The following is a 72,089-nucleotide window of genomic DNA, read 5'->3' on the forward strand; positions in this document are numbered from 1 at the left end:
TTTTTTAATATTTACACTTCCCCAACTTTTCTCTCACCCTGACCATTTCATCTCCCCATTACTTCTTCAATCTTTTTCCCTCCCTTACCTTTTCATCTCCCCCCTTATCTTTTCATCTCCCCACTACCCTCTATATTAATCTCATTCTTCCTCTTTCCCTTCATCTTCCTTTTATTTTTGTCTCTTCTTATTTACACTCTCTTACTATAAATTTGTTACTATCTCTTTTATTCTATGCATAGTTTTCCCTCACAAAAAAGTGGTTCTCTCTCTCCCGCCCTCTCTCTCTCTCTCTCTCTCTCTCTCTCTCTCTCTAAATTTTTTGGTGGATTTTTTTTTCTTGCATCTTTACTTTAGGTTGATAATTTTTTATCTATATATTATTAAAAGCTGAAGCGTAGCGTTTAATACTACTGTTCTCACGTTACGCCACATCTGCTGCCACGTCATTTAAAAAAATATATATAATTTGTCCTACAATTTTAAAATGGTTTCCACTACTTATTTATTTACTTCTATTATCATCCTATAATAAATCTAACCCACTACTTATTCATTTACTTCCACTATCATCCTATAATAAATCTATATAATTAATTCAACCCACCTCTTATTTATTTAGTTCCATTATCAAACCTAACCCAAAGTCTTTTCAGTTCAAGTTTAGGTTTTTTTAAATTTTTTTTTTTTCAATTTTCCTATTATTGCTTTTAACATTTATTTTTCTTAATATTTACACTTCCCCAACCTTTCTCTCCCTGACCATTTCATCTCCCCATTACTTCTTCAATCTTTTTCCCTTCCTTACCTTTTCATCTCCCCCCTTATCTTTTCATCTCCCCATTATCCTCTATATTAATCTCATTCTTCCTCTTTTCCTTCATCTTCCTTTTATTTTTGTCTCTTCTTATTCACACTCTCTTACTATAAATTTGTTATTATCTCTTTTATTCTATGCATAGTTTTCCTTCACAAAAAAATGGTTCTCTCTCTCCCCCCCCCTCTCTCTCTCTCTCTCTCTCTCTCTCTCTCTAAATTTTTTGGTGGATTTTTTTTCTTGCATCTCTACTTTAGGTTGATAATTTTTTATATTCTTTAAAACTCTATTTTGGGTTAATGCAATTTAGTTTTGTTTTTTAAATTGTTGTTATTTTTATTTTTTTTTTATTCTCTTTGATTGTTAAATGTTATCTTATTGTGTTCTAAAGAATTAAATATAGCATATAAAAGCTGAAGCGTAGCGTTTAATACTGCTGTTCTCACGTTGTGCCACATCAGCTGTCACGTCATTTGAAAAAAAAAAAATATAATTTGTCCTACAATTTTAATATGGTTTCCACTACTTATTTATTTGCTTCCATTATCACCCTATAATAAATCTAGCCCACTACTTATTTATTTACTTCCACTATCACCCTATAATAAATCTATATAATTAATCCAGCCCACCTCTTATTTATTTAGTTCCATTATCAAGCCTAACCCAAAGTCTTTTCAGTTCAGCTTTAGGTTTTTTTTTTTTAAATTTTTTTTTCAATTTTCCTATAATTTCTTTTAACATTTTTTTTTTTATATTTACGCTTCCCCAACCTTTCTCTCTCCCTGACCATTTCATCTCCCCACTACTTCTTCAATCTTTCTCCTTCCCTTACCTTTTCATCTCCCCCCTTATCTTTTCATCTCCCCACTACCCTCTATATTAATCTCATTCTTCCTCTTTCCCTTTATCTTCCTTTTATTTTTGTCTCTTCTTATTCACACTCTCTTACTATAAATTTGTTACTATCTCTTTTATTCTATGCATAGTTTTCCCTCACAAAATAATGGTTCTCTCTCTCTCTCTCTAAATTTTTTGGTGGATTTTTTTTTCTTGCATCTCTACTTTAGTTTGATAATTTTTTATATTCTTTAAAACTCTATTTTGGGTTAATGCAATTTAGTTTTGTTTTTTAAATTGTTGTTGTTTATTTTTTTTTATTTTTTTATTTTTTTTATTCTCTTTGATTGTTAAATGTTATCCTATTGCGTTCTAAAGAATTAAATATAACATATAAAAATATAATATTATTCTATTACATAGCATGATTTAGATAATTTGATATTTATTTTGTTACATAGCATGATTTTTTATAGCGCTCAATTTAGATGTTAAACTATGAGACTACTAATTTTTGTTTATTTTCTAATCATTTGTGACGGACAAAGTACTCTTAATAGTTGTATTAGAAGTACTCTATAATGCCATTTATTTAAAGAAAAGCAAATGTTAGCCAAACGAAAATAATCAGATAGGTGAAATTTTATTTTTAAGCAATTTATTTCTTAGATTTTTCTAATAATTTTTTATTTGATAATATGTTTTGGGTGGCCAAAATTATAATTTCTACAAAGAAAATAACCCTAATAGATTATCAAAAACAAAATTTTATCATAATATTGGTCATTGTTAAGTTTTATTAATTTTTTTTAGTTTATGTTTTTTTGATGTTTTAGATTGTTTCTTTATTACATTTATGATTATTCCTATAATAAATAAAAATATAATTACGAAATACATTACTCATTATTAGATTAGTTTAAATTGTAATTTTTTTTTAATAAAACCACCATAAAAATAATTATTACGCGCAACACGCGGGTTCATGCCTAGTTGTTATTAATGGAAGAATCTTTGTCAATGAAGTTATTGTTTCTAAATATGAGATTCAGTGGATGCTACATAAATTATGTAGGAATATGTACCTTTGGAAGGAAACAGATCAAATTTGGTGCAAACTGCTTGGGCAATGATGGGTCTTATTCATGCTGGACAAGTAAGTTGTTAGTTTAAAAAATCTAGCATTATAGATAATATCAATTCTTATGTTTTTCTTTCATGATTCTATATCAAAACCTTTTGTAATAGGCTGAAAGAGACCCAACACCTCTTCATCGTGCGGCAAAGCTGATAATCAATTCTCAAATGGAAGATGGTGATTTTCCTCAACAGGTATCTCCTTGTAATTAACATAGCTTCCAAAAATCAAAAGAAGGAAAAAGATAATTTTTTAAAAAAGAAGAAGAAGATTGACATGAAGATAGTTTTCTTTCTTGCACTATGAAGAAAACAGGTCTAAAACTAGCTTGTGACACTAGGTGATTGAAACAAGAATTTTTTATCGAGGAGGGAAGAGGAGAAAGACAAAGTAAGAAACTATGGAAATATATTATGCTTGAATTTTATTGCCAGGGTTTTCAACCATTTATATAATTCTTTTATGGCAGGAAATCACTGGGGCCTTCATGCAGAACTGTATGTTACACTATGCAGCATACAGAAATATATATCCGTTGTGGGCTCTCGCTGAATACCGCAAGCGTGTCCCATTGCTATCTAGAATCACTTAAGTGAAGCAGTGAATTCTGTAGTTCAAGTAATATATGAATGACACAGAAATAAAACCCAGTTTTTAATTCTCTTACTATTCCGGGATATAGAAGTTCATAACATTATTAGGCAGATTTGGATTCCTATAATCACTCATGTGGTACTACATGAAGGAATATCTATGTAATAATGATATAGACACATTAACCTTTCCCGCGATGTCCTTCTGAACTTATTATCATGACTAGTTATTATTGATTTTTACATTGGTACACAATTGACACTATGTTACATCATATTTGAACTTGAACAGGTCACTTAAGTCAGATTTAAAATATGTCAATAAAATCAATTCCGGGCCAAAGGTCGATATATATATATATATATATATTTGAAGAAAACATTCATTAAACTACAAAATACATTACAATCTTAGGGAAAGCGGGGAATACAAAATTCAAAACACATTAACCCCAAGTCTTTTCCAATAGTTTGAAAACGAAAAATTAGGACATTGATAAAGCTAAAAATTTATACTAACCCATAAATTTATTTATTTTTTAAAATTATTTTTAGTACTTTTTTATCCCCAAATTCTCTATTACAAAAAAAAGTAAATTAATAACGCCCCCAATGAAAATAAATAAATAAATAAAGAGGAAGAAGAAGAATAATATTATTTGTCATGTTTACACATACAAAGACCATTATTTTATTTTGAGTTGCTTGTTTGATTGCATTCATATCTATGTTTTTCCCTTTTTGAAAAATTGTTTTTAAGCAATCTCGACACCTCCTCAACACCTAGCTTATCTGTTGAGCTCTTAAGCTGTTTTTTTATCACAATCTGAACACCTCTTGATAGCTAGGTGGATCGATCGAGAAAGCTCCTGACCTCTCGATAGCTTCTCGATAGCTGGTCGATCAATTGAGGTTGGCTTCTGCTCGATAGTATCTCGACACCTCTTGATCTGTCGAGATTCTCTTGCATGCATTGTTTTTCACATGTTTTGCATATTTCTTTTATCTTGTCATCCATAGCAACTTGTTTCATTACATTCTTGCATTTTTATGGATTCTTTATGCCCCCTTGATCATCTTTATATTTCTCGGGTGAAGCGTTTAAGCTTCTTGTACCCTTTGTCAATCACGACAAAAAAGGGGAGAAATTGTGGAGACTTTGTGGTTTCTTTTTTAAGATTCTACATGTTAGGGGGAGAAATATATGCCTCTATAAGGGGGAGATGTGTTTCATCTTGTTAGGGGAAGTGCTTACCTCCTTCTTCTTGTACACCGGTCTTGTGACCATGTTTACATACATTGTGCTTATCTTTGATATATTTATGATGATGTATGTCTTCTTTACCAACCTTTACATGCGTTGTTTCTTTCTATCTTTATACACATGTTTCTTATTCTTGTATGCAATCTATTATTTTTGTTTCACACAAAGATGCCTTGATGAGTTTTGTTTAAAGTGTTACAAAAATACAGGTTATCAAAGTCTTCTTACCATAAACTCTCTTCTTGCAAAGTTTTTGAAGCGTTTGTGGTAGGATAGATTTTATTTTATTCAACAAGTGAGTATGAGTTGAGTGATTTATGACTTCTCTCATATGTTCATTTGTTTGTTGTGGTTTTGTCACGGATTGCCAAAGGGAGAGATTGTTAAGGACATATTTTGTGTAATTAGCTAATCTTTTGACAAAACGCATTTTACTTGTATTTGGGTAGATCTAAGATGTGTTTAATACTTCAAGAAATATGTTGTTCAAGTCTAGTATTAAAGCCATGAAAATTGGACCAAGAAACAAGTGAAGAAAAGTTGTTCACTAAAGTTAGACAGAGAGCTCGACAGTTGTGGATAGATAGCTCGACAGCTGCTCAACAGATAGCTATCTATCGAGGTTTAATGAGGCTCGACATATGCTATCTATCGAGGTATCTATCGAGGTTATAGGAATTTAGATTTTCAAATCTGATTTTCGGCCCATGCTTTTGTATTTGTGTAGGGTTTCTTTTCTCACAACCCTAGACCTATATAAGGCTTATTTTAAAAGCTGTCACATAAGAGAATACAAGGAAAACATATGCAAAAGGTGACCGAAGTCTTATTCTCTTTGAAAGAAGCTACTGCGTATTTGCGCCTCAGGGTTTTGTAACCAAGTGCTTCTTGATCTTCATTGTTGATGAAGTGAAGAACTTTGCAGCCAACATCTTCTTCAAGTTAGTGTGTTAGTCCCATACTAGGAGTTCTGCATCATTGGTTAGTCACGTATTGGGATCCGTGCAAAAATGGTGGCGTTCATATATTGAAGAGTTCAGAGGTTCTGAAACGGTACAAGATTTCTACTGAAAGTTCATCTACGAGGATTGTAGAGTCTAGGGACAAAGGTTTTGTACTAGATTTGAAATTTCTCTTTACTATAGTGGATTGCTTTTCAGGAAGGTTTTCCCCCAGGTTTTTTACTGTGAAACTAGTTTGTTTCATTGGTTTTCCTAGGTCATCATATCTTGTCTTATTTATTTTTTCCACTTCATGATTTTGACATGATATTGATGTTTGTTTGTTTTAATAAGTTTTATTCATAATAAATCTAATTAACAACTTGGTTTTAAAACTTGCTAATTTTATCAACCGGGGTCTTAATTTCTCAACATAACAAAACACACAACCCTTTTTTTTTTTTTTTTTGGCTTTTTTAATGGCTTAATTGTTTTTATCAATTTTTTTTTAATTCTATCTTATTTGATTGATAATATTTTGATAAACATACTAGAATTTAAGTGTGTTTTTAAAATAAAATAAAAATTGTCCTATTTGATTTTACATTTTTTTATATATTTTATTTTCAATTTTAATATGTATATATATACATAGGGCTCTATTGTTCTTATCTAACCTATGTTCTAGGATTTGAAATAAAATAGCCACATTATCATAAACTCAAAATCTATTTTGCATCTAAACAAAAAAATCACCTAAGCACTAAATTGGGCCAAAGTAACAAAAATGGACCAAAGTGAACCGAACTAGTCCGAAATATACTAAATTGGACCGAATATACCAAATTAGACCCAGTGGTCTGATATGGACCGAATTGGACGGTAATTGACCAAACTAAGCCCAGTGGACCGAGTAGACCAAATAGACTGAATTTGACCAAATGGACCGAAATGGATCAGGATGGACCAAATGGACTGAATTAGACCGATTTTGATAGAATTTGACGAAAACTGCGCAATGCACGGGTCTACTATAAGTATAATATGATATATGGTTTTAAATGAAGCCTTGTTATTAATTTATAGTTTGTGGTTTGTAGTTGTACCAACGGGAGACATGAGCAAGTGGGAATTATGATTTTTCTCAAACCAATTAATTAGCCCTGGAAAAAAAAGGACAAGAAGTTTGCTTAAACAGTAAAACGTATTTATTCTTTCTTTCTTTCTTTCTTAAAGTTTCACATTATTGACATGTCCATGATCATGAGTTTCATTTCTACCCACCTAGGTTCATAAAAAATTAGGTTGTAACTCGTACATTTTAGCTTACCTATGACACCTACCAATCTTATATCGGACAAAATGGGCTTCTGCCCTTTTTGGGCAAAGTAATTAGCTTTTTACCCTTCTTCCCAAACTAAATAGGGAAATGCCCCTCTTTTGAAAATCGAGTTTCTCAAAATCGATTTAAGCCCTATAGTGACGTTTTCAAGGACCTATAGTGACGTTTATAAGGACCTATAGTGGCGTTTTGTAACTTGATATCCATGAAATCGAGTTATAGGCAATTTAATTGCCTATAACTCGATTTTATGGATATCAAGTTATAAAACTTCACTATAGGTTCTTAAAATGTCACTATAGGTCCTTAAAAACGTCACTATAAGGCTCCATAATTTTTTTTTTTTTTTTAACTTGATTTTGAGAAACTCGATTTTCAAAAGAGGTGCATTTCCCTATTTAGTTTGAGAAGAAGGGAAAAAGGCTAATTACTTTGCCCAAAAAAGGCAGAAGCCCATTTTGTCCATCTTATATCTTTTGATTGCTTTAATTATAATTCTTTCTAGAACCACAACAAAAATTTATGAAATTTAACAGTATTTCTAATTTGGCCTACCACCTCATAATTAAAGGGGCTATTGAAAAAAAATTATTGCAAATTGTGGTAGATGCATGTGTAAAGTGGTAGGCTAATTTGAGAACGTTGTGAATTTTTGTTATGTTTGTAGTTTTATTGTTAATTTTAGTAACAAGCAGTAAATTGCACGTGGCTACAAAGCTAATTAGTTCAGTGTTTTTAGACCCCTATGCCTTCAAACTGATATCTATTGGATATCTAAAGCCTTTTTTTGGAATCTTGTTAATTCCAAAATTTTGTATAATTAGTATTATGCTTGTGCAATGCATGGTTTAAGCAAGAATTATAAATAATAAAATTAAATATTTAAATTAAAATCAAATAATAACATATATAGTAAAAAAAAAAAAAAAAAAAAAACCACAGTAATAGAGACTCACTCAAAGTAAATTATATTAAAGCTTTTCATGTACTTACATACGACATTTAAACAGAAGGTGTAAGGGTACTGTTGTTGTAGGGGGAGGTTTAGATTCAGTGCATCTATTGAATTAGAGCCGTTGAGATGGTGACATATGTCTAAAAGTAGACGTATGTCATTATCTTAACAGGTCCAATACAACTGCATACTGGACCCAAACCTCACCCCTTGTTGTAAGCTTGTGATCACCAAGGAAGCAATCTAGGACTACAACCTTTAGTGATAAAACTTAATTTGTCATTACTCTTATGGGACAAATGGTGAGTAGTGGATAAAAAATAATAGGTACATATGAAAGTAACATGCAACAAGTCACAATCTATCATATGAAATAGTTGTAAAAAATAGTATGATAAAAATAGTGGTCTTAAAATAACTCATCACCAGTAGACCATTAGGTCAAAACCCTTCTTTATATTGATTGTATATGGCTAATTAACCCATTGTGACTTATGATATTTCTCTATAGCAAGTGGGGTGATACAAGTTACTTAAAATATATTAACTAAGCAATATTGAGAAATAGCACCTTCTTTCGTGTAATCAAAAGGTGCCATTGAGTAGGTTCTAGTTGGCTCAACTGGTAAAGTCTCTGATAGTTGAATAAGAGATCTGGGGTTCAATCCCTGCCTGCACCAAAAACTGATTGGTGTCTTGGTCTGATGATAAAGAGTTATCATCAGGAGCGAGTGCCATAGGTTGAAACTTTATCTCAAAAAAAAAAAAAAAAAAAAAAGGGTGGCATTGACACGTTCTAACAAGATCAAGAATATATACTGCCTTGCTTAATAAATAAAATAATTCTTTTGATTTAGTTTCTACCAAAAAGAAAGTAGAAATTTGTAATTTTAAATCAAAAAATAATTAAGTTGGATAATCAAAAAAATTAAGGTTGCTATACTTTCAAAGGGCCTACAAATCACAACAGTGTAATATACTTTTTCTTGTTCTTTTTCTTTTTTTCAATTGAAGAATAAAACTTGGAAAATGATACAATAGCATGTTTTATCTGAAAATTCCTTTTAACTTTGTTTCAAATTTTTTATGTGCATTACTAGCATTACATCCACTTGAGCATATGTTTGTTGGTTCACATGTTAATCACCCCCCCCCCCCCCAACCCACCCAAAAAAAAAAAAAAAAAGAAATTAAATCTGGACATATAAGATATGTGATTCATATGGGACTGTTGTAAGTGGACTAATTAATGTAGAACGAGAAATCATTCTAGATAAACAAATCCTTAACGAACCAAGGGAAAATAAAATCGAAAATCCACCAAAATTTTGAATACAGGACTAAGTAGGTATGTTGTCTCCTATGGAGGCTATTAATCTAATCTTTTTAGAAATCGTTACAATGCTCAGTCTCAGTTTGACACTTACCCCCCAATTGACATTTATTGCCAAGCTCAGCTCTAAGATATATGAACTACAACTAGCCAAAAAATAGCATTCATAGATCCTGACTCTTCATTACACTAATAATTGGGAAAAATTGGCATTTGTCCCTAATACAAACTATGAAACAAATCTCACCTACTATGTCACATGACTAAGGCATTGGGTGGTGGTGTGCGTTGGTTCCAACGTCAAATTTCACTTCCTATGGTCTAGCCATTGATTAAAATTATTTAAAAATAAATAAATAAAGCAAAGAGAAAAACATCTATGCTGTTTCAATACAAGAATTTGAGTTGACGATTGCGGTGAACAATGACAACTTTTTGACCAAATCATCTTAACACTAAAAGTCTAAAACCATACTAGATTTGTCAATACCAAATCCTATTGACCAGTTAAATTTGATGTTTTATTAATATACAATTGCATACACCCTATTTAATTTATTCCTCTATTTTGGAACATAATTTCTCACGTATGCATCACCCAAGAATGAAGAAATTAAACGACAGGCCTAGACTCACCAATTATCTCTCACTTGCCAGGTTAAGTTTGTTAAATACTTAGTATTTAAAAATTTTAAAAAAAGAAGCTATAGTCTCTTGGCAATCTCTATCTTAAATGCTTTATAAATCACATAATTTAGTGTGCGTTTGGCATTGGCTTAAAAAGTCTGTTTTTTTTCCTATTCAACTTATTTTTACTACTATTCATGGGTTTCATTTCACTTTTTGGTACTATACATTAGTCTCACTATATTATTTCAATTATCTTTTAGCTTTATTTACAGTACTTTCAATCAAATATTTTCAATTTCAGCTAAATAAGCTGTTCCTAAATATTCACTTAATATGAGTTATTTATCATTTGTTCTAGTTCTTTTTGATGGTCTTCACTATTTAGTCAATGACTCTAAAATATTTAACAATGATACCCAGCCTGATCCCATAAAATTTGTGTGTAGTATGTGAGGTTTATCTTTTTCAAGTTATAGAGCTGCTAAGACATAGAGTTGCAAAATTGTTATGTACTTACAGTCGCAGATGCATATTTGACATCGATTGATGCCTGGCAAGACCAATTGTCTAGGGCAACACTGACCATCTCTTCCATTTGGAGGAGCAACTTTTCCTTGAGGGCATTGACACCAAAATGATTCAAAGCCATTGACCTCACATACTTATGTATGTGGGCTACATTAATGCCAGCACCCGCTTTGCCCAATAGGTTAGCCAATGAATCTAAATACCATTGGTCAAATAGTTTCCCATCTTGTTGAAATATGTAGTGGTTGAAATTTGGGTCTGCAGACATAATGAGTGGCCGGCCAGCTACACTGGTCTTAAATATTAGACCATATCTACAAAAAACATACCATGAAATAAAATGTTCATTTCTTTCTTTTACCAAAATTTGAGTTAATTTATTTTAATGACAAAATTTGAATTACCTTTGAATTCTTTTTTTCATAAATGGGATCATATCCAAAGAGTAACCAGCTTCTACTAACTGGAAGGTCTCACCAATGAGAGGTAAGCCCATGGAACCAGAAGGGAGAACTCCCTTGCATGTACGATTATACCATTTGTATATCCAATGCACAAACCATGCAACAATGACTGCTAAAACCCAAGATCCAACAAGCCACAGCTACATGATCCCAAAAAAACCATAACAATGATGATATTAGCACAAGTACTTAGGACAGAGAGATATAAGAGAAGGGTCTTGCAAATTATGCAGACCCCAAATGAAATGTCACCTTAAAATCCAATATGCATGTACTTTGTATGCTGTGTACACTCAAAATATATAGAGCTCAATGGATAGAGTCAAATGACACTTCTGCCCTCCCGTCCCCCTCACCTTTTTTGGGTTGCACATACATATATGGTTAATCCATCTGATTCTCAAAATAAATAAATAAATAATCCATCTACTAAAACATACATGTTTAGGATTTAGGAACAAGCAGATCTGTAGCAATGAAATTTCTTAATTTTGTATCGTATATTTGACCATTCAACTAAGAATTAAGTCTATCGAAAAATCTTTCTCAAAAAATTCTATCTAAAAAATTAGAAAAGTTGTAAAATTTTATAAATTTTTGTTGTGTTCCAAGAAGAGTCATAATTAAAGCAATCAAAGGATATAAAATTGGTAGGTGTAGTGGTTAGGCTAAGCTAAAATGCACGAGTTATAGCCTAAAGTTTTCCATATTAGATCCCATTTCTAAGTAGGTAGTTCCATATAATTAAGTTATAGGAACCAGGCCTCTAGCACTACAAAAGGATGAGGTAGCGTCCTTTGACTTCTTAAAAAAAGGCCAAAATGGGAAATTAACACTAATTTTTAAACAATATAATTAGTAGTCACTGTTTTCATACTACATTTTTTACTAGTATCTTGAGTCTAAGAGACTCGATTTATAGGCCAGTCTAAGAGACTCAATTTAGGGCCTATAAATTGAGTCTTTGAGACTCGATTTTCATGGATTGATCACGTCTGATGTGGCATTTTTTCCACGTGGCGTCTACCTGAAAATCGAGTCTCTAAGGCTCAATTTATAAACCTTTTACAAAACAATATAATGTTTTAAGCACACCAGCCTTTACACCTCTCATCTCATCAAAGAGAGAGAGAGAGAGAGAGAGAGAGAGAGAGAGAGAGAGAGAGAGAGAGAGAGAGAAACCCAAAAACAGAGATCAGATCGACGTGGGCCGTGTGTGGTCATGGGGTGTGGGTGGTCATTAGTGCTTGTGGCTAGCCGTGGGTCGAGTTCAGCTGTCAAAACTTAACCAACCCTCAAAAAATCACCCATAGCCACGTCGATCTCGCCACCACCGAAATCCGACCGAAACGCCGGAAACCCATGCCCAACGGCGATCTCCACATCCCACGCCCAACGCCCAACGCCGATCTCCATGCTCAACAACAAACTCCACATCCCACGCCCAACGCCGATCTCTATGCCCAACGCCGATCACCACACCCAACACCGATCTCCACCCCACACTGATCTACAACGAGAGAGAGAGAGAAGAGAAATAATGAGTTTGCTTGGTTTAGCCTCTTTGATGTGTTTTGCTTGGTGAGTTTTTCTCTGTCACTTTGTTTGCTAGGTGAGTTCTTCTCTGTAACTTTGTTTTTTTTCCAAAGTTTTTCTTGCTGATTTTTGCTTGGTGTTGTGCTTAAAACATTACGGTGGTGTAAATGGCTTATAAATCGAGTCTTAGAGACTCAATTTCTAGGTGGTCGCCACGTGGAAAAAATTACACATCAAACGAGATCAACTCATGAAAATCGAGTCTCAAAGACTCGATTTATAGGCCCTAAATCGAGTCTCTTAGACTCGAGATGCTAGTAAAAAATATAGTTTGAAAATAGTGACAACTAATTATATTGTTTGACAAACAGGATTAATTTCCCATTTTGGCCTTTAAAAAATGTTGGAAGATAAAATCTAACAAATCCCCGCAATTTTTATAAATTCCCCTACAATTCTTAATGGGGAAGAAAAGAAATTGTAGGGGAATCTATAAGAATTATGGGAGAATTGACTTATTCTAAGATAGTCACCATCCATAGAGAAACTCTAAATAATGTTACATCTCTCAATTATGTTTAGTGTTACGAATGTTAATAAATCCATTTTTGGATTAAATTGTTTTGTTATAGTAAAATTTCAAGATAGAAATGAAATTTCTAACTATGATATATATATATATATATATATATATATATATACCAGCACTATAACTGGTCGACAAATATCACGCGGCATGTGCAATAGAGGAAAAAATAAGCAATAGTGGAGTAAATACTTTCTAATTAAAAATGCTGTAGATTTTTGTCCACCATGTGTCAGAACAAAAATATTCCAATTTAATTAGCCAATGTGGTTCGGGTGCATGGGTGAGAGCAATATAATATATAGATTATCATCAAGGGTTGAAATAGTTATAGTTTTAAAAGAAATGCATCGATATAGTTTACCTTAATTTTCACTTTTACTAGTATAATTAATTAATTAAGTTAATTAAGAACTGCAAGGGTGCAATAATGACAACTATTATAGACCGTAGTTTATTCACACAGTCACATAAATTTTCTCAAAGTTGCCAGTTCATGAGGGAAATAAAAAAATGTGCTATTTTTGTTGATTACTCTCTTAAACTTTCAATTGAAGTAAATATCTATTTTGTATTTTCGTGTAAAACTATTTTCTCATTTCAAACTTTAAAATTGACCTATCAACTTTTCATATTGATGATGTGCTAAAATCGTCTGTGAGTTGTAGGCTCCAAGTTGCTCCAATGGGTACCTATGAATAAGAACAAAGGGACCAAACAAAAGGCACTAGTGTGATATTGGCCAAAAACCCTCTAAAGGTCAAGTTAGTGAATGAGAAGTCTCTATGAACTCTATAGTGAGAGAGCTAGAGAGTTTCTGCGTACCTGAGAAAAGAGGAGGTTTGGTACTTATGTAGTAGTGAATGGTGAATCGAGATCCTTTCGAAGTAGGGATCTTTCCTTTCTTGGAGGGTTTGTTACTTTAGGGTTTACAAGATTTTAGGGTACCTTTCCATATGAGAGAGATATGGGCATTATCTTGCGTGTCTTCCAAGATGTTTCCATGTACAAGCATCCGTAAAGACCAAGTTAAACCATGCTAGACCCGTCGACCACTTGCCTCGTCCGGAGGTTCCTCGTCGGCTTATGGAGGTGCGTGTCAGGTATCCTGGTGAGGTCGTTGCTTGCGTTGTCGCTACTTTTGGTCCTCTGTTTATGCCCATGTAGCTGATGGGTTCGTAGGCATTGTCGGCTTCCTTGTGTGACGTATTAAATCTTTTTATTAGAATACCCTTATCACATACAAACTCAACAGGGACAGAGCAATAGGAAAATGTTATGCTTATCAGTTAGTATTTTATTTTATGTTGTTTTGAACTTAATTGTTTTTATTAATTTTTAGATAAAGCAATTATAAGTATTTTAACAAAACATGCAATATGCATTTTGAAAATTCAATTAGTTTATAAAACACTATGAACGTTTAGACCCCCAATTTACAAATTACCAATTCAAGCTTAAAGTCAAACAATTAATGTGCAGAATATGAATATAAGCTTAAAACAGAATTGGTAAACAATCTAAACCAAATAGAATCACATCCATAGCAAAAATTAAATGGAAAAGATTAAGGGAAGAGAGATGCAAACATAAGGACAACACTCGATGTGTTATCGAAGAGGAAATCGAAGCCTTCGGCGTAAAACCTCTCTGCCGCCCTCCAAGCGGTAAACAATCCACTAAAGAATGTAGTTGGGATACATAAACAGCAGAAGACCCTCCAAGTCTAATCTAAAGAGTCTCTATGTGAAAATTGTGGATTAATCAATTTCGTTTTTCTCTAGGGTTTCTCTCTCAAAATTCTCTCTGGAAGCTCTCTGAATATCGTGGGTATAAGGGTATATATATAGTAGGGTGAGAAGGAATGTGAAAAGTCAGTTTTTCCCAAACAGGGTGATCTGGCGACTTGACCTCACGACTGGGCTGAGTCGCGAGTTCAAGCCGCGAGCTAACGGCCTGGCCAGCCTGGGACTTTTGTCCTGTAGTGCAATAGCTGGCATGACTCTTTAGCTCCCCTGCATGCTACGCACGTGTGCCAACTTTGGCGGTTTGCCAGTCGCAAGTCACATGTGAGTCCAGCCGCGAGTCTCTGCATCCTTGCACAATCTTGAGTATTTCTTCACATTTTCTCACTCACTACCCTTACATGATTCCCACCTAAATACAGGGTTACTAATTGCTAAAATACAAGCAAATTTGGCACGAAATAAAGCCAACAAGATGGTTGATAAAATTCAACCTTACAATCTCCCCCTTTGGCTATTCCGTGACAAAACTCTAAAACAGACTCTAGAATTAAAATATGAGTTGGGAACAGTTGAACAAAACTCACTCAGACCTAACTCTAGAATCTGATAAGCTCTTGAAATATATGAACAAGAATCTCCTGAAACATAACAACACAATATCATCATTGTATGCAGAAAAACTTGTAATTGCATATGAGACAAGCACAATGCGACCACAATCACTATAAAATAGTGACACAATGCTCATTCACACTTGGAATGAACATCTGGACACACAAGCCAATAAGCTCAATGCAAATTACTTGCATGCCCAACACTCAACCAATGCACAATACATAAAGTATAGGCATCTAGGAACAAAATCCTACAAGGGCACAAGAGTGAGAATACTTAAAGAAAATGTATAACATTTAACTAGAAGTATTAGACAACAAAACATAAAGGCTGTACAAGCAAGGTACAAATCATAAAAGCCTACAAACATGGAAACAAACCCTAAAAGCTTACAAAAGCAACATGGGCACAAACTTAAACATACTGAATAACAACTTTAAATATAAACAAACCAATGTATCATAAGTGTTTTAAAACAGATCCATGAGTTTTAAACCAAAACAATAACCCAAGTGTTTTGACATTCAAACCCAAAAACTATAATAAGCATAAAGTTAGTCTAAGGCATAAACTGAAAAACACTGTTTATGACAAGATCCCCCTTAAAATGGCACTCTCCCTCAAGAGCTATCCCTCAAAAGTTCTCCCTTTTTTTGATCGGAATGGCCAAAGGGTCACTGCTGGGAGCTGAAGTTGTCAAACTTGTCTAAAAGTATGTTGAGCTGATCTTGATGTGCTGCCATCCTGTCAGTATGCTTATTCTGGACCTTTCTAAGTCCATCAATCCTCTCTAGGATGATCTAAAATGCATCAGGAGATACCTCTGATGAGGTTGAAGCTTTGCTCCTCTTGCCTCGGCCTCTGGGTGTTGAAGTTTGTCCTGCAGTCATAGTCTCAGTCTCCATTTGGTCACCTTCACCTTGATCACCTACCTCTTCATCACCTGGAAGATGGACTTGTATCCTGATGATGGTTAGCTTGTTGATGGCTGAAGGTGTAGGCATGAGGCTGATATCTTGAGGGATTTCAACACCTTTTGCTCTGAAAAGCCTCATAAGAAGGCTAGGAAAGATCAGCTTGGGCCTAGAGGTGGTTTTAGTCTCATCCACAATAGTGTCAAAGATGTGAGAGCTGATGTCAATGAAGGTTTTCTCCTTAAGTTCCATGAGGAAGATAGCTCTAGCATTGTTGATTGTAGTCAGCTTCCTCATAGGGTACAAATTGAACATCATGATGGTGGTTAGGCACCTCATGTTAGCTGGAAATGCTGTAGTGTTTAGGCATCTCTCTTCTCTTTGTCCACCAATGCGAGTTTGGACAGTTTCTATAGAGAGCATCCTGTCCTTGTAGTTGGTGAAGTCAAAGTCCTCTAATCCTTCAAGTCCTAGCACCTCATCAATGTTATAGGCATCTATGGTGAATTCCTTTCTTCTAACCCAACAACTCAACTCATCCCCCCTTATCACAGCATTTGTATAGAATTCTCTAATTAGCTCACAGACAGCAAGTAGGTCACTCAATAATTTATCCCATCCTCTACCCTCAAAACAACTTGGAATGAAGGTGTCCTTCAAATCCCCTAAGTCAACAAATCTTTCCTGAATGATGGTTCCCCTCAAGAAAGAATCTCTAAATCTATCAAAGTGTTGAACCGACCTAAATAGGTTATGGTCTATTTTCAACCTTTTGTTAGCTTTCTTAGCAGGAGTCTTCTTCTTTGTAGGAGAAGGGGCCATTTGTGAACAAGCATAAAAGGCCACAATACAGAGCACAATAGATGGACACTCAGAACATTAGTAACATGTTATTGTTAAAAATATAGCACCAGAACACTCAATCAAGACACAATTCAGAGGCAGGTGTAGAATGAGAAAGCTCAAAGCAGAGAGGAATAGAACAACCTATTAACACAACAACTCAAACACAAACATTCTAGGTTACAATCCTAAACACAAAATGCAACAACCACTACTCAGTTGTATTGAAGCATTGAATACCACATTTAACCTAAAAAAAATATGTCTATGAGACATATCTAAATGATTATGATATGATCAAACCAACACAGAGCAAACAGTATCCTTAAGGCAATAGCAGCATTCATGAGAACAAGAAACTATAGTAACAAGCAGATAAGACATTATAACCCAACAAACAGAACTTAACCAAATTGAAACAAAAATACTCACAAACAGAGTATATCACAAAAACAATATCATATGACAATGTGACCAATAAACATGGGTATGAGATTTACCAAACATCATAGATTAGATAATAGACTCTAATAGTGAAAAGAAACATGAAAGTAACCATATTTAGCAACCTAGAAACAAGATCAACCAAGCCCAAACACCCAAACTCAACAAACATGAACCCAACCCATAGTCGAAACCACAGATATCACAAAACTCAGTAACGAATCACAAATCCAAGAAAACAAAGCTCAAAACATGAAATATGTAGTGAGAGAGAGAAAACCCATACCTTTTTCTTGAAGATTTGAGTAAGAAATGAAGCAAAATGGAAGTTTGTTTGAGAGTGACACGGTGGGTTTGAGAGTTTTTCAAGAAAGGAAGAAGATGAACAGTAAGAAATGTTCGAGGGAAAACTGAAAAGGTTTAAAAATTGACCCATTTTGTGCAAAACATGCGATTTTCGCGACTGAGTCAAGTCGCGTGAAAGTCGCCAGGGCCAGTCGCCAGAACACTAAAAAGAAAACTTTGGAAAAATTTTCTAAGTATTTTTCGCGACAGGAAGTTCCACTCACGAAAGAGTAGCGAACTGAGCCGCGAAAATCTTTGTGTACCCCTCGCGACTAGATCTTCCACTCGTGAACAAATCACCAACTTGAGCTGCGAAAAGCATGAAAATCCAAATTTTTGAAAAATATTCTAAGTCTTTTTCACGACTAAAGCATTTACCCGCCAATGAGTCGTCAGTGAGTTGCGAAAAATCTCTGTGATGGACTCACGACCAGGGTATGCGACTGAGTCGCCAGAACAGGGCAATACAATTTTTTGAAATTTTTGACAATTTTTGCAAAAACAAAGTACTTTCCAAAAACAACTAAAACACTCAAAAATCTTTTTGTGATTGATCAACAAAAATAGAGCATGTGAAAACACATTTAATCAAGTACAATCACACGAATGAATATGGCATTCATTGAACATAGACATGTGTGTTGTGTGTAAATATAAAAAATGAGATAGTCCTCAGTCTAATGTGAAGCTTCAATGATCAATTCAATCAAGTCATACACAACTAGCACTAGATAATGTGACCCATCTTAATTATAGAAATATGCATATATGACCTCCCACAAATGCTTGAGTACAATATCTTTGAAACTTTTCATTTGGCTCCATGTTTGACATATCATTTGATCTTTTTGAATCAACACACCTCATTTTGAGATCGATGCCTGAAATTTTTTATATTTCACTTTTATGAGTTAGCCTTTGGCTTTTTGGGCATTATACACTTTTAATTTTTGATTGGTTTCCCTTTTTCCTAGTCAAATACTAGTATGTGTGACAGGCTTTTGCAGCTCAATATCTCTTTTCATTTGGAGATTTACATTTGGTGAGCTCTTTTAGCAAAAACAATAAAATAAAGAGTGGGAAGATATATAGTCACAAGTCTATGCATGTCTCAAGATCAACAAAACCATTTACTAATAATTCATAACAAGGTTGAAGATCTATTTACAACAGTCACATAGATTTCAAGATTTCTCCCACAATGATATGAGTGCATAGGGAACAAGCTATGCTCATAGATGCACAAAGTCATTAGCACAAGGGTACAAGGTAAAACATATTATGAGACAAAACTCAACAATGTCGATCAATCTTTTTGGATTTTCTACTTTTTATGTGGTTTTTGGATTTTTGACACACAAGAAGGAAAAGATTAATTAGAAGCAACAATGTAAAAACATAAAAAATGAAACAAACAAACAATTTTCAATTCTCATAATTAATAAACAAACCAACAGTCACACAGAGATAGGAAGTATTAATGCATGGACATGTGGTAATGCTTATGCATGAGTACCCTTCATCACCCACACGTCACGTGAGTTTGGGGTGATATCCTTATAGGATTGGGTACGAGAGTTAGGACTTTCAAACCTTCTAATGAAGCTTTCCAAGCAATTGGTGAATGCATCAATCATCTTCATCACATCCATCATTTCGGCTCCGGGATCAACATTTCGATCTCTTGATGGCTCAACAGCCCAAGTCCTCTTGCCATTTCTTGGCCTTCTTGACCTTTGATCACTAGCATTCCTCAATGCTCTTAGCTTATGACAATTTGGTTGGGTGTGCCCTTAAAGTCCGCAGTGATGACACACATGATTCGTTCTAAGACCTCTTTGCGATCGCGGAAGAGATTTTGCTTTGGCTTTAAACCTGACCACAGATTGATTACAGGGCTTGTTCAACACCCGCTGGTCAATTATATTCTTCTTCTTCTCAACATTTGCCTTTTCAATAGTAGGGGCAACTACAACCGGCTCTTTGGCCTTCACAAACTTTACTTCTTTGGAGATGTTCACAGTTGAACTACTTTCTCCGGTGTATCCTAATCCGGTTTTGTTGGAGAAGGTCTTTTGAGAAGAAAGGACATCATCAAGCTTATTTGTAGAGACTCGCTCTACCTTGGCATTTGCTTGAACCACCTCAAGCTCAAGGAATTTTACCTTGGTGTAAGTTTCGGTTAGCTCGTCATTTAGGGTCTCTATCTCACACTTGGCCTCCTTATATCTTACTAGAAGACTTTTATAGTCCTCCTTAGTTTTCTTCATCTTTTTCACAGTTGCCTTGGCCACCCTTGCATATTCTCCTAACTTCTCAAGTAGAGAATTGTAGTTCTCTTTAAGACCAGCTGTATCTTCATCTTCTTCTGCATCTGATTCTTCTACAATTCCCATGAACTCCTCATCACTATGCTCCCCAAGCTCTTCCATAAGCAAATTCAAGTCCTCTGAAGACTCAACATGGGCGACAGTCATGAATGCTGAGAAATTCCTTGCTTCATCACAGCTATCCTCCGAATCATATGTGGAGGAATTTGAGTCACTGAGAGTGGTGGCATACACCTTGCCCTTCGATCTCAGATAATTAGGACATTCCTTTTTTAAATAGCCCTGTCCATTATACTCAAAACAAGTGACTCCTTGTGTGGAGTAGGACTCCTTCCCTTCTCTCTTTTTGAAGTCCTTCTCGTTTTCGGAACTCATGAATTTCCCTTCATCACCAAATTTCTCACCGTTCTTGAACTTTAGAAATTTTCCGAAATTCTTTGCAAGGTAGGCCACATCCTTTTCTACTGCATCCTCATTTGATGGAATTCATCTAGGGACACACTACAAAAAATTGCGTTAAGTGCTTTACTATTAGCATTTAATGCCACGAGGGCTGCCTTATCCCAAGTGGATTTGGCTGCCTCTAGCTTTTTCCAACCTATTTCAACAGCATCCCAAATAGCCTCATCTATAGAACACATAAATGCTCTCATCCTTACCTTCCAAAAGGCATAGTTGCTACCATCAAAATATGGTGGAGCATTTAAAGATTGAGACTGGTCCATCTCAATATGGGGTCAAGGATCATACTATGGTAATGAAACCAATAAAAGTGTACCCGCTCTGATACCAATTGAAAGTTCAATTAGTGTATAAAACACTATGAACGTTTTGGACCCCCAATTTACAAATTACCAATTCAAGCTTAAAGTCAAACAATTAATGTGCGGAATATGAACATAAGCTTAAAACAGAATTGATAAACAATCTAAACCAAATAAAATCATATCCACAGCAGAAATTAAATGGAAAAGATTAAGGGAAGAGAGATGCAAACACAAGGACAACACTCAATGTGTTATTGAAGAGGAAACCAAAGCCTTCGACGTAAAACCCCTCCGCCGCCCTCCAAGTGGTAAACAATCCACTAAAGAATGTAGTTGGGATACATAAATAGCAAAAGACCCTCCAAGCCTAATCTACCCAATATACCTAAGCCCTCCAAACTCCTACTCCAACGAGGTTATGCCGAACCTATTTCTTCTTTAACTTACTAGATTCTGCTACTTGACCATAGCATCAGCCAATATGAAATTGGTCACTTCTTAACTGCTTCCCAAACACCAAATGGCCTTCTCATAGATATGGGTATGGTGAGAAAAGATTTTGGTAATGTACCTCTCAAGGATTTGACAATGGAGAGGAAGAGAGTAGAGGAATTTGAAGAGTTTCTATGTGAAGATTGTGGATGAATCAATATTGTTTTTCTCTAGGGTTTCTCTCTCAAAATTCTCTCTGGAAGCTCTCAGAATATTGTGGGTATAAGGGTATATATATATAGTAGAGTGAGAAGGAATGTGAAAAGTCAGTTTTTTTCCAAACAGGGTGGTCTGGCGACTTGACCTTGCGATTGGGCTGAGTCGCGAGTTCAAGCCGCAAGCTAACAGCCTGGCCAGCTTGGGACTTTTGTCTTGTAATGCAACAGCTGGCATGACTCTTCAGCTCCCCTGCATGCTCCGCACGTGTGCCAACTTTGGCATCTTGCCAGTCGTGAGTCACCCACGAGTCTAGCCGCAAGTCTCTACATCCTTGCACAATCTTGAGCATTTCTTCACACTCTCTCTCTCACTACCGTTACATGATTCCCACCTAAATATAGGGTTACTAATTGCTAAAATACAAGAAAATTTGGCACGGAATAAAGCCAACAAGATGGTTGATAAAATTCAACCTTACATATTTAATTTTTAGTTGTTGATTATTCTCCAAAAAAAAAGTTTTAGTTGTTGATCAATATAACAATTTTTAAAATTTAATTGAAAAACTTAATAAATATATATAGTAATCTAAATAATAATAAAAATAATTTTTTTTTATTAATAACAGTAAAGGAAATTTGGGAAAAAAAAAAAAAAAAAGTCGCTACAATAATCATTGCTTCAAAAAAACTTTATGGAAAACTTTCTATCATCCACCAATCCTCAAATTCTTTTGTTGTTAAATAGTCGACTTCTATGAATAGCTACTGTGGGATGTAATAAGAAAGAACAAGAAGAAAGAAACTTGATTGGGTTTCTGTGAATATCTAAGCTAAATATCTAAGTTAAAATTATGTAATAATATCTCATTTAGTTATTATATTTCAAAAAATGTAAATAAAAAAAATTCATAACTAAAGTCGTGCAACGCACAGGAATTTTACTAATTTTACTAATGTATATATATTGGAGAGATACACGCCACTGTGAGTCCTTAATTTTAGCACTGGAATCTGTTAGGAACTCTAGAGCTTTTAAACAAGTTTATAAAAACATAGTTAAGCTTATACTTAAGCCATGTGGGACACTAGGATCATTACATACAACCAAGCTTTATAGTCGATGTCCACGACGACTCACTCTAATGACACTGACCCGATAGTAGCACTTTCTCTTTTGGTGGCTCCACTCGCCTATCAATAATTTTAATCTAGCCTCAAGGCCATCCCCTTCAAGATCTGACCACAAAGTTGCAACTCATTTGATTCCATACTCAATGAGTTACACCCAATTACTCAGGGTTGTGGTTGGCTTTGATACCAAAATTTACAAACTCATGGGTGAAACTCACCCTTGAAAACTGGCTTGCAAAAGGAGGGTGCCCTAAACACATGGTTAAGTTTATATTTAATCTATGTGAGACATTAGAATCATAACAGAATCTGATCTTTGATTTTAGTTTTTGAAGACGTTGTTCTCATCTCTATGTAAAAATGCAGCAAAGGTATTATGAAATAAACATGCGGATTTTTATCAAAATTGAGAAGCTCGGATTTCGTAGAATTAATGCACGTTCCATAATCTAATGAAGTTCCATGAAAGTTTATAAACTCTTTTTGTTACCTCAAGTCAACTTCATTGGTAACACGCCCATGAATAGGATCAAACCCTATTTCATTTCCTTTCCATTTATTTCAATAAATATATCAATTTATTCCAATTCTTTCTTTTTCTATTGATTCTTTTCCAATTGAGAATTTCTCATTAATCTAGAAAGATACAACCCCTATTTACATTCTTTTCAGTTTCCACGCATACTAGCTTGTTGTGTTTATGCATCGTTAATTATGCAGATTTGCAAATTCTCATCTAAGCTTCAAATGATCTTTGAAGCAGTAAATTTTACACTTGTAACAACTGATCTTTCACTGAATTTATTTGTTCATATCTCAGCCCCCTAGAACAAATTCTGGCTCCGTTCCTGAAAGTCAGTAAACAAATATAGTCATTTATAGAAAGAGAGTTGTCGTGGCAGTCGAAAGCCTTGCGACAAACTAAGAAAACTGTCACTAAAAAACGGCAAGTTGGAACCTTTGCGACAATTTAAGAAAACTGTCACTAAAAAGCGGTAGGAGTTATTGTAACGATTTCAGAAAACATAACTAGAACAAGAGTTGTTGTGGTAAAAGTTATTGTGACGGTTTAAACTTTAGAACCACGGTTTAGAGTCTTTTGACTATAATGTACAATTCTTTGTTTTGTATTGAAAAATGCTAAAAGTATTAATTAAAAATTTTACTATAAAAAAGTTTATAAATTGAAATGACAATTAATATGATTAGTGTTATATTAACAATATAAAAAAAAATGAATATCTTAATTTTTTTTTTTTTTGCACTGTTGTAAACGTTGATATACATTAGTTTGTAAAGTCTATGCAATAAATTTTGTAGTATCCCATTATCCCTAGTAAAACTTGTTTGTATTTAGAGAGGTAGAGATATAAGCATGCATGATTTTTTCTTTTCTTTTTTTCATCAAAAGAAAAGATGCTCTGATTTTCTCAATTAAAAGTTTAGAATATGCTTTTCTTTGTCATTCATAAAAAAAAATAATAAAAAAAAATAAAAAAATCATTTATTATTGTTACTATTATATTTCTTGTATATTACATTTTATATGTTAGATCATATAAAAGTGACATTTATTATTTAATTTATCTAAAATTTATTGATTTGTATACATTTTAATTTTTCTAAGCTATTTTTTTTTTTTTTTTTTAGAGTTTCAATCTATGACGTTCGTTCCTAATGATAACTTTTTATCATCAGACAAATACATCAATCGGTTTTTGATGTAAGCGAAGATTGAACCTCAGATTTCTTATACAACAATCAGAGACTTAACAAAAGTAAATGGTTTGTACGATTCGTAAACGACGATCCTTCAACTCAACCCCAGACTGGATATTTACCTTTTTGTGTCTTAATTCTATATTCTTTTCCCTAATGGCGACAATGTATTTAAGCTACAAGATTGCACTCTTTAAAAGCAAGGAAAACATTTCTATATTCAAGAGTTCTCATAAAGAATTACGTACCTTTTGTATTCTTAAGAGAAATTAATTTACATTGTATTTTTTTTTATCCATTAAAATTTACATTGCATTGTGAAACTGTCATCATGGTCATGATATTAAAATGTAATACTTTTGTTTTCCAAAAATTTGAAATAAATTAAACATTTGCATATTTCATATTATATATATATATATATATTTCTTCTTATATAATACTGTGTTATGTAATATATATTTACGTAAATAATTAATCGAAAGGATATAATGCGTAACACAATGATATCACTTATAAATCTATGTGCATACTTTACCAATAAATAAATTAGTAATGAGAAATTGACTCAAATTGTAACTCCTCTTTAGAACTGGATACAGAATGATGATGAGTTCAAATCTTAGAGTAGGTTGTGCATTTAATCATTTAGCCTCGTGGTTATCGCTACTAGATTTTTTTGCAGGGAAAACGATTTTTAATTTTAGAGGAATGAATCCCGACGAGGCTATGCTCAATAGTTTATAGGGTTTGTTAGGATATTTTATGTTGGCATATTTTGTGCTAAGTTGCACGGACACACCATTTTTGGCGTTGTGTCCATGTCCGACACGTGTCGGACACCGGAACAGGTACGACGCACCAGATTTCGGTGTCCGGTGGTGTCTCTTTTTATTATTATTATTTTTTTTCGCTTCTTCGACATGGCTCCGACATGACGCCGATGTGGCGTCGACGCGGTTCCGATGCGTCCGACATGCCAGCAGTAAAAAAAAAAAAAAAAAAAAAAAAAAAAAAAAACACAGATTTTGACAGGTGGACTTACCATTACCGTTGATTCTATGATAACCCTAAAACAATAAAACATGTTTAGAGTCTGAATATTGAAAGTTGAAACCACATATCTCACTCTCAAGTTCTTCTCTGTCGCTGAAACCCACCCTCCCTTTGTCGTTGCCGCTGCCCTCTGTCTCTCGCCGGAGTTAGATCGGGCCGATTGGTGAGCTCCGATGTCGACGCCGTGCCCTCTATCCCTTCTGATCTCTATCTCTCTCGGCGCGGACAATAGGTCCAATTCCTCTGTTCTCTCTCTATTTTTTTTTCTTTCTTTCTTTCAGATGTTAATTTTGATGTGGGTGGGTGTACCGTGTACTGTTAAGCACTTATTTATAACGCGTTTTGTTTGTTTGTTTGTTTGTTTTTTTTTTTTTTTTAACTGCTACTATGGCCTCACTGGCTTGTGGGTACCCTCTGTCGTTTTTTTTATTTTTATTTATATATATATATATTAGTTATAACTTATAATTTATAAATTTGTTTTTGTGTGTCCTGCTATAGTTTTATTTATTTATTGAAGTTAAATATTGTAGGTGATTTTACTAAAATGAATACTGAAAATGAAAGTGAGAAATCATCAGCTAAGACAACTGTTGCTCCTCTATGGAAATATGTTACTAGGTTAGAAAAAGCAAGTGTTGGTAGTGGGAATGTTTCTTTCAAATGTAACTATTGTGAAAAAACTTTCAAGGGGTCTTATTCAAGGGTGAAGGCACACTTGTTAAAACTACCTAAGTTTGGAATACAAGCATGTGCCAAGGTTGGAGATGAGTATCAGAATGAAATGCAGAAATTAGAAGATGCGTTTGAGGAATCTTCGCGTAGATTGAAGAAGCCTAAGCTAGTGTCTTTACCAACTGATTCTCCTACTAGTCCTAATTTGGACAGTAAGGAGAGTAGTACAGCTACAAGTCATCCATTTTTTCCAAAAAAAAAAGGGGTTGGGAATTCTCCTTTGGAGAGGGCTTTTAAGAATCAATGTTGAGAGCAATTAGATTCTCTTATTGCTAGGACATTTTATTCTGCTGGTTTGCCCTTTCACTTTGCTAAGAACCCGTATTGGATTGAGATGATCAAGTTTGCAGCTAATAATAATTTAGTGGGCTATATTCCTCCGGGTTACAATAAATTAAGAACAACTCTGTTGCAAAAAGAGAGGGCACATATTGAGAAGTTGTTGAGGGCAATTAAAGACACTTGGAAAGAAAAGGGTTTAAGCATTGTAAGTGATGGGTGGACAGATGTACAAAAAAGGCCACTTATCAATTTTATGGCTACATCACAGAAAGGGCCAATTTTTATCAAATCCATTGATAGTACCAAAGAGTACAATGACAAGCACTTCATTGCTGACTTGTTTCTAAAGGTCATTGGTGAGGTTGGGCATCAACATGTTGTCCAAATTATTACTGATAATACGTCTGTTATGAAGGCTGCAGGATTTATTGTTGAAGCTGAATATCCTCATATATTTTGGTCACCTTGTTTTGTGCATACTCTCAATTTGGCTTTGAAGAATATATGTGCACCTAAGTACTCTTTGCACAATGAGGTTGCATATAATGAATGTAACTGGATTTCACAAGTTTCAGATGAGGCAACTTTCATTCGTATTTTCATCACAAATCATTCTATGAGATTAGCAATTTTTAATTCATATTCCCTTTTGAAGTTACTTGCTATTGCTAAAACACGATTTGCTTCAATAATCATCATGCTTAAAAGATTGTTTCAAGTAAAACAAAATCTTCGAAATATGGTCGTTATTGAGGAATGGATGTCATATAGAGAAGATGATGTAGGAAAAGCTCAAACTGTGAGGGATTATGTTTTGAATGATTTGTGGACAGACAAGGTTGCATATATTCTGAGATTCACAGAACCTATTTATGAGATGCTTCGAGTGGCTGACATGGATGCACCTATTCTCCATAAGGTGTATGAAATGTGGGATTCCAAGATAGAAAATGTGAAGAAAGAAATATACCAGCATGAAGGCAAGGAAGACTATGAGGAGTCTCCATTCTATGATATGGTACACAATATACTCATTGAACGGTGGACTAAAAATTGCCCACCACTTCATTGCCTAGCCCACTCCTTGAATCTGAAGTAATTTTTCTATCTCTTTAATCTTTTCGTTTATATTCTTTAGGCATTTCCAAACAAATAAACTAAACTCATTAGTTGTACTTATTTATTTGCTTTTAACTAGGTATTATACTAGTAAATGGATTGAGGAAGTTAGAGGCCGTGTTGCGCCACATAAGGATGTTGAAATTTCAGTGGAGAGAAACAAGTGCCTCAAAAGGATCTTTCTTGATCCTGATGATAGGCAGAAAGTTAATGTGGAGTTTGTTTTGTTTAACGCATTAAAGGCTTATGATGAGGATAACATGGAGGATAGGTGGAACTACGATCCAATGCTTTGGTGGTCAACTTATGGGTCTACTTTACCACTGCTTCAAACTTTAGCTCTAAAGCTTCTTGAATAGCCTTGCTCATCATCATGTGCTGAAAGGAATTGGAGTACATATGGCTTCATCCATTCTATGAGGAGGAATAGAATTACTCCTAAACATGTTGAAGATTTAGTGTTTGTTCATTCTAATCTTCGACTTCTTTCAAGGGGGAGGCCCGAGTACACTACTGGAGAATCTAAGAAGTGGGACAATGGTGGAGATAATTGGGATGAACCATTTGGAGGACCTAGGTTGCTTGAGATTGCTTATCTCACACTAGATGAGCCAGAGATGGAGACAAGTATTGTTGAGAATAATGACTATGTTGATGACAATGATGTTGTTGTTCTGTGATAATCTTGAAAGTTTAAAACTTGTTATCCTTTTATGTTTTTAGTTTGATGTTGAACTTGTTATCCTTTTATGGTTTGTACTCTATACATTTTATGTGTATTATTGTACTACTTTGAGTGTTAGTTTACTTATTTGTAGTTCTTACATAATTTGAATTCTAGACATAAATACATTTTATGTCTAAAAATATTTAAAAATGTGCCTAAATATAAAATTTAATTAATTATTTAACCGCCGTGTCACCGCCGTGTCCCCGCCGTGTCGTGTCCTTATTTTTCAAAAATTGCCGTATCCCCGTGTCCATGTCCGTGTCGTGTCCGTGTCTGTGTCGTGTCCGTGCAACTTAGATTCTGTGCCAAATTTTCATGCATTTTTATGTTACTATATCTATTACATTATGTACAATTGCGAGCTAAATTATATTGGTTTAAGAAATCAACGAGTAGAAGTTGTTGCTTTGATGTCCAGAATCTCGATTGAGTGAGATCACAATATATGTCAAGTGACATAATAGGTGATTTTTCAGATTTTGAAAAATAGTTGAACCAACAATCTTGCCTCTCTCTTTGTCAAGCGAGATTGGCAAAATCTAAGAGAATTTTCTTACACTCATCTCTACAATACTTATCTAGAGAGCAACTCAAATCCCCCTCATATGCCCCTCAAATCCCACGAGAAAAATACAAAATTCCCATTGTGAAGAGCTAGAGAGCAACTCTAGCTTTACCTTAAAGCCACAAACCCATTTGTTTTCTCTATCTTCTCTCCCTCTCCAATTTTCAAATTCTTTGATTTGGACTGTATTTATCTAGATTACACCCTTTTATTTCTCTTTTTTATTTTTTTTTATTTTATAAATAGCCTTTCATTTTTTTTTTTTTTTCATTTTCTTAAGGCAAACCCTCTAGATCAAAACTAAAAATGACTAACAAAGATATAATTATTAATATAAATTTATTAATAAATTTTTTGTATCCATTTGACATTTGATTCTTATATATGAAAAAAAGTTACTTTCTTAATAATATGCTCACAATCTTCAATTTTTAATGAAAATGTCACTGAACTCATTTTACTGAAAATAAAAATGCCAAAAAGTTGTTTTCTTATTTTTTTTATTTTTTATTCTCACGTTTTTTAGGTATTGAAACTGGAAATAACAACCAAAAATAAACCTAAGCAAGTTTTTCACCACTGGCCGGATCACACAAAAAATAAGAATTGAAAACAGAATACACCCATTTTTCAGAAAAACTAACCAATGGCCTAAAATTTTCTTTATTCTCCTATCCCACAAATTGTTCATTATGGCTTTTAGAATTATGGGTTGTTTCTAGAAGGTTCAAACAAATCATGGCTATGGTTTCTAGAATGACCATTGTTTTTGCCTATATACACTCACATATTGTCTTTTACAAACAGGTGCCACTAAATGCCATTTTATATAAAAGTACCAACTGCTTCATCAACTATGGAGCTTTTCTTCCTTCGTGGTTTGATACTCTCAGTTTTCCTTGTTTCTCTTTGTTGTGTTGTATTCCTTCTATTCCACAATTCCTATGATTCACTTCCAAATCTTCCAAGGGGGAAGATGGGCTTACCTTTCATTGGTGAGAGCCTTGAGTTTCTCTCCACCAAAAGAAAGGGTCACCCAAAAAAGTTCATTTATGATAGTAAATGTTCAATATGTGTATAAAACACTATGAACGTTTAGACCCCCAATTTCCAAGTTATCAATTCAAGCTTATTATCAAACAATTAATGTGCGGAATATGAACATAAGCATATAACAGAATTGATAAACAATCTAAACCAAATAAAATCACATCCACAGCAGAAATTAAACGGCAAATATTAAGGGAAGAGAGATGCAAACACAAGGACAACACAACGATATGTTATCGAAGAGGAAACCGAAGCCTTCGGCGTAAAACCTCTCCGCCGCTCTTCAAGCGGTAAATAATCCACTAAAGAATGTAGTTGGGATACATGAACAGTAGAAGACCCTCCAAACCTAATCTACCCAGTGTACTTAAGCTTTCCAAGTTCTACTCCAACGAGGTTACGCCAAACCTATTTCTTCTTTAACTTATTGGATTCTGCTATAACCCATAGTATCAACTAATATGAATTGGTTCCTTTCGAACTGCTTCCCAAAGTACCAAAAAGCCTTCTCACAGATATGGGTAAGGTGATAAAAGGATTTGGTTAAAGAACCTCTTAAGGATGTAACAATGGAAAGGGTGAGAGTTGAGGAATTTGAAGAGTTACTATGTGAAGATTGTGGATGAGTCAATCTTGTTTTCCTATAGGGTTTCTCTCTCAAAAGTTTCTCTGGAAGCTCTTAATATTTCGTGAGTATAAAGGGTTGTAAGGTTGAATTTTATCAACCATCTTGTTGGCTTTATTCCATGCCAAATTTGCTTGTATTTTAGCAATTAGTAACCCTATATTTAGGTGGGAATCATGTAAGGGTAGTGAGTGAGAGAGTATGAAGAAATACTCAAGATTGTGCAAGGATGCAGAGACTTGCAGCTAGACTCGCGGGTGATTCGCGACTGGCAAGCCGCCAAAGTTGGCACACGTGCGGAGCATGCAGGGGAGCTGAAGAGTCATGCCAACTGTTGCACTACAGGACAAAAGTCCCTAGCTAGCCAGGCCGTTAGCTCGCGGCTTGAACTCGCGACTCAGTCCAGTCGCGAGGTCAAGTCGCCAAACCACCCTGTTTGGGAAAAACTGACTTTTCACATTCCTTCTCACCCTACAATATATATACCCTTATACCGGCGATATTCTGAGAGCTTCCGAGAGAATTTTGAGAGAGAAACCCTAGAGAAAAATAAGATTAATTCATCCACAATCTAAACATAGAGACTCTTCAAATTCCTCTACTTTCTTCCTCTCCATTGTCAAATCCTTGAAAGGTACATTACCAAAACCTTTTCTCACCATACCTATATCTGTGAGAAGGTCATTTGGTGTTTGGGAAGCAGTTAAGAAGGGACCAATTTCATATTGGTTGATGCTATGGTCAAGTAGCGGAATCCGGTAAGTTAAAGAAGAAATAGGTTCAGTGTAACCTCGTTGGAGTAGGAGCTTGGAGGGCTTAGGTACATTGGGTAGATTAAGCTCGAAGGGTCTTCTGCTGTTCATGTATCCCAACTACATTCTTTAGTGGATTGTTTACCGCTTGGAGGGCGGCGGAGAGGTTTTACGCCAAGGGCTTCAGTTTCCTTTTTGATAACGCATCGAGTGTTGTCCTTGTGTTTGCATCTTTTTTCCCTTAATCTTTTCCATTTAATTTCTGCTGTGGATGTGATTTTATTTGGATTAGATTGTTTATTTATTCTGTGTTAAGCTTATGTTCATATTCCGCACATTAATTGTTTGACATTAAGCTTGAATTGATAATTTGTAAATTGGGGGTCTAAACGTTCATTGTGTTTTATACACTAATTGAACTTTCAATTGGTATCAGAGTGGGTGCACTTGTTGTGGTTTAAATACCTAAGTGTGATCCTTGACCCCTTAGCTATGGATGAAGCTATGGAAAAGGCTATGTTGAACTGTGGTTTAAATGTTTGTGATAATGACTTTATGAGTATGTTTGAAGGTTATCTTAACAATGAACTCCTAGAGTTATTAAAAACAAAGAAACATGCTAGAATGTTTGTTCATATGCTGAAATATTTTTAAAATGAGAATCACATATTACACAATAGTCTATGTGAGTCTAATTCTTTGATTAAAAAGTATAAAAGAAGAAATAGAATATGGTGTGATAAGGTTGATAATCTGAAAAAGAGAATTCAATCTAACAAGAGCATGAAAAATGAAGATAAGTTTCTGTTTGAAGGTTAAAAGTGCTTGTCCCATGCTTGCTTATTTGTGCACACTTCTTTGAAGGTTTTCAATTCTTGTTTATGGTATCTTGATAGCGGCTGTTCTCGTCACATAACAGGGGATAAATCACTGTTTAAGTCTCTCAAAGAGAAGGTTGGTGACTATGTGACATTTGGTGATAGAAGTCATGCTCAAGTTCTTGGCAAAGGAACTGTTAAGATACCGGGATTACCTCTATTGAAGGATGTCTTATACATCAAAGGGCTGAAGGCAAATCTCTTAAGCATTACTCAAATATGTGATGTTCAATTCTCAAAGAAGGGGTGCATAATCATTGATGAAGAAGGATTTCAAGTCTTGAAGGGAAATAGTACCGACAATTGCTACGGAGTAGTTCCTACGGCACCAATTTCTTGTAGAAGTGCTCGTGTTGACATGTTGGAACTTTGGCATCATAAATTTGGGCATGCAAGTTTCAAACAAGTAGCTAAAGTATCTAAACTTGAAGCTGTTGAAGGACTTCCAAAATTTGGAAAGATAGAGAAGACCTTTTGTGGTGCTTGCCAAATAGGGAAGCAAACAAAGGCAAGACACCACAAGGTGAATGTAATCGCCTCTTCACGATGCTTAGAGCTTCTTCATGTTGATCTAATGGGCCCCACAAGAGCTGAAAGTCTAGGAGGAAAAAGGTACATTATGGTCATTGTTGATGATTTCTCAAGATACACTTGGGTTGAATTTCTTAGAGAAAAATCGGAAGCGTGTGAGAAATTGAAAATTCTTTGCAAGAGACTACAAAACGAGAAAGGGGTTCCTATTGTCAAGATAAGGAGTGATCATGGTAAAGAGTTTGAGAATGCAAGATTTGAGTTGTTTTGTGAGAAGAATGGAATTAAAAAGGAATTTTCAGCTTCCAAAACTCCTCAACAAAATGGGGCGGTTGAGAGGAAAAATCGGGTGATTTAAGAAATGGCAAGAGTTATGCTTCTCAACAAGCAAATTCCTCAAAAGTTTTGGGGAGAAGCCGTGAACACCTCATGTCACATTGGTAATAGAATATTCTTTCGAGCGGGAACAAAGAAGACCGCATATAAAATTTGGAATGAAAAGAAGCCAAAAGTGAAGTACTTCCGAGTATTTGGAAGCAAGTGTTACATTCTCAATGATCGTGAGAACCTTGGGAAGCTTGATGCGAAAAGTGATGAAGGCATCTTCCTTGGGTATTCTACTAATAGCCGGGCATATGGGTTATTCAACAAGAGAACAAAGACGGTAATGGAGTCCATCAATGTGGAAGTTGATGATGCTATAACAAAGGTAGAGATGGTTGACGATGGAGAAGGGCCAAGCTCCAAAGGACTCACAACTGAGGGCGAAGCCCAAGATATTGAAGTTGAAGGACCTACACCGGAAAAGGAATCAACTCCTGTGAACTCAAGATTGGAAGCAAGATTAATGTCTAGAACATCAAGTCCTCTCACTCCTCCGGAAGTTCATCCTCCTATCTCCCAGGATGATGAAGTATCAACCTCAAAGAAGCCATCATCAAGAGTGATCAAAAACCATCCAAGTAGCAACATCATTGGATCTTTAGATAAGGGTCTTTGTCGTAGAAAGAGAAACTACTTTGCATACATGACCATTGCACCTGTGCACTCTTCGGATGATTTGAGTGTGTTGGTGGAAGAGCTTGGTGAGCACACTGAATTGGAATCAATGGGGATAGTAGAAGAATCTGATGATAAGGAAGATGAAGGTACAGTGAGACTGCAAGAGACTTACAATTCCCTTCTTGAGAAGACCGGTGAATATGTAAAAATGGCTAAGGCAGCCATTAAAAAGATGAAGAGTGTAAAGGAAGACTATAGAAGTCTTCTAGTGCGATACAAGGAGACCAAATGTGAAATGGAGACGCTGAATGGAGAGCTGATTGAAGCCTACTCAAAGATAAAATTCCTTGAGCTTGAGGTGGTTCAAGCTAATGCTAAAGTATAGCGAGTCTCCTCCAAGAAGCTTGATGAAGTGCTTGCTCATCAAAAACCATTCTCCGACAGAAGTGGATTAGGATACACCAGAGAGAGTAGTTCGGCGGTTAATATATCCAAGGAAATGAAGTTTGTGAAAGCTAAGGAACCAATGATAGAAACTTCAGTTGTTGAAAAAGTGAAGCCGAATGTGACTGACCAACGATTTTTAACTAAGCCTCCAAGCCAATCAGTGGTCAAACCTAAGGGTAAAGGGAAATCTCTCCCAAAGTCACGAAGAGGTTCTAGAACTCAACACTTCTGCCATCATTGTGGAATTCCAAGACACATCAAACCAAATTGTCATTAGCTTTAAACATTGAAGAATTCAAATGCTTAAAGGTCGAGAGGACCAAGACATGGCAAAGGGAATTGGATTGTTGAGCAATCAAAAGGTCAAGAAGGCAATCCCAGAGTGAGGGATGTGTTGAGGATGATTGATGCATTCACCACCTGTTTGGCAAGCTTCAACAAAAGGTTTAGAAGCCAAAACACTCATACCTAATCCTCTAGGGATATCACCCCAAACACACATGTCGTGTGGGTGAAGAAGGGTACTCATGCATAAACATTACAACATGTTCATGCATTAATACTTCCTATGCTTTGTGACTTTGATTGGTTGAGTGCTTTCTGTTATCGTTCCAGCATGTGTTGAAAATTATGCTTGTTTTTCTTTTTACTTTGAATGTTTTTACATTGTTTTTGATCAATCTCTTCTAGTTTTTGTGTCAAAAATCCAAAAATGCATAAAAAGTAGAAAATCAAAAGTTTGATCGACATTATTAAGTGTTAGGACATATGTATTTCACATGTTAAGAACATATGTTATGATTTTATGTAATTGGCTTATCCTTTGACAAAACTCACTTTAGTTGTATTTGGGTAGATTTAAGATGTCTTTAAATACTTCAAGAAACCTTGTTTCAAAATCAAGTATTGAAGTCTTCAAGTCTGTTCAAGAAAACAAGTTCAGAGTGCAAATGCATTAAAGCTTGACAGTTAGCTCGACAACTGCATCTATCAAGCTTAAGGAAGCTGTTCTACATTCGGTGTGCTCAACATCTGCTCGACACCTGCTATCTGTCGAGATTTAAGATTTTCAAAATTCCAGTCTGATTTTCTTGGGATCCGTGAATGTGTCTTTGGACTTTCTTTTCTCCTAACCCTAGACATATAAAAGAATCAGTTTAAGGGCCGTCAAAGTGTTCACAAGTTGCACAAGTTTTGAGCAAACTCTGTTCAAGCAAATTGTGACCAGAGACGAAGTTCTTGCCCTAGTTCATCTTTTTCTCTTGAAGAAGTTGCTGTGTATGTGCACCGTAGGGTTTTGTAACCAAGCATCTTCTTGATCTTCATCGTGTGGATGAACTGAAAAATTTTGCAACCAACAACCTTCTTAGTTGGTGATTGAAGTTGCGTACTAGGATCCGCACAATTGGTTAGTCACGTACTGGAAATCGTGCATCTGAAAGGGGAACTGTCACCACAGAACAAGTCCAATTGGGTATTGGGGTAAGGGTTCAACTATAGGTTGGTAAGGTACTTGGATTCCTTTACTTGTAACCGCTTGTTGTGATAATAGTGGAGTTTCAGGAGTGGTGACCTGAAAATCACCCGATGGGGTTTTTGTCGTTAGGTTTTCCCCATTCGTAAACAAATCACCGTGTTATTTATTTTCCGTTGCATATTTAGTTTATTGGTGATTTGTTTGTGCTACCACGCGTTTGCATAATAAATTGATTAATTAATAACTTGGCTAATTAATTAATTAATTTCTATCACAAGGGGTCATTCAGTTTGTGGCCTATCATTAAGTTCTGTCTCAAAACATGTTTTGCCTTGTACCTTTGTACTAATGGCCTTGTGCATTTATGAGCGTAGCTTGTTCCCTGTGCACTTATATCATTGTGGAAGAAATTTTGACATCTATGTGATTGTTGTAAATAGATCTTCAAACTTGTCATGACTGATTAGTGAATGGTTTTGTTGATCTTGAGACATGAATAGACTTGTGCCTATATATCTTCTGACTCATTTATTTTAGCTCACCAAATGTAAATCACCAAATGAAAAGAAATATTGAGCTATAAAATCCTGTCGCACATACTAGTATTTGACTAGGAAAAAGGGAAAGCGACGTTTATGAAAATTATATGATGCCCAAAAAGCCAAAGGCTAACTCATCAAATTGAAATATCAAAAATTTCAGGCATCGAATGAAATGTATTGATTCAAAAAAATTAAATGATATGATGTATATGGAACCAAATGAAAAGCTTCAAAGTTATGTTATCAAGTTTTGTGGGAGGTCATATATGCATATTTCTATAATTGAGATGGGTCACATTATCTAGTGCTAATTGTGTATGTCTTAATTGAATTGATCATTGAAACTTCACATTAGACTAAGGACTATCTCATTGATGATATCCACACACATCACACAAGTCTATATTTAATGAATGACATATACATTTGTGTGATTGTACTTGATTAAATGTTTTTTCACATGCTCAATTCTTGTTGATCAAACACAAAAAGATTTTTGTGTGTTTTAGTTGTTTTTGGAAAGTATTTTGTTTTTGCAAAAATTGTCAAAATCTTCAAAAACAGTGTTGCCTTATTCTGGCGACTCAGTCGTAGGTTAGTCCAATCACATGCCCCAGTCGCAAGCCAACACAGAGATTTTCACGACTCACTGGCGGGTCAATGTCCCAGTCACGAAAAATACTTAGAATATTTTTCAAAATTTGGGTTTTTATGTTTCTCGCGGCTCAGTATGGCGACTTGTTCGCGGGTGGAAGGTCCAGTCGCGAGGGGTACACAGAGATTTTCGTGACTCACCTTGCGACTCTCTCGTGGGTAGACTTTCCAGTTGCGAAAAACACTTAGAAAAATTTTCAAATTTTTGGTTTCTAGGTTTCTCGCAGCTTGTTTTGGCGAGTTTTATGCAACTTGGCTCAGTCGCAAAAATCGCGTGTTTTGCATATTGAGGGTTAGTTTCAAGGTCGTTTTCAAACATTTTTCATTTTTCCCTCTTGCATCATTATCACTGTTCATACCTTCGTCTCTTGCCCTTTTTTCTCATTGACCCCTTTGTCTATTCATGTCAAAAAGGGGAAGAGTATACTATTTCTTGTGCACATTTGTAGGGGGAGAAATTCATTATACTTGTCTTTTTATTACTTGCTATACCTTGAGGGTCTAATATGTTTTGTGTAAGTGTTTTAGGTTACTGGTATAAATATTTCAAGTTCATCACAGCTCCTATGATTCATGATAGGGGGAGAAAAAGAAAAAGAGTTTTGTGTTATATTAACTATGTTTTTGCTTTGCTCATAGTTCATGTTTTTGCTTAGCTATTTATAATGTCTTGTTTGTGCCCATGTTGCTTTGCTAAGCTTTTAGGATATGTTTCCATGCATTTGTAGGCTTTTATGGTTTGTACCTTGCTTATGCAGCTTTTCTGTTTTGTTGTCTAATACTTCTAGCTAAATGTTATGCATTTTCTTTAAGTATTCTCACTCTTGTGCCCTTGTAGGATTTTGTTCCTAGATACATATAGTTTATGTATTGTGCATTGGTTGGGTGTTGGGCATGCAAGTGATTTGCATCGAGCTTCTTTGCTTGTATGTCCAGATGTTCATTCCAAGTGTGAATAAGCATTGTGGTCACTATTTTATAGTGATTGCCTATTTGGTCAAGCCATAGTTTATTTTTCATTCCATTTTGCTTGATCACATTGTGCTTGTCTCATATGCTATTACAAGTTTTTCTGCATACAATGATGATACCGTGTTGTTATGTTTCAGGAGATTCTTGTTCATATGATTCAAGAGCTTATCAGATTCTAGAGTTAGGTGTGAGTGAGTTTTTGTTCAACTGTTTCCAACTCACATTTTAAGTCTAGAGTTTGTTTTAGGGTTTTGTCACGAAATAGCCAAAGGGGGAGATTGTAAGGTTGAATTTTATCAACCATCTTGTTGGTTTTATTCTATGCCAAATTTGCTTGTATTTTAGCAATTAGTAACCCTGTATTTAGGTGGGAATCATGTAAGGGTAGTGAATGAGAAAGTGTGAAGAAATGCTCAAGATTGTGCAAGGATGCAGAGACTCGTAGTTGGACTCGCAACTGGCAAGCCGCCAAAGTTGGTACACGTGCAGAGCATGCAGGGGAGCTGAAGAGTCATGCCAGCTGTTGCACTACAAGACAAAAGTCCCAGGCTGGCTAGGCCGTTAGCTCGCGGCTTGAACTCGCGACTCAGCCCAGTCGCGAGGTCAAGTTGCCAAACCACCTTATTTGGGAAAAACTAACTTTTCACATTCCTTCTCACCCTACTATATATATGCCCTTATACGCACGATATTCTGAGAGCTTCCAGAGAGAATTTTAAGAAAGAAACCATAAAGAAAAACAATATTGATTCATCGACATTCTTCACATAGAGACTCTTCAAATTCCTCTACTTTCTTCCTCTCCAATGTCAAATCCGTGAGAGATACATTACCAAAACTTTTTCTCACTATACCCATATCTATGAGAAATCCATTTGGTGTTTGGGAAGCAGTTAAGAAGGGACTAATTTCATATTGGTTGATGCTATGGTCAAGTAGTGGAATCTGGTAAGCTAAAGAAGAAATAAGTTCGGCGTAACCTCATTGGAGTAGGAGCTTGGAGGGCTTAGGTACATTGGGTAGATTAGGCTTAGAGGGTCTTCTACTATTCATGTATCCCAACTACATTCTTTAGTGGATTGTTTACCGCTTGGAGGGCGGCAGAGAGGTTTTACGCTGAGGGCTTCGGTTTCCTCTTCGATAACACATCAAGTGTTGTCCTTGTGTTTGCATTTCTCTTCCCTTAATATTTTCCATTTAATTTCTGCTGTGAATGTGATTTTATTTGGTTTAGATTGTTTATTTATTCTGTTTTAAGCTTATGTTCATATTCCGCACATTAATTGTTTGACATTAAGCTTGAATTAATAATTTGTAAATTGCGGGTCTAAACATTCATAGTGTTTTATACACTAATTGAACTTCCAAGGGTATTTATACTGGAGTGAAAAAGGAATGCAAAGAGTCAGTTTTTTCCATAATAGAGTGGACTGGTGACTTGGCCTCGCGACTTGACTGAGTCACGAGTCTAAGCCGTGAGCTAACTGAATGACCAGTCTGGACTTTTTGTCCTATAATGTTACAGCTGGCATGACGGTTTAGCTTCTCTACATGCTTCACTCGTGTGCATCTTCTGGCGGCTTGCAAGCCGCGAGCCACCCTCGAGATCCAGCCGCGAGTCTCTGTTTCACTGCACAGTCTTGAGCATTTCTGTAAGGTTGAATTTAATCAACCATGTGTTGGCTTTATTCTGTGACAATTTTTCTTGTAATACAGCACTTAGAAATCTTGTATTTAGGTGGGAATCATGTAAATGTAGTGTGTGAGAGAGTGTGAAGAAATGCTTAAGACTGTGTAGTGAAGCAAGGGCTCACGGTTGGATCTCGTGGGACGCTCACGGCTTGCAAGCCGCCAAAAGTTGCACACGCACAGAGCATGTAGGGGAGCTGAACAGTCATGCCAATTGGAGCACTACAGGACAAAAATCCAGACTGGCCATTCAGTTAGATCACGGCTTGAACTCGCGACTCAGTCAAGTCGCCAGCCAACCCTATTTTGGAAAAACTGACTCTTTGCATTCTATTCTCACACCAGTATAAATACCCCTCATTCCCACAAAATATGTGTGGCTATTCAGAAAGAAAAACCCTAAGAGAGGTTTCTTCAAAACACCCACCCAATTAGAGAGAGCTACTCATTCTTAGAGAGAAATCTTTGTTGTCTCTTCTCATTCCCTCTCTCATTGTCATACCTATTGAGATGAGATTTCTATCCAAACACTACCCACACCCATTTAGAGTGTTGTAAAAGTTCAAATATGTGTATAAACACCCTTGAACGTTTAGACCCCCAATTTACAAATTAACCAATTCAAGCTTTATGTCAAACAACTAGTGTGCGTAAAATGAACATAAGCTATAATATAGAATTGGAAAAACTATCTAAGCCAAATTAAAATCACAACCCACAGCAGATAAAAAAAGGCAAAGATAAAAGGGAAGGAAGATGCAAACACAAAGACAACAGTGATGTGTTATCGAAGAGGAAACCGAAGCCCTCGGAGTAAAACCTCTTCGCCGCCCTCCAAGCGGTAAACAATCCACTAGAAAATGTAGTTGGGATACATGGACAGCAATAGACCCTCCAAGCCTAATCTACCCAGTGCACCTAAGCCCTCCAAGCTTCTTGCTCCAACGAGGTTGGGCCGAACCTTTTTCTTTTCTAGCTTCCAGGATTCTGCTACTAGACCGTAGCATTAACAAATGTAGATTGGTTCCTTCCTAACTGCTTCCCAGAACACCAAACAGTCCTCTCAGAGTGATGAGTATGGTGAGAACAAGGTTTTGGTAAAATGCCTCTCAAGGGTTTGACAATGGAGATGAAGAGAGTTGAGGAATTTGAAGAGACTCTAATGTATAGATTGTAGGTGAATTAATCTTGTTTTACTTTAGGGTTTCTCTCTCAAAATTCTCTCTGGAAGCTCTCTTTCATTTGTAGGTATAAGGGGTATTTATACTGGGGTGAGAGGAGAATGTGAAACATCAGGTTTTTAAAAACAGGGATGGCTCTCGGCTTGGCCTCGCGACTTGACTGAGTCGCGAGATAACCGTATGGCCAGTTGTCCTGTTTTGTCCTGCAGTGCTCCAGCTAGCATGACTGTTCACCTTCTGGCATGCTTGGCACGTGTGCTGCATCTAGCGGCTTGCAGCCGCGAGTCACCCGCGAGATCAAGCCGCAAGTCACTCGCGAGAGTCTCTGTTTTCTTGTACACTCTTGAGCAATCAACACTTTATCTCACTCACTACCCTTACAACAAACCCACCTAAATACAGGGTTACTAAATGCTGAAATACAAGCAAATTTGGCACGAAATAAAGCCAATAAGATGGTTGATTAAATTCAACCTTACATGTTGAGTGTTTTTGGAGTTTTGGGAAGCATTGGAAGATGCCAAGGATGGCGAATGCTATGGATTATAGTAGAATCCGGTAAGCTAGAAAAGAAAAAGGTTCGGCGCAACCTCGTTGGAGCAAGAAGCTTGAAGGGCTTAGATACATCGGGTAGATTAGGCTTGGAGGGTCTATTGCTGTTCATGTATCCCAACTACATTTTCTAGTAGAGGACGGCGGAGAGGTTTTACACTGAGAGCTTTGGTTTCCTCTTCGATAACACATTGTGTGTTGTCCTTGTGTTTGCATCTCTCTTCCCTGAATCTTTGCCTTTTATTTTCTGCTGTGGATGTGATTTTAATTGGCTTAGATTGTTTACCAATTCTGTTTATAGCTTGTGTTCATTTTCCGCACACTAGTTGTTTGTCATAAAGCTTGAATTGGTTATTTTGTAATTGGGGGTCTAAACGTTCAAGGGTATTTTATACACTATTTGAACTTTCAATTTCTTCACATTCTCTCACACACTACCCTTACATGATTCCCACCTAAACACAGGGTTACTAATTGCTAAATTACAAGCAAATTTGGCACGGAATAAAGCTAACAAGATGGTTGATTAAATTCAACCTTACAGATAGAATGGCTAAATTCTCTTCCCAAGTCTTCAAGACTTCAATCCTTGGAGAGCAGGTGGTTGTTATGTGTGGTTCGGTCGGGAACAAGTTCTTGTTTTCAAATGAAAACAAGCTTGTCACGACTTGGTGGCCGAATTCTGTGAACGAAACCTTCCCTTCCACTCAAAAATCCTCTTCCAGGAAAGAATTAAATAATTTGAGAAAGTTATTTCGAAACATCATGAAAGCAGAGGCCTTGCAAAGATATATAGGTATCATGGACACTATTGCACAAAGACACTTTAAGGCTGGTTGGGATGGCAAGCAAGAAGTGATTGTGTTTCCACTTGCAAATAGGTATACCTTTTGGTTGGCCTGCAAGCTTTTCTTGAGCATTGAAGATCCAAAGCTTGTTGCAAAGTTTGAAGATCCAAACCTTGTTGCAAAGTTTGAAGATCCTTTCAGTTTTTTGGCTTCTGGGTCATTTCTATTCCCAAAAATTTACCAGGGACAGCATTCAACCGTGCTATTAAGGCTTCAAACTTGATAAGAAAGGAGTTGAGGGTTATCATTAAGCAGAGGAAGATTGATTTGGCTGAGAACAAAGCATCTCCCACACAGGATATATTGTCACATATGTTGCTCACCTCTGATGAGAATGGACAGTACATGAATGAGATGGACATAGCTGACAAGATTATTGGTTTGCTTATAGGTGGACATGACACAGCAAGCGCAGCTATTACTTTTGTTGTCAAGTATCTTGCAGAATTTCCTGATATCTACAATGAGGTCCTAAAAGGTAAACTTCACTTACCTTTTTCAATTCAATGATTCTTCTGTTCTTTGTGAATTTATATTAGTGCATTTCTTCCAATTTAAGCAAATTTCAAAAAGGGATTCAAATGATTTCCCACTGGTGATGGCATTTTTGTGGTGCTCATCTTATGGTTTGAACCTCACCCCCTCTCAGCCTCCCTCATTTACTTATCTGGAATAAATTAATATATAAATAAAAATTTTCAAAAAATATTCTTTAAGGGATAGGAAATAACAAAGAAAACATTAAATTTAAAAACATGATATATTTTTTCAAAATTTTTGACATGTCCAATTGTGAAATAAGCTGCTCCTTCACAATTGTTTCCAATATTTCGAAATAAATTTAATGCATGTTATCTTTTACAATAAAACAAAATATTAATTATTGGAAAATCTCAAAATAAAACAATACATATTCATGATAAAAAATATATATATATATAAACATATGGTGACATACTTAATGCAATATTAATTATTGGAAAATCTCAAAATATAAACATAAATATCTCCACTATGTTTTTTCATTAACATTATTAATAATGTTTTAATGAATACCTAAATGATAAGTCATAAAAGAAAAATTCATGAAAGACTAGTGCGTAATTCAAGTTTAACTTATTAAGGAATATAATAAGAATGTTGAAACAAATATAAGTAGAAACAATTCACTTAAGAAATTTAAAATAAAATAAAAAAGAGAAAAAAAAAACTTTTCTCTTTTTAAATAATTCAAACCATTTCTGCATATATAAATTAAGAGACACTTTTTTTGTGTGTAAACAATCAAAATAAATCATGAGAGATAATGTCTTCATTGATTTTGTTCCTTAATACAAGCTTTTCTCTTTTCAGAAAAACCAAAATTTCAAATCATTTAAAAAATTATGTGGGGTACATAAAGAAAAACCCACACGCTTTCAAGAGTTCGTTAGGGTTGATAAGGATTACAAAGATTTTTACCGGAATTTACTAGATTTGACCTAGTCTAATGCTTTATTTTTCACTAATTCATTGATCCAACTAACCAAGTTGGTTTGGGTTTGATAACTATTCTAAAACGAAAAAGGATAGAGGTACAAACTGTTTTACAACAAAATATCATACTTAATTAATTTACATTTGAATTAGGGTTTATTGAAAAGATTATTGATTTGTTTACTGAAAGTTGACAAATATATGATTCAGTTTTAAAATAATAGTTTAAAAAGCTGAAGATAAAAAAAATAAGTTAATAAAATAATAGTAAAAAACTTTATGAAATACGAATCTACGTACTCGAGGCTTGCTTTCATATGCTTGGCATTGCTTTGATGCCTACGGATTCAAACAAAAGCTAAATGTAATAACTCTGTTTTTTTCAATGGAAAACTTTATATGAATACAATTTTTCACATTTTCCTATATTTGGTAGTACAAAAAAAATGGATTAAAAGAAAATTATCTCTTAATTTTTCTTATTTAGTTTGGCATGAGATAGAGTTATTATCGGTTAAAATTTTCAAGAAACAACTCTATCTTATGAGAAATTAAATAAGAAAATTAATTTTATCTCATGCGAAGCTAAATAAAGAAAGTCAATAAATAGTTTTCGAACTCATTTTAAAGTTGTTACTAAACATAGAAAAATGAGATAGTTTTTTAGAAAAAGATTTTTGAAAAATTATTCATTGTCCATAAAATATTAATGCCGAAACAAATAGTTATATTTGCCAACTTTCAGTAAACAAATCAATAATCTTAGCTAAAATTTATTAGGTTCAATATATTAGATTCTCCAATTATATTTAAATTTTGAATGTAATTATCTTTGAAAAGACAAAAAAAAAATTTGTTTTATTGATCAATATATATATTTATATTAATAAAAAAAAAACAAAAAGTTATTGTCTTTTTAAAGGTAATTACATTAAAAATTTAAATATAATTGGAGAATCTAATATATTGAAATTAATAGATTGTAATTAAAAGTCCGTTTGGGAAAAACTTATTTAGTTGAAACTGAAAACATTTTCTAAAAGTATTGAAAATAAAGTTAAAAGGTAACTGAAATAATACAATAAGACTTATAAATAATATTAAAAAAAAAGTTAAATAATAGCAAAAATAAGCTAAATAATAAAAAATTTGGCTTTTTAGTCTAATGCCAAACACAACCTAGGTATGTGTGTGTTTATATATATATATATATATATATATATATATACCCCTAATTTAGATATATAATAGTAAATATAATTCTTTTTATTGATAGCAGTAAAGGAATTTTGAAAAAAAAAAAAAAAAAAGTCAATACAATAATTATTGCTTCAAAAACTTATTGGAAAACTTTCTATCATCCACCATTCCTCAAATTCAATTGTTGAATTGTAATGGATATAAATATATAAATAAAACTATATTTTTCAGTATAAAAAGACAAAGCTAATAATGTTATTGTTTAAATGATGTAAAATTACGTTTCAAAAAAAAAAAAAATTTTGATGTAACATTAAATTTATTTTTAATTTGTAATATATAATTGAAACCACGAATTGGATTCATTTCTTACTTTTATGGCCAGTTTTCTTATACATTTAAAATAAAAGTTAAATCACACTGATACAGAATCATTGTTTGGTCATCTTCATTAATTCATATTTTTGTATCAAATAGAGCAAATGGAGATTGCGAAATCAAAGAAACCAGGGGAGTTACTTAACTGGGATGACATTCAAAAGATGAAGTATTCATGGAATGTTGCTTGTGAAGTGATGAGATCGACTTTCCCCACCTCTTCAGGGTGCTTTTCGAGAGGCCATTAATGGCTTTATTTTCGCTGGTTTCTTTATTCCCAAGGGTTGGAAGGTTGGTATATTCAATTTTTTTTTTTTTTTTTTTACACCATGCTTATACTAATTAATGCACGTGTTTTTGTACCTTTGTGTATTCTAAAAAGTATTACTGTTTCTTATAAAAAAAAAAAATTTTGGATGTTTATATTTGCAATAACTTTACATTTTAAATTTTTGTTAATTTCATAGTTATATTGGAGTGCAAATTCAACACATAGGAACCCAGAATTCTTCCCAGTGCCTGAAAAGTTTGACCCCTCAAGATTTGAAGGGAATGGACCATTTCCTTACAGCTATGTACCATTTGGAGGAGGACCTAGGATGTATCCTGGAAAAGAGTATGCACACATGGAAATTCTAGTTTTCATGCATAATGTTGTGAAGAGGTTCAAATGGGAGAAGTTGCTTCCTGATGAGAAGATCATTGTGAATCCAATGCCCATACCGGCCAAAGGGCTTCCCGTCCACCTTCTTCCTCACAATGCTTAAAAGTTACCGGCACCCTAATTCCACCATCTTACTGAGTGTATGCAGATAAATAAGGGTATAAGAGATACTTGAATGCCATAGCTAATAGCCTAATAGTGAGGGATTGTCTTTCTTTCTTTTTTTTATTTTTTTTTATTTTTTTTATATGTGCAGAATTTCTTTAGATAGAAATCACAAAATGTTACCTTAATTTACTTGCAGACCACCCCAGCTGATATTTTTTGCGGATTTGTAATGCCTTCCATACAAGTCTGTCCCTCACAAGGGTGCAAGACCATCTTAGAACCAATAGCTATTTCGTAAAAGTGGTTCAATAATATTTTTTCAATAAATAATATCTTGACATGATCAATAAAACTAATTAACTCAAATTTTTTTAATTTTACCATCATAATTAAAATAGGGTTATTGAAAACATCCCATTTTATACTGGTTAATAAACTCAAGCTCTTGGTCCCCTGTGATGATACTAGAAGGCGAAAGTCTTAGTCAAATAGAAAATGAGTTGGAGGATGTAAAATGAGAAAATCATGGAAAAATTCCTACAATTGGGTCCTTCAACTTTGGGCATGAAAATCGAAGTACTCATAACCCCAAAGCTACAACAAGAGAAGTCAGCATTTAAATCAAATCATGAGCACAATATGAGGAAGTAAAGGTCAAGGAAAATAAGTCTTTACCTCCCAATTACTTGGTGAACAGCCTGAACCATATGTGGAAACAAGGTGGCATAAGTAGATCCATAATCAAAGTCCCTGATATGGTCCACATCCTCTAAAAATGGAAGTTGATGGGTCTTTGGTGATGAAGAGACATGGAAAATTCAATAAGTTTGGATGAGATGAAACAATGAAGTAATCAAGGAAATTTGCTGAGAACAAGAAAAATTTTGATGAGAATAAGGGGAAAAAAATTGGCTACACAGGAAGGAGGCTTCCGTTAGGAGAGGGAGTGGAAGAGGTTTTTTTTTTTAAACTGGTGTGTTTGGAAGTTTGGAGGGAGAGGAGGGTAGAGCGTAAGAGGGAGAAGTAGAGGAGAGGGGAGGGAAATTAAAGAGTTGAGTATTTATATGACAATAAAATAGTTAAGTATTTATAAGCTTTTTTCTTTTTAAATTACAAACATAATTAATTTTTTTAGAATAATTAGACTCAAACTAATAAAAAGCCTTACTTTTGAATAACTAAATCAACCTTAGCAGTCCAAAATATAAGAAAACAAAAGGCATAAATAAGTTGTTTGTTTAGTTGTTCATTCTCTAGTTTGTGGACAATCCTCTTTACATATGAATGGCAGGTTCAGTGTGTTGTTTCTAACCTAAAGCATTGAATTAGAAACAGAGTAAAATAATGGTCTTTTTCTGTGTAAACATGACAAGTAATATTATTCTTCTTCTTCTTCCTCTTTATTTATTTATTTATTTATTTTCATTGGGAGCATTATTAATTTACTTTTTTGTAATAGAGAATTTGGGGATAAAAAAGTACTAAAAATACTTTTAAAAAATTAAATAAATTTATGGGTTAGTATAAATTTTGTATCTTTATCAATGTCCTGATTTTTCTTTTTCAAACTATTGGAAAGGACTTGAGGTTAATGTCTTTTGAATTTTGTATTCCCCGCTTTCCCTAAGATTGTAATGTATTTTGTAGTTTAATGAATGTTTTCTTCAAATATATATATATATATATATATATATTTTTTTTTTTTTATATCGACCTTTGGCCCGAATTGATTTTATTGACTTATTTTAAATGTGACTTAAGTGACCTGTTCAAGTTCAAATATGATGTAACATAGAGTCAATTGTGTACCAATGTAAAAATCAATAATAACTAGTCATGATTACATAGATATTCCTAAAGGTTCAGAAGAACATCGTGGAAAAGGTTGTGTCTATATCATTATTACATAGATATTCCTTCAAGTAGTACCACATGAATCCAAATCTGCCGAATAATGTTATGAACTTCTACATCCCAGAACAGTAAGAGAATTAAAAACTGGGTTTTATTTGTGTGTCATTCATATATTACTTGAACTATAGAATTCACTGCTTCACTCAAGTGATTCTAGATGGCAATGGGACATGCTTGCGGTATTCAGCGAGAGCCCACAACGGATATATATTTCTGTATGCTGCATAGTGTAACATGCAGTTCTTATTGAAGGCTCCAGTGATTTCCTGCCATAAAAGAATTATATAAATGGTTAAAAACGCTGGCAGTATATATATCCATAGTTTGTTACTTTGTCTTTCTCCTCTTCCCACTTAGAAAAAAAAATTCTTGTTTCAATCACCTAGTTTCACAATCTAGTTTAAACCTGTGTTCTTCATAGTGCAAGAAAGAAAACTATCTTCATGTCAATCTTCTTCTTCTTTTTTAAAAAACATTATCTTTTTCCTTCTTTTGATTTTTGAAAACTATGTTAATTACAAGGAGATACCTGTTGAGGAAAATCACCATCTTCCATTTGAGAATTGATTATCAGCTTTGCCGCACGATGAAGAGGTGTTGGGTCTCTTTCAGCCTATTCAAAAGGTTTTGATATAGAATTATGAAAGAAAAACATAAGATTAGATAGTATGTATAATGCTAGATTTTTAAACTAACAACTTACTTGTCCAGCATGAATAAGACCCATCATTGCCCATGCAGTTTGCACCAAATTTGATCTGTTTCCTTCCAAAGGTACATATTCCTACATAATTTATGTAGCATCCACTGAATCTCATGCTTAGAAAAAACAATAACTTCATTGACAAAGATTCTTCCCTTAATAACAATTTGGGAAACAAAATGGGGTGTGTTATTAAAGGTGCTTGAACTGCTATCAATAGCGATCGAATCAAAGATATTATGAAAATTTATCAAGGAAGCTCAAAGCACATTCCATGTTGAGACATTTACCTTCTTTGGGCAAGAAAGATAGCTCTCTCCCCAGCCACCATTATCTCTCTGTATTTCGAGTAGAAAGTCAACTCCTTTGCGCATAGTGAGACAATTGTTGTAAGTCTTGCCGACAGCAGCCAGACCTCCAAGTGCAAACCACGAACCATAAGTGAAGCAAACTCCCCAACTTCCATACCTATCAAAATGCTTTATCATGTAATTGATCTTCTCTAACTCCTTTGTATAATCAAAAATCGTTTCAAACATATCTAATTGTAAACCTCCTTCAGATATGAATTTATCTGATTTAGAGGGGAAGAACTTGCAGCAGAATCTCAATTTCAATTCAAACATGGGTTTGATTTGCACTCCATGTTCTGAGATAAACTAGTTGAGGTACATACCATGAACCATCTGGCATTTGTATGTCTTCAAGGTAGTGTACACCATTTTTAATGAAGTTTTCAATCTCTTCCTTCCTATGCTTAGGGTATAATTTGTTAAACAAAACTAAAGCTTGGATTGCTGATGCGGTGCATTCAACATACTCATGCTCAATCATAGTATTCTCCAAGAATTCTACGGGATTTAGTAGCTGAAGGGATAATAGAAAAAGAGCATTCCATTAATTTTGGGCACAAGATGATACTAAAGCATTTTCAAAACCACCATGTCAATTCATTATGCTGAGATAATTACTTACTTCCAACCAATCTGATGCTTCTGCTGGCTCCCATGCGGCTAAACCGCCATTTTTACTCTACATTAAGCCATAGAATAAAGCTTATTGATCTGAATAAAGTGAAATACATAAGAAATAAACAATGTACTAGAGGGAAATAAAGCTTCCACGGTTTGTGCAAAGTGAGTTTCAAAAGCCTTTAGAGTTTTATCATATCATTCAAATGTAATGGTTGCTACAACTGGAATTGGTAAAAGTTTAGGAGAAGATGCTTTAAAAAAAGAAACCTTTTGCATTTGGAAAAGTAATTTTGTTGTAGTTAAACAATTTTATTTTCGTAGTAAAACCAAGGGCATTCGGGATTTCCTATTCATGTTCACAAATGCACAATAAGTATTCTTGAAGATACGACATTAGCTAAGTTAATCCTTACCTGTAGAGAAAGTAGGACATTGACAGAATCATAGAACCGCTCTGGTTCCATTTGCTCACCAACAATTTCTGGTGGCATCATTGAGAAAAGCAAGCAACACTGTGAAATAGATTAAATTTGATGAAGAACACAATGATTATGGATGAGGTGAAATACTTGACTTTATTGAATCATGTAAACAAAGTAAATTACCTTCAAACCTTCTGCAGTGCAATCAGAAACTTGCCATCCATGATCTTGATCAGAGAAGGTCCATGATCCTTTGGAAATGTGACGGTACATGCTTTTGAAGTCCCCAGAAGGATTGTCTTTGACCTTTTTAATTTTTCATGGAAATTGCAATAATTAGATTGAGTGAATACAGGATATATGTTTGTGTGTGTGTGTGTGTATATATATATATATATATATATTTTAAATAAAAGAAAAAAGGTCAAAGGGTATGCTTGATTATTAAGGTTAAGAGATGGTAAAAGAATTGAAAAGCAAACCTGAGATTTCTTTATGAAGTCATGTCCCCTTGCGAGTGTAGGTCCAATTTCATCAACAAGATTACTAGCAAGTAATGCTTGAATGGCAAAACCAGTATCCCACTCTTGACTACCAAAACTCTGCATACAAAATATCGAAATTAGCAAGCATTTATTTTCTTGCAAGTTACCTTAGCAATTATAAACTCAAAACCAGAAAACCATAGGTTTAGGCTTATGCTAAAGTTTAAATGTATATATGGTGTACATAGCCAACCCTAAAATAGAACAATTAATAGAATGTCTTCTTACACAGTTCAATATAAAGTGAAATGTAAATCTTCAACAGAGGGAAAAAAATTCTACAATTGTTTTTTTAAATATGACTACTAACGTGCATCTTTATTCCATCTTCAGCAACCCATATGTAATCTGGGATCCTAGCAAGATGCTTCTTGAAATAATCTCCATTTGGATCTTCAACCCAACAAGCAAGCATACATAGAACCTGTTCAAAGCATGCGACATTAGGAAAACTGTTTCATAGCCTAAGTAGATGTTCACCATTGCTTTTCTTGATTGTAAAGTTACATTACCTTTTCCACACATCCAATAGTAATGTATCGACTATTCTCATCTTCATAATGAATGTGCTTCATTGTTACTTGAAGAGCCTTCTCTCTGACCAACTTGTTAAATGGCCAACGAGTGAGAAGAGGCTCAGTGAATATGTATAGACCATCCCAAAACAAATCTTGTATCAAAGAGTGGGGATAGTAGATATCCTCCTGTAATAATAGTTTTACAATCAATGCATTGGAAGAAATATTTAAAAACATTTCTAGCAAAAAAAAAGCAAGTATATATCAACCACGAGGAGAAAATTAAGGTAAACTCACTTGCGCGCATAGATGACGCACACTCTTCCAGTTAATTTCATTATAAGGTTCATTGTAGAGTTCCTCCCTCAATTGAAGAATGAGAGGTGTGATTGGGCCCACAAACCTTTTCCCATATAAGTATGACATGGGCATGTACACCATCCGACAGTAGCACCACATTTTGGCTACATTTTAGGGGCAAAGCAATTGGTAAGCCATAAGTAAAATAAGCATTTTGAATGTTGAAAGTTTTGTTATGAAATTTCAAAAAAAAAAAAAAAAAAAAAAAAAACCGGTAAAACTTTGTTGTAACAACTTTAAGTAGAGATGACTAATTCAAATAGAAGCAGTAAGTAGATATTGTATAAACCTGGATGCATGGGAAGGAATGAAGGAAGGATCCAAAATTCTGGGGGCATTGGATTGCTTCCAGTCCATTCAAATAGACCAAGTATCTAGAATAAAGGAACATTGCATAGTTGAGTTATTTATCATATGATAGTTATCATCCAGAGTGTATATATTTGAAACTTAACCTATTTATTCCAAATTGGTAATACGAGTATGATTAGATTTTAGTTTACAGTACGAATTTTTTTTAGTATCTAAGTCTATTGAGATTTGAATTTTACTGAACATGGTCATACCGAAAGCCATGTCTTTCCCCAAGAAGGTATGTGTGTTACTCCACCATGATCAAGGATCCATTTTTGCGCTCTTACACAAGCATTGTCTTGACCTCCATCAGGTCCTTCCCCAAGCATACGCATACAAATATAGTTGAGAGCTGTGCAAAACATGGTGCTATGGCCCTCTATGTGAAGTCCCCAACCACCATCTTCATTCTAATGATGTACAAAATTTACAAAATTGTTGTTATATAGGAAAGATTGAACTAAAAGAAAAAGGTAGGTAAGAAATTTAGCCGAAGCTCTAATTTTGTCATTACGATTAACTTGTAAAGCTTCCAAAAATATGTACCTGATGGTAATATATGTATCGAAGGATTTCTTTTTGATACTCAACAGGAAATACAGTATTAAGATGTCCTGTAATATACATACAAAATACCTGCATTTTTTGAAAACCATAAGAAGTTACAAGCAAGCATCTCATAATCCAATTGCACATTGTATTGGAAACAAATATATTATTCACATTAAAATCAATCTTATATGTTTCAATGGTATACATTGGATGAATTAAAATAAATTATATCAACAAGCACAATTTTCTATAGTTTTTCTCACCCTCAATGATTTAGTATGGTATTACCCTACCAATTACCTCTCACAAAATCCATATAGGTGGAAATTTTTTGTATTTGATGTTAGGTTCTAAGACTTTAGGAACTAATGTATTAGAACTTCACATTGTATATGTTAGCAAACCATGATCAAAACATTTAGTCTAGGTTTAGACTTACTCAAAGTTTGGTTTAATGTAAGTTTGGAATCAAGTAATTGCAGGAAATTACTATTCAATTTCTGCAAGGCTTAATCGATCGAGAAACAAGCTCGACCAATCGAAATACGGTTCTGCAGAATTCTACTTCAGCTCGAACTCTACTTAAATGTATTGGGTTTCAAGTAAAACACTTCTAGTATATAAAGGAAACCCTAAGCACGTTTTTATAAGGCTTTTCAGATAGAGAAGAGTGTGCCTCCTTTGTATCTAGGGTTTTGTACCCAAAAAGCTCTCTCATGTCTTCTATCGGTGTTATTCCTTGAAGAATCTCAAGAATCAACGTTGTAGAAGTTGCTGCCTTCTCTAGTCATCAAAGGTGCTGATGATCTAAACCTTCAAGGGTGGTCTTGGAGTCACAAACAGGAGAGTTTGTGTTTTTTGTCACAAGTGTGGGTCTTTGTGTTGCAAAAGCCAAAAGAAGAAGTAGTCCGTGGACTCGGAGCTCTCATGTGGTCGTGGTAGTAAGTTTTCTACTCGATGAAGCAATAGGATGTTAATGGTCTGAATTCTATTGTACAAACTTCAATTCTTTCATAGTGGCCGGATCTATTTTACCTTGAGGATAGTTAGGTTAAATCCTCCCTAGGTTTTTTACCGGTTTGATTTTTCTGGGTTATCATATCGTTGTGTTATTTACTTTTCCGTATTATTTACATGATATGATTTGATTGTTTTATTTTAATCTAAATCTGAATAATTTATCTAAATAATCACTTGGCCAAATAACTAGGTTAAACAACTTGTGTTTTAAGGGGTCTAAAAATGTACATTGGGTATGACATTTTTAGTTCAATACCGCAAAAAAAACTCTACTAATGTATTCTTTGTAAACAATTATGCAAAAATAGTTTGTGTTCCATGAAGTATTGATCACAATCATGCTATTTAATGATGAAACTCACCAAGGGTGGAAAGTAGAACATTGGGCCAGCATTTTCAGCTGGCCAATGACCATCACTAGCTTGCAAGGCTGAATAGAAATGGACAGCCCTCTTCAATGCAGTTGTGGCATTTTCATATGTGATTTCTTGCCCATCCTCAATCTTAATTGGAGTGATTGTTTGTTTGAAATTTCTCTCCCTCAAAAACTGCAACCATTTCGACCAAAAAAAGAAAAGAAAAAAGGATGGCATTAGTGTCAACAAATTTATGAAGCATTAGTAAGCCTAATATATAATTAGATATCATCAAAAAAATTTAATCTTTATAGATTACAATGTATCCACAAGTGAGAGCAATATCATCACCTACTAATACTATAGAATTTCATTTCCTATATCAACCAGTCAAAGTCGCATTTAGAGATCCAGTCTCTTCATTACAATAATATAATTTTGTATCATGTGTCCTAAATTATTTATTTTTAGAGAGAGTTTTATTTCTTAGATAGAGTTTTATTTTTGGAGTCAAATGTGAGACTATATCATAAATATCCATCCAAGTGAGTTATTGTGTACAAAAACCAAAAAAATTTATAATTAATCAACATAAAAAAAATTAAAAATTTTTTAAAAAATGGACAATTTACATTTTCTATCTACTAATATTCTTACAAGACTTTTTAAAGAGTTAAAAATATATATATATGAATGACTATCAATAATATTTAAATTATATATGTAAGAATTATATTATGCATCTTAATGTATATCTTTTAAATATATCTATACATATATATGGGATTATAAGCTAGTTTTAATAATATATAATTGCAGACACCCTATTTTATTCTCAATTAATGATGATACATACCTTCTAGCACCTGCATCCCCTAATGATAAACAAATTAAATGACTGGCCTAGATTCTCCAATATTTTTCCCATTTGTTGTCTATTATCTGTTTTTTAACTTTAATTTTATTCTTGATTTAATCTCTCTTCTTCTTCTTTTTGGAAAATTTGATAGTTTAAAGTAGTGGAGATTTGAATCCAGAATATCTCCATTGGAAATACCAAGAGATACTAATTAAACTACAAGTCTAATGGCAATTTCTATCTTTTTTATTTTATTTTATTTTATTTTTTTTATGAAAAACTTGTAACTTTATTAAGAAGAATTGGGTCTAGAAGCCGTGGTTGCGCCAAATAGCTACACCAAATTTTTTAAATAAAGAATAAATAGTTTATTTGTTCTTATCAACTACTATTAGTTTTTTTCCCAAAAAAAAAAAAAAAATATATATATATATATATATACATATACATATATATTGTTAGTGTTTTAACAAAACATACAACTTTTTTTTTTTTTTTTTTTGCATTTTCAACGAATTAATTGTTTTTATCAATATTTTTTTAATTCTATTTTATTTGATTAATAATATTTTGATAAACATAGTAGAATTTACGTGTTTTTTTTTTTAAATAAAATAAAAAAATTTCTATTTTATTTTACATTTTTTTTATATGTTATTAACAATGTTAAAAAATATATATATAGCGCTCTTTTTTTCTTATCTAACCTATGTCTTAGGATTTGAAATAAAATAGCCACATTATCATAAACTCAAAATCTATTTTGCATCTAAACAAAAAAAAAAATTTACCTAAGCATTAAATTGGGCCAAACCGACAAAAATGGACCAAAGTCAACCGAACTAGACGAAAATATACTAAATTGGACCGAATGTACCAAATTAGACCCAAGGTGGACCGAATCGGCAGAATTAGACGAATTTGGACCGAATTTGACAAAAACTGTGCAACGCACAGGTATACTAAAAGTATGATATGATATATGATTTTTAATGAAGCCTTGTTATTAATTTATTGTTTGTCGTTTGTAGTTTGTAGTAATTGTACCAACGGCAGACATGAGCAAGTGGAAATTATGATTTTTCTCAAACCAATTAATTAGCCCAGAAAATAAAAAGGGATAAGAAGTTTGCTTAAACAGTAAAACGTATTTATTCTTTCTTTCTTTCTTTCTCAGAGTTTCACATTATTGACATGTCCATGATCATGAGTTTCACTTCTACCCACCTAGGTTCATAAAAAATTAGGCTATAACTTGTACATTTTAGCTTACCCATGACGGATTTGGATTTTCTAGATTTCTTAAGATATTCTACCAAATAGATTTTTTAAATCTTAACCATTCTATAGTGATTTAATAGTCTAGATTTTGTCATGTTAGCATTCCACTAACAATAATCTTAATTGTTTTGTTTGCAACATTATTTTATTATTTTAAGAATATTGTTAGTGGAATGTTAACATGGCAGAATCTAGACCATTAAAACATTAAAGTGTGGTTAGAATTTAAGGAAATCTATTAATAGAGTACCCTAGAAAATATAGAGGATCTAAATCCACCTATGACACCTAACAATCTTATATCTTTTGATTGCTTTAATTATAATTCTTTCTAGAACCACAACAAAAATTTATAAAATTTTACAACATTTCTAATTTGGCCTACCATCTCATAATTAAAGGGGTTATTTAAAAAAAAAAAAAATTATTACAAATTGTGGTGGATGCATGTGTGAAGTGGTAGGCTAATTTGAGAATGTTGTGAATTTTTGTTATGTCCATAGTTTTATTGTTAATTTTAGTAACATGTAGTGAATTCTACATGGCTAGAAAGCTAATTAGTTCAGTGTTTTTAGACCCATTTGCCTTCAAACTGACATCTATTGGATATCTAAAGCCTTTTTTTGGAATCTTATTAATTCCAAAAATTTGTATAATTAGTATTATGCTTGTGCAGTGCATGGTTTAAGAAAAAAAAATTATAAATAATAAAATTAAATATTTAAATAAAATCAAACAATAACATATATAGTAAAAAAAAAAAAAAAAGAAAAACCACGGTAATAGAGACTCACTCCAAGTAAATTATATTAAAGCTTTTCATGTACTTAGATATGACATTTAAACAGAAGGTTTGAGAGTAAAGAAAACCCAACGTACATAAAAGAAAATTCGTTATACCCTATAACAATTTTCCCATAATACAAGTTTTACATGATATTGCTAAAAATTTAAATCATTCTTTTCGTATAAAAAAATTGTCCTGTCATTGTAAGTCATATAGCAAATAAGAATCATATTATATCAAAAAAAATAATACATTTTTTTTTCACTCAAAATTAAAACTTAGCCATACATCAAGGAATTTAGAGAGAGGGAAAAAAGTGAACCGAAATATATATATTCACAAACACGTGTGTGTATATATATATATATATATATATTAAACGTGCATACATTCATACATAATCACAGATATATTAGATATAGGTAATAGGTTATTTGAAGTTAACAGTATAACTATAATTAAAAATAGTATACATGACAATTAGATAAGATATCTTGGTATAATCAGGGATGAATCTAGGTGGGGACTCGATGGGTCCTGGGCCCCCCTAGTCTTAAGGGAGAAAAAAAAATATATATATATATATATATATATGTATATTTTTTACAATTTTATATTTAGGCTCCCTCTTTCAAAACTTTTGGGCCTCTCCCTTACAATTTTACATTGATTTTATTATAATAGTATTTGCATCAATTGTAAAATAGCATAAGGCCCCAAATTTGTCCAATCAATCCCAAAATACACTCACATCAGTCTATGTATTACTGTGCAAAAATACATTTGTGCTATTGTAACTAAGTAAATTTACACAATTTCTTTAGTAAAAACGTATTTTTGAAAATTTACACAATTATTATAGCATAAATGCATTTTTGTACAATGATATATAGATTGATGTTGGGGGCAAGGGTCGAGAGTAAGGGTCGGGATTCAAGTTTCCAAAAAAAAGCTTTACACACATATACACTTCAATCATGTTAGAGTAGAATTTCTATCTTGTAAAAAAAAAAATTTAAAATAAATAAATAAATAAACCTTTTTTAACCTTTCATTGAACGACAAAGGACTAACTAGGTATTCAAAAAAACAGGGCAAAGGCAATAAAATATGAACAGCTAAATTGGCTTAGGAGAAAAGGAAGATTAATTACTATTAATTAGGAACAGTACAACGGTTGTAGCATGCAGTCATGGCAATCCGAAGTTCCGAACTTTTTGAAATGTAATATTTTTATCTATCGTATTTAAGAATTTTTTAAGACACTAAATAACCGCTTAAAACTAAATCTATTTCATATATATTATCCAAAAAAATAATAAAATAATATATCATAAACACTTTCTATATATGTAATATTCTTTTAATAATGTGGAAGGCAACCACCCTCAAACCTCACAAATAATTTCTTTTATCAATATTTTTTTCTTTTTTTGAGAAACATACACACAAGGGAAGCAATGATGAAATTCTTACACAAAGGCACAAGTGCAAGGCCATATAATTTTTTTTTTTTTTTTTGAGAAACAGGCCAAAGAGGCCACTTTATTCAATAGCAGAAAAATCCAACAAATAAAAATTATAAATATCTAGTAGAACAGACTCCATCCAAACCAATAACGGAAAAGAAAACTTTGCTCTCTTGGCAAAGGCATTAGTTAAAGCATTACATTGCCTACAAATGTGAGAGAAAGAAAAGTTCTAAAGAAAGCTAGAAAACAACAGAATGTCTTTAATAATATGACCACGAGACAAATGTAATAATTGCCCATTACTAATAGCATTAATGGAAGTCTAATTAAGTGATTGTTGGAATTATTGCAGTATTTGCTTTCTTTAGCTTTCGGATGCCAACTTGGACCATCTTTCATTTTTTGGGTGCATTAGATCACAACATAAAACCTAGGATTGATATTCTAACAGTCGTAATAAGGCGAGGAAAATTTGAAAAATTTGAATCCTAAACATATTTTTGGGAAGTACCAAAATATGCCAATTGAGTATTACAAACTCTTAAGTTAGGTGTATAATTAAAACTTACAAATATACCACTTTTCTAGCTAGTAGATTTTCCTTTGAAAAAAACATCTAGAGTCCAATTCCTGGGCCCTCTTATATATATTGGACAATTACAGAAAAGTATTCAAAAGAAATAACTTTATAGAATTTGTCAAAAGGTATATATTAAATTGAGGGTATGCAACCTATAGATAAATACGTAATTGGAGGGCTTTCAAATCTGCCACCCCATCTGAAATTAAGCAGAAATAATAATAAAAGAGAGGAAGAAAAGAATAATAGTATTTATACAGTTTACTACGTACGTACTGGAGGAATAATATGGATATGAAAGGTAGAGAGTAGAGATGGAGAGGTACCTGCATTCGCCAAAGTAGGTCGCCACTGGGCTTGATCTGGTAGCGGTTCTTGTAGAAATTTTGACGAGCCTCTTCAACCTCAGCTCGTTCTTCAGGAGTACCAGCCTCAGGGTCAAATTCCCATGTCTGCCTTCCAACAAAGTTGTTTGTGCTGAAGATGTAAGGGTCATTGCCACCCTCAGCGATCTTGAGCTTCCACATTTTCTTTTAACTCTGAGTTTCTTTCAATCAAAATGCACTGCTATGATCAAGAGTTGATGATGTTGATACCACTTCTCTCTTCATGTCATTGTTGAAAATGCAACTACCGTACACTAGTACTATCAAATCATATTTATGGCCATAACTCATACCAACCTAGTACACTAATTCTATCAAATCATAAAGCCATTTTGTCAAATGGAAAATACTTAATTATTTATTTGTATATATACGACCAAGAATTTAACATCAAGTATATATCGTCAGTGGATTGTAATTTCCAAAAGAAATTTACTTTTTTAGTGTATATAAAACCAAGACCAAGAATATATGAACAGTATTTAAATGGTTCGTACATGGTTTTCTAAATAATAAAAAAATGGTTCATAAACACGGTAGAGAACTCTTTAGTATCTCCATGTACTCTTTTCACCATAAATACACGCGGTAGAATATGGAAGAGAGAGAGAGAGAGAGCAATGTGGGCTTACCTAAAGAAGGTGCATTTTCGGTAGAAGTTGCCGAGACCTTAATGAGATGTGACACACAAAACATGTGGTCTGTGTTAGGAACTTCCTATTCAATAAAATTGACAAGGAAAGAAGGTGTAGTAAGGGTACAGATGTCGTAGGGCGAGGTTTAGATTCAGTGTATCCATTATACCGGATTCTTTGAAATGATGTCACGTATCTAAAAGTATATATATGTCATTATTCTAATGGGTCCAATGCCCACCTCACCCCTTGTTGTAAACTTGTGATCACCAATGAAGCAATCTCGAACTACAACCTTTAGTGATAAAACTTTGTCATTACTCTTATGGGACCGACGGTGAGTAGTGGATAAAAAATAATAGGTACATATGAAAGTGATATGCAACAAGTCGCAATCTGTTACATAAAATAGCTGTAAAAAATAGTATGATAAAAATTGTGGTCTTAAAATAACTCACCAGTAGGCCATTAGGTCAAAACCCCTCTTTATCTTGACTGTATATGGCTAATTAACCCACTATGACTTATGATATTTCTATATAACAAGTGGGGTGATACAATTACTTATGCATTACTAGCATTACATCCACTTGCGCATATGTTGGTTTTGTTAGGTTCTAAGGAGTAGGAACTAATGTATTAGAACTCTAATTTGCATTGTTGGCAAACTATGATCAAAATAGGTTTTAGTCTTGTTTAGACTTGCTCAAAGTGTATGCATTTCATGTAAAGTTGGAATCAAGTTACTGCAGAATTTATTGTACAATTCTGTCTGGCTCGATCGATCGAGAATTAGATTCGATCGATCGAAACTCGGGCAGAATGTTTTTCTACAGAATTTTCCAACTCAGCTCAAGCCCGTTTGACGTGTAGGGTTTTATGTTTTGTCTTAAGTATAAAAGAGTAAACCCTAGCCACGTTTTGTTGGTTGCTCCTTATGCTGTGTGTGTGAATCTTTTGTGAGATCAAGAGATGGTTACCTTCACACATACTTAGGGTTTCCAAGATTCAAGATCATGTCAAGAACTTGGTGACCGATTCAGTTGCTGCATTAAGAGCTTAAAGATATACAAGCAGGAGTGCTTGTACTTGCTGGAGAATCCAAAAAAGAAGGAGTCCGTGGTCTCAGAGCTTGCACGTGGTCATGTCAGTAAGTTTCTACTGGTGGGTAGCAATAGGATGTTAGTGGTCTAAGTCACTATTGTAAAATTTCGATTCTTTCATAGTGGATTTAGGTTTACCTTGAGGATAGCTAGGTTAAATCTTCCCCAGGTTTTTTTCGGTGTGGTTTCCTGGGTCATCATATCTTTGTGTTCTTTATATTCCACATTTTACATTAATATGATTATATGATTGTGTTAACCTAAATCTGAAATTTGGACTAAATAATCACTTGGCTAATTCACTAGGTTAATCCGATTGTGTTTTTAAGGGGTCTAAAAACAAACAAGTGATATTAGAGAGAGTTGCTCTCTTATTGTAGATCTTTTGATCTCTGAGCTGATCCTTGACCCCTGTTGTCATGGAACACGGACTCTCTCTTGTTATTCCACCTCACTTTGATGGGAATAATTATGCTTATTGGAAAGTAAGGATGAAAGCTTTCCTGAAATCAATTGATGAGAGAGCTTGGAACTCCGTTGAATACAGATGGGAAAAGCCCACTACTCCTATTAGTGAGTGGCAAACTTCTCAAAAAGAAGCAGCCGCGTTCAATAGCAAAGCTATGAATGCTATCTTTAACGCTGTTTCTATGAAGGAATTTAAGAGAATCTCTAATGTTAAGATTGCTCATACTGCTTGGAATATCCTCCAGACTATGCATGAAGGCACAAAGGTTGTTAAAATTAATAAGTTGCAGCAATTAACTTCTAAATTTGAAAGCATTAGGATGTTTGATGATGAATCTTTTGATGAATTTTATGCTAAGCTTAATGATATTGTTAATTCTGCATATAATTTGGGTGAAATCTAAGATTAACCTAAAATTGTTAGGAAGATTATTAGAATTTTAACTGAAGATTTTAGACCCAAAGTGATTGCCATCACTGAGAGCAAGGATGTGGACTCCATCCCTGTTGATAAACTTGTAGGATCTCTTCAATCCTATGAGTTGGACCTACCTAAGACTAGCAAATCAAAATCAATAGCTCTCAAGTCTGTTAATGATGTTGAGATGAGTAGATTTGATGATGATCTCTCTACTACTGAGATTGCTTACCTTGCCAAGAACTTTAGAAATTTTCTTAGAAACAATAATAGAAGGGTAAGAGGTAATAACACTGCTGAATCTAGAAATTTTAGGAGGAATGATCCCACTAAGGTTAATAACACTGAAAAACCTAAAGAAAAAGTAGGTCAATCTTCTAATAATTCAATAGGTCCTTAATATTTTGGATGTCAAAGGTATGGTCATATGAAATCTGAATGTCCTACATACTTGAGGTCTAAGGGTAAGGCTATGGCTGTAACCCTTAGTGATGGTGAAGTTTCTGAAAGAGTCTAAACCTAAGGAGTCTACCCTTACTAAGGACAAGTTGCATGGTAAGCCTGCTTGGGTTTGTCATTTTTGTGGAAAGTTTGGGCACATTCGTCTAAACTGTTACAAGCTGCAAGCTGCTAAGAGAGCAAACAAACCAAAAGTGTCTGTGCCTTAAGCACAAGATCTTATGGTACTTATTATTGAATTGGTAAAGGCTCTAAACCTTTATTCCAATGCTAGAGTTGGTAATCATTCTCATGTGAATAAGAACTCCAATGCTCGAGGTGCATCTAAATAGTTTTGGATGTAAAAGGCTCAATCTAAGTGAGTTTTTCTGACATGGTCCTTGTGCTTCATTGCTCTACTCTTTGTGACCATTGTTATTTGTTGTTTTTTTTTTTTTTTTGTTTCTAGGTCTTGCATTGCATAACATTTATGCATTTCACTCTATGACTGTTTTTGTTTCTTCTTTCCAAAAAAAAAAAAAAAGGGAAGCAAATTGTGTTTTGCATTATTTTTCTTGGATTTGAAATCAAGGTTGGCCAATTTATCTTTACCTAACATGTCTATGTACTTTGTTTAGCTTGGATGAACTTATTTATTGCACTTTACTAGTTGAAACTTTGTAGTGCATGTTATGTGGGAAAATGTTTATAGCTTTTGATCACATGATCTTGATTTTGAAGTCACATGCTTTTGATTGTCAGACTTGAACTTATTGAGAAAGGCATAAATAATCATCTCACCACTGTTTACTAGCCAATCATGAACACCTTAGTGCATATCGTAAGATTTTGTACTCAAGAAAGTGTAGCACATGCACAAAAAGAACATAAGGTGTAGCCTCGGTTTAAATGATAAAATTGATGTGTACAATATTGGACTTAATGTTAAATCAAAAAAATAAAATTGATGTGTACATTATCCCGGCTGTTTTAATAAGTTTATGAACAAATAAAATTTGTGTGTAAAATATGAGGCAATTCAAGAAACTGACATGATTGCAAGTTTGTTTTCTAGGAGATGTGAGAGATATATGATGTAATTCTTTAGGTGATAGTCTCTTTCAAATTCAATGTGATGAATTTTGTAGAAATTGTGGTCGATTTGTATTTACATATCACCTCACATGTATCTCAAGTTTTTGCTAGTTGCACACACTACACAAGTTACTCTTTGCTAAACTTTGTACATGTTATTGTGTGTGATTTTGGTTTGGCCAACCAAGTTTGAAATTTCCTTGAATTTGGTGCAAAATGTGTTTGAAGCTTGAAAATTTAAGGAGAATTGTTTAAACATCTTAATTTTGGAAAAACTGGGTTCAAAACAAGTGTTTTTGAAAAGCATTTTATCTCATACTCATGCATTTTATTCATAAAATTCAATGCTTTGATGAGTTTCTACAATATTTTGCTTTGATTTTCAAAAAACTGTTTTTTCCAAAATTTTGACCAATCGAAAGTGTTTTTCGACCAATCGAAATTGCGATTAAAATTTTGGTTTGGTTCTGTGTGTTTCGATCGATGCTCAATTGGTTCTAGATCAATCAAAGCATTTTCGACCGATTGAATCTATTTTTTGATCGATTGAAAATCGTATAGAGAGTCTTTTAAAAAACTGAGTTTCTCACGTGTTCTTCACTATTCAAACTTTTTTCAAAACTCTTTCTCTCTCTATTCGATCGGTCCAAGGGTCAAAGCAAGATTTTTGTCATTTTCAACCAAATTTCTTCAAGGGTTTTTGTCATCTAAGGCCAGTAAGACCTTTATACCCCTAATTTTTCTTTTATTTTCAGTTTTCATGCATTTTGGTCATGCATTTGGGCTTATTTTCGAACCTTAGGGAAATTGGGATTTTTGATGTTTCAAGCTTTTTCTTTGGAAACTGATCAATGGGTTTTTGTTGTGAGACAATATAAAACTGTTCTTGGTGAATTAATTTGATCAATTTGGTGAATTGAGAAAAATTAAAATTTCTAGGGCTTGAAACTACCCGAATTGGGGATTTTGTTCAAATTAAGTTTAATTGATGAAATTGGCTTGTTGGATTGATTAATTTGATTATTATAAACTGTTTTCTAACTTGTGTAATGATCAATTGGTCAATTTGGTACAAATTGAACAAGTCGTTTTTCAAAATTTTGGGGTTTTTGTTATAAACACTATGCTCAAGCCAATTTTGTGATTCTAAAATTTAATTGAACTTGTTATCACTGCATTAAAGCATGCATCATGACATTTATCTGTTTATGCATCATATAGATTGTTATTTCTATTTTTTTTTTTTTGTGCTAACGTGCAATCTACCCTTGGTTTTTCTTGTTTCTTTTTGGTTCTTTTCTGTTTGTCTTGTCCTTTCCTTAGCTTCATGCCTAGGAAAACTAGAGCCAATAGGACCTCCACTTCTTCTCTTTCCCCCACCTTTGATAGTGATAGGTTCCTGAGTGAGAAAAACCAGAAAACATTGGAGAAGCTTAACCTTAGGAGAAACATTTGGGCTGAGAGAAAGGTTCTTTTAGATAAGCTAGATCCCAAGATTAGGCGTAACTTTGAGCATAGGGGTTGGTTAACTATATTGGATATTTCACATCCACCTCTGGCTACCTTGATCAGAGAGTTCTATTCAAACCTCTCTGTTCACTCCTATGATGCCAACACTCTCGTGAGGAGTTGGGTGCGGGGTGTAGGGTACACCATTACCCCTTCGGTAGTGGCTGATGCCCTTGGGGTACCAGTGGTCCAGCATCCTGTCTACCCTTATGATGAGTCTCCTCCCTTGGATGACATCATGTCGTATATCACTAGGTCTTCTATCCAGTGGGGTTCTAATCCTCGGATCACCACTAAGCTCACTGAGATTCATTATCTCTTCTTTAGGATTGGTTGTCATTCTTTTTTGCCTATCTCTCATCTGCAGCATTGTGCATTTTTGTATGCCCTGGTTACTGATGCTCCTATTAGCTTTCCTCATCTTTTTATTCGTTCTTTGATTGAGGTGCATAGGAGTAGTTCTACTGCTCATGCTTTGTTCTTTCCCCTTTTTATTCACTGGATTCTTTTGCATCTTGATTTAGCTGAGTTTCTCGCGTGTGAGCCTATACACATAGTTGCTCCCATAGGTGCCACCTTTCTTCGGCAGAGGGCTGCTCAGTTGAGAGCTAGCTCTAAACGCCCTAGGGTAGAGCCTTCCGATGTCACACCTCCTCCTCCCTCTTCTACAGGTGATACTATAGCTGAGGAGCCTGTTGATTATGCTGCTGATGCTGCTGCTGCTGATGTTCCTCCACCTCCTACCTCGGATGACTCAGACATTCGACATATGTTGGAGACTGTCATGACCGTTCAAGCGGCTCATGGACAGATTTTGATGGACATGCTTAATGATCTTCATGCTTTGCGAGCGGATCTGGAGCATTTGAGATGATTGCCTCCGCCACCTCCTTTTGATGATGTGTGATTGCCCTTTGGCATTCCATCACAAAAAGGGAGAGTACACTTGTAGAGGATTTTTGTTGTTAGGGGGAGATTTTTGTACTTGTGGAGCTTGTAGAGCTATTAGATTGTATCTAGGTGCTTCATTGTGAATTTACATTTTTTTTTTTTTGCTCATGATGTATTTTTGGTTTTTGATTGGGTTTTTCATGATAGGGGGAGATAAATTGATTGGTATATGTTTCTTGTTTCACATTGCTTATTGATTTATATTTGTGAGTTATTCATGTTATATGTCTTTATTGTGTGTTATGTGAAATCAAGAAGTTATTTTTGTTTTACTTGTATTTTTCACATGCGTTTATGCGTTTGTTGAGTGTTTCAAGAAATATACAGGTTGATTCAGTTGTGCTACTGTCTACACTTGCAACTGATAGATAGTAGTTAGGTTGAATTTGTTGTGTTAGGCTATGTATTTATATTGGGATGTTTTTATGTAAACTTTGAGCATTTTTGTTTAGTTTTGTGTTTTGTCACAGATTGCCAAAGGGGGAGTTTGTTAGGTTCTAAGGATTAGGAACTAATGTATTGGAACTCTAATTTGTATTGTTGGCAAACCATGATCAAAACAGGTTTTAGTCTTGTTTAGACTTGCTCAAAGTGTATGCGTTTTATGTAAAGTTGGAATCAAGTTACTGCAGAATTTATTGTGCAATTCTGTCTGGCTCGATCGATCAACAATTAGATTCAATCGATCGAAACCTGGGCAGAATTTTTTTTTACAGAATTTTCCAACTCAGCCCAAGCTCATTTGATGTGTAAGATTTTTATGTTTTGTCTTAAGTATAAAAGAGTAAACCCTAGCACGTTTTGTCGGTTGCTCCTTAGGCTGTGTGTGTGAATCTTTTGTGAGATCAAGAGGTGGTTGCCTTCACACATACTTAGGGTTTCCAAGATTCAAGATTATGTCAAGAACTTGGTGATCGATTCAGTTGTTGCATTAAGAGTTTAAAGATATACAAGCGGGAGTGATTGTACTTGTTGGAGAATCCAAGAAAAAATGAGTCCTTGGTCTCGGAGCTTACACGTGGTCATGTCAGTAAGTTTCTACTGGTGAGTAGCAATAGGATGTTAGTGGTCTAAGTCACTATTGTAAAATTTCGATTCTTTCATAGTGGATTCAGGTTTACCTTGAGGATAGCTGGATTAAATCCTCCCCAAGTTTTTACTGGTGTGGTTTCCTGGGTCATCATATTTTTGTGTTCTTTATATTCCGCATTTTACATTGATATGATTATATGATTGTGCTAACTTAGATTTGAAATTTGGACTAAATAATCACTTGGATAATTCACTAGGTTAATTTGATTGTGTTTTTAAGGGGTCTAAAAACAAATAGGTTCACATGTTAAACCCCTCCCCCCCCCCCCCCAAAAAAAAAGAAAAGAACTAAACTTGGACATATAAGATATGTGATTCATATGGGACTCTTATGAGTGCCATATAGATATAGTGGACTAATTAATGTAGAACGAGAAATCATTCTAGTTTAACAAATCCTTAGCGAACCAAGGGAAAATAAAATCTAAAATCCACCACAATTTTGAATACAGGACTAAGTAGGTATGTTGTCTCCTATGGAGGCTATTAATCTAATTTGTTTAGAAATAGTTACAACGCTCAGTCTCAGTTTGACACTTACCACCACCACCACCACCACCACCCCCCCCCCCACCCAATTGACATTTGTTACCGAGCTCAGCTCTAAGGAATATATGAACTACAACCAGCCAAAAAATAGCATTTATAGACCCAGACTCTTCGTTACACTAATAATTGAGAAAAATTGGCATTTATCCTTAATTTACAAACTATGAAGTAAAATGCATTTGTTTTAAAACTATTTAGCAAAATATCTCTGTTTTTTAAATTCAATTTTAAAAAAATTAAGTTCTGTATAAAACTTGATATCCTCAAAATTAAGTTATATATATTTTTAAGTGGAACTTGAAATTAGTAATGTTGAGTTTCATTTAAATTTAAAAAAAATTGAAGTGACAAAATATACATAGAACCTGACATTGCTAACGTCGAGTTTTACGAGTAACTCGATTTTGTTAAAATTACATTTAAAAAATAGGAAATTTTTTTAAATTGTTTCTGTGGGGCCTGAGAATTTGTGACCTTGGCCCACTTTACATTAGGGCCCAAGGCCCGAACCGAGGAAGGATATAGCCGAGGACATACAATGAAAGTCCAAATAGCCCTGAGACATAGCGGAGGGTGATTCTGTCCTCGGCATCCCCAAAGCACTCCTAAAAAGAAAGGGCAAGAATGGTATATGAACAGTTTTGGGGAAAAACCGAACACATCCACGTTGATGGAGAAAGGACCCCTAGACAATATGGCGACAAAGGACAAAGGAAAGGCTGTCATTACTGCAATTAAATACTCTGCGCCAGACAGAGCAATACTTTTCAGCTTTTACAACCACCCCCAACCACTTTGGGTATGGGCTGATGGGACAAGTATCAGCCCTGGAAAGCTGAATCTACACGTGGACGTTGGAGGAAGAGTAAAGGCTAATATAAAAAGAGAAGTAAGCAATCAAAAAAAAGGGGCTGGGAAAAAAGGCCAAGAACCAGAGCCTCCCAGGCCATGCCGAGGAGAAAGACTTCTCGAGCGAACATGGTTCATTTCCGTATGAGTACCATGACTAACCACCGTTCGGTGACCAAGGCCTAGCCTTTCAAGCCCACGCTCTAAAAATTATTTTATTTGGACCCTTAACGTACGAACCCAACATCATTTTGGGGTCGTTACAAATTGAGTCCTTACAATTGGCACCGTCTGTGGGAAAGGCTTGTGCGTTGGCACAGGCGGTGGATCGAGAAAGTCCCTCCATCACTTCCAACAACCCGTTGTTGTGCCCTAACATAAAGTTCCAGAAGGGGCTATGCTTCGAAGTGTCAGTAGCGCAGACGGTTCTAGGAGCTTCCAATGTCAGATCGACGTCCCACACCTTGGCCAAGGGGCTAATTCCCCCAACTACTTAAGGAAAATATCTAGGTTTTGGACAGAACCAAGGTATTGCATAGTCCTCGGACTGAAACCGATGGGGAAACCAACTACTTAAGGAAAATATCTAAGTTTTGGACAGAACCAAGGTATTGCATGGTCCTCGGACACAAACCTATAGGGAAACCAACTACTTAAGGAAAATATCTAAGTTTTGGACAGAACCAAGGTATTGCATGGTCCTCGGACTCAAACTTATGGGGAAACCAACTACTTAAGGAAAATATCTAAGTTTTGGACAGAACCAAGGTGTTGCATGGTCCTCGAACTCAAACCTATGGGGAAACCAACTACTTAAGGAAAATATCTAGGTTTTGGACAGAACCAAGGTATTGCATGGTCCTCGGACTCAAACTTATAGGGAAACCAACTACTTAAGGAAAATATCTAAGTTTTGGACAGAACCAAGGTGTTGCATGGTCCTCAGACTCAAACCTATGGGGAAACCAACTACTTAAGGAAAATATCTAGGTTTTGGACAGAATCAAGGTGTTGCATGGTCCTCGGACTCAAACCTATGGGGAAACCAACTACTTAAGGAAAATATCTAAGTTTTGGACAAAACCAAGGTGTTGCATGGTCCTCGGACTCAAACCTATGGGGAAACCAACTACTTAAGGAAAATATCTAGGTTTTGGACAGAACCAAGGTATTGCATAGTTCTCGGACTCAAACCTATAGGGAAACCAACTACTTAAGGAAAATATCTAAGTTTTGGGTAGAATCAAGGTATTGCATGGTCCTTGAGCTCAAACATATGGGGAAACCAACTATTTATGGAAAATATCTAGGTTTTGGACAAAACCAAGGTATTGCGTGGTCTTCGGACTCAAACCTATGGGGAAACCAACTACTTAAGGAAAATATCTAAGTTTTGGACAGAACCAAGGTATTGCATGGTCCTCGGACTCAAACCTATGGGGAAACCAACTACTTAAGGAAAATATCTAAGTTTTGGACAGAACCAAGGTATTGCATGGTCCTCGGACTCAAACCTATGGGGAAACCAACTATTTAAGGAAAATATCTAAATTTTGGACAGAACCAAGGTATTGCATGGTCCTCGGACTCAAACCTATGGGGAAACCAACTACTTAAGGAAAATATCTAAGTTTTGGACAGAACCAAGGTGTTGCATGGTCCTCGGACTCAAACCTATAGGGAAACCAAGTACTTAAGGAAAATATCTAAGTTTTGGATAGGACCAAGGTATTGCATGGTCCTCGGACTCAAACCTATGGGGAAACCAACTACTTAAGGAAAATATCTAAGTTTTGGACAGAACCAAGGTATTGCATGGTCCTCGGACTCAAAACTATGTGGAAACCAACTACTTAAGAAAAATATCTAGGTTTTGGATAGAACCAAGGTATTGTATGGTCCTCGAACTCAAACCTATGGGGAAACCAACTTCTTAAGCAAAATATCTAGGTTTTGGACAAAACCAAGGTATTGCATGGTCCTCAAACTCAAATCTATGGGGAGATTAGTCATTAGAAAATGGATTAAGTCTTAGACAGAATGGAAATCCCATCCTGTCCTCGGATCCACAGCTCTAAGGAAACTAATGTAAACGAGTATTTAGGCCCGGTACAGTCATACCTCGGTCGTCAGACCGGATGCCAAAAATGGTTAAGGCCTTGAATGTTGGGAACGTGGTAAAGCATCCTAGTATACTGTGACCGGCTCGGATAGTTCATTTTGTGTTACCCATCCTCGGATGATCCCCTCATACGCAACAAAAAACGTTCAGCTGCTATCTCGGTTAGTTTTATATGTATAACCTTTTTCAGGTCGGCATTATTGTGCCTGTTAGTCTCAGTAAGTTCAAAATAATAGCTTTTTGTTAACTGGGGGTTCGGCCCTAAGTATCGTTCAAAAAAAAAATATATGTAGCACATCCATTCACAGTATAACTATTGCAGAAAAGAAAGAATACTTAGAATAAGATAAAGCCATCTTTTATTAATACAAAGAAATAGTACAGCGTACAATGAGGGGCTTAAGCAAGCCTATACCAGAAGCTAACTAAAAAGGCAAAAAGAAAAAGGAAAAGGAAAAAAGGAAAAAGATACAAGGGAACGATAAATCCTTCAAAATTTTGCCCTTGTGGCGACTAGGCGTGTCAGGATGGCCCATTTGACGGAAGAAGAGAAGAGGCAGAAGAAGAAACAGAAATACCAAGATGTCCCTAGTGATGGTAGAGAAGAAGAAGCGGAGGCAAAATGAGGCACCAGAGAAGGAGAAAAGAAGGAAGCGAGGATGCCCAATCCCCACATCAGCTCTAACTCCTAACACACGGATGTCATATTAGCAGTGCTCGAGAGAGAGCGGATGATACCGACAATGAGAAATCCCATTGCTGTTGCACCAAAAATCTACTTCAGATTTTGGCTGAAGGAGGAGGAGGCTTCTCCCCCACCTTGTGAAAGGGGAGAGCTGTCTTGAGTCTCCGTCTCCCTTGCCCTAACCGTGCCATCTTGAGTCTCGGAGAGACCCAGTGCTTCTGGAGAGGGTGTGGTCCCTTCACCTCCACTTTTACCTCAGACATATCACTCTCTAAGGTTTAAATTGCACTAGTAATGAAAACTTTGAGCACAACTGGAGGTTTAGGAATTTGAAAAGATTGAAGGGTCTGTACGTAAAGGAAGTGACCTCTTACCTTGCTTCTTATATGGAAGGCAAGTCTGGTGGCATTTAATCTGTACAGATTTCCAAGAAAAGCTACAAACGAGATAATTCCCACTCAACTCCCAACGCCATCTACAACCGTTGGATGGGCGTTGCCTCGTAAAGGGAACTTATTAAAAACGCGCCTCGTACACTGAAACGGCAGAGGCGCGGCGTGAGTAAAACTAAGGGAATGTCTCATGACTGGGAGCATTTCCCAGGCAAATGAAAAGACACCAATATTAATGAAGGACAAAGCTGGGCAAGCCATGATATAGGCCCGACATCACCAAAACCCTCCTCTCCGACCAAGAGGTCGGACAGCAAGATTTTGAGGGGCTATTGTGGGACCAGAGAATTTGTGACCCTGGCCCACTTTACATTAGGGCCCAAGGCCCGAGCCGAGGAAGGATATAACCGAGGACATACAATGAAAGTCCAAATAGCCTTGAGACATAGCCGAGGGTGATTCTGTCCTCGGTATTCCCAAGGCACTCCTAAAAAGAAAGGGCAAGAACGGTATAGGAATAGTTTTAGGGAAAAATCGAACACATCCACGTTGATGGAGAAAGGACCCCTGGACAATATGGCGACAAAGGACAAAGGAAAGACTGTCATTACTACAATTAAATACTCTGCGCCAGACAGAGCAATGCTTTTCAGTTTCAGCTTTTACAACCACCTCCAACCACTTTGGGTATGGGCTGATGGGACAAGTATC

General features: G+C 34.7%; 2 protein-coding genes and 2 pseudogenes across 2 annotated transcripts; 3 read left to right on the forward strand and 1 right to left on the reverse strand.

Annotated features, from left to right (window-relative positions):
• LOC115988913 overlaps positions 1-3,573 on the forward strand; it is a 22,697-nt pseudogene extending 19,124 nt beyond the window's left edge.
• A 22,506-nt stretch (positions 3,574-26,079) lies between these two features.
• LOC115991330 lies at positions 26,080-28,348 on the forward strand. The gene is made up of 4 exons (XM_031115035.1): positions 26,080-26,419; positions 26,528-27,644; positions 27,748-27,963; positions 28,162-28,348. The coding sequence occupies exons 1-4, from the start codon at positions 26,080-26,082 to the stop codon at positions 28,346-28,348; spliced, it is 1,860 nt and encodes a 619-aa protein (XP_030970895.1).
• A 1,471-nt stretch (positions 28,349-29,819) lies between these two features.
• On the forward strand, positions 29,820-45,984 carry LOC115993104 (annotated as a pseudogene).
• A 1,890-nt stretch (positions 45,985-47,874) lies between these two features.
• On the reverse strand, positions 47,875-59,250 carry LOC115993103 (beta-amyrin synthase-like). The gene is made up of 17 exons (XM_031117385.1): positions 59,013-59,250; positions 53,714-53,899; positions 52,326-52,415; positions 51,992-52,189; positions 51,715-51,799; positions 51,363-51,529; positions 51,060-51,251; positions 50,858-50,971; positions 50,485-50,604; positions 50,186-50,308; positions 49,994-50,092; positions 49,582-49,638; positions 49,283-49,473; positions 48,897-49,074; positions 48,607-48,687; positions 48,433-48,516; positions 47,875-48,169 (listed from the first exon to the last, which is right to left on the reverse strand). Exons 1-17 carry the CDS (start codon positions 59,211-59,213, stop codon positions 48,047-48,049), a joined length of 2,289 nt encoding a protein of 762 aa, XP_030973245.1. The 5' UTR covers positions 59,214-59,250; the 3' UTR covers positions 47,875-48,046.
• Positions 59,251-72,089: the final 12,839 nt, after the last annotated feature.

The sequence above is a fragment of the Quercus lobata genome, chromosome 5, assembly GCF_001633185.2.
Source record: "Quercus lobata isolate SW786 chromosome 5, ValleyOak3.0 Primary Assembly, whole genome shotgun sequence".
Classification (NCBI taxonomy): Eukaryota; Viridiplantae; Streptophyta; class Magnoliopsida; order Fagales; family Fagaceae; genus Quercus; species Quercus lobata.

Bases quoted from the DNA above. Each gene is read 5' to 3' on its own strand.
- LOC115991330 (XM_031115035.1), top strand. From the start codon at position 26,080: ATGAATACTGAAAATGAAAGTGAGAAATCATCAGCTAAGACAACTGTT. The intron at 27,645-27,747 runs GTAATTTTTCTA...GCTTTTAACTAG, and splicing joins GCCCACTCCTTGAATCTGAA to GTATTATACTAGTAAATGGA. The intron at 27,964-28,161 runs GTGGTCAACTTA...ACTTCTTTCAAG, and splicing joins AACTACGATCCAATGCTTTG to GGGGAGGCCCGAGTACACTA.
- LOC115993103 (XM_031117385.1), bottom strand. From the start codon at position 59,213: ATGTGGAAGCTCAAGATCGCTGAGGGTGGCAATGACCCTTACATCTTC. The intron at 53,900-59,012 runs GTACCTCTCCAT...AAATGGTTGCAG, and splicing joins ACCTACTTTGGCGAATGCAG to TTTTTGAGGGAGAGAAATTT. The intron at 50,605-50,857 runs GTTAGTAGTCAT...TTTTGTATGCAG, and splicing joins AAGATGGAATAAAGATGCAC to AGTTTTGGTAGTCAAGAGTG.